The sequence below is a fragment of the Salmo trutta genome, chromosome 29 (genome assembly GCF_901001165.1).
Source record: "Salmo trutta chromosome 29, fSalTru1.1, whole genome shotgun sequence".
In the NCBI taxonomy this organism is placed as follows: Eukaryota; Metazoa; Chordata; class Actinopteri; order Salmoniformes; family Salmonidae; genus Salmo; species Salmo trutta.
The window spans coordinates 13,200,124-13,272,212 of record NC_042985.1 but is presented as its reverse complement, the minus strand read 5'-3'; the positions used below and the strand labels follow the sequence as shown (position 1 = coordinate 13,272,212).

The following is a 72,089-nucleotide window of genomic DNA, read 5'->3' as shown; positions in this document are numbered from 1 at the left end:
AGGTAACAAATGACTAAACAGAAAATAACCACCCACAAAACCCAAAGGAAAACAGGCTGCCTAAGTATGGCTCCCAATCATCAACAACGATATACAGCTGTCCCTGATTGAGAGCCATACCCGGCCGAAACAAAGAAATACCAAACATAGAAAAAAGGACATAGAATGCCCACTCCAACTCACGCCCTGACCAACCAAAATAGAGACATAAAAGGATCTCTAAGGTCAGGGCGTGACAGTACCCCCCCCCAAAGGTGCGGACTCCGGCCGCAAAACCTAAACCTATAGGGGAGGGTCCGGGTGGGCATCTACCTGTGGTGGCGGCTCAGGAGCAGGATGCAGAACCCGCTCCACCGCTGGCTCACCCCACTTTAATGGCTCCCCTAGAGCGTGGTCTCTTGCCGCCGACCACAGACTGGGGACCCTCGCAGCGGGCCCCGGACTGGAGGGAGACTCTGGCTGCGCCCACGACTCTGGCTGCGCCCGGCTGGCGGGCGACTCTGGCTGCACCCGGCTGGCGGGCGACTCTGGGCTGAGGAGCGTCTCGGCGACTCAGGGCTGAGGGCCGTCTCGGCAGGCTCCGGACTGTGGGCCGTCTCGGCAGGCTCCGGACTGTGGGCCGTCTCGGCAGGCTCCGGACTGTGGGCCGTCTCGGCAGGCTCCGGACTGTGGGCCGTTTCGGCAGGCTCCGCACTGTGGGTCGTCTCGGCAGGCTCCGGACTGTGGGCCGTCTCGGCAGGCTCCGGACTGTGGGCCGTCTCGGCAGGCTCTGGACTGTGGGCCGTCTTGGCAGGCTCCGGACTGTGGGCCGTCTCTGTGTCGCCGGAAGCTCTGGACGGGGAACTGTCGCCGTAAGCTCTGAAAGGGGACTTTCCGTATGCCTGGCTCTGGGCGCAGGCACAGGACTCACCAGGCTGGGGAGACATGCAGGAGGCCTGGCTCTGGGCGCAGGCACAGGACGCACCAGGCTGGGGAGACTTGCAGGAGGCCTGGTTCTGGGAGCAGGCACAGGACTCACCAGACTGGGGAGACATGCAGGAGGCCTGGCTCTGGGCACAGGCACAGGATTCACCAGGCTGGGGAGACATGCAGGAGGCCTGGCTCTGGGAGCAGGCACAGGACTCACCAGGCTGGGGAGACTTGCAGGAGGCCTGGCTCTGGGCGCAGCACAGGATCCACCAGGCTGGGGAGACTTGCAGGAGGCCTGGCTCTGGGAGCAGGCACAGGACTCACCAGGCTGGGGAGACTTGCAGGAGGCCTGGCTCTGGGCGCAGGCTCTCAATCAGCAACAACGATATACAGCTGTCCCTGATTGAGAGCCATACCGTCCGAAACAAAGTAATACCAAACATAGAAAAAAGGACATAGAATGCCCACCCCAACTCACGCCCCTGACCAACCAAAATAGAGACATAAAATGATCTCTAAGGTCAGGGCGTGACACTATAACACTTCTCCATGCATCTATAACCTCTAGAACACTTCTCCATGCATCTATAACCTCTATAACAATTCTCCATGCATCTATAACCTCTAGAACACTTCTCCGTGCATCTATAACCTCTAGAACACTTCTCCATGTATCTATAACCTCTAGAACACTTCTCCGTGCATCTATAACCCCTAGAACACTTCTCTGTGCATCTATAACCTCTAGAACACTTCTCCATGCATCTATAACCTCTAGAACACTTCTCCGTGCATCTACAACCTCTAGAACACTTCTCCATGCATCTATAACCTCTAGAACACTTCTCCATGCATCTATAAGCTCTAGAACACTTATCCGTGCATCTATAACCTCTAGAACACTTCTCCATGCATCTATAACCTCTAGAACACTTCTCCATGCATCTATAACCTCTATAACAAATCTCCATGCATCTATAACCTCTAGATCACTTCTCCGTGCATCTATAACCTCTAGAACACTTCTCCATGTATCTATAACCTCTAGAACACTTCTCCGTGCATCTATAACCCCTAGAACACTTCTCTGTGCATCTATAACCTCTAGAACACTTCTCCATGCATCTATAACCTCTAGAACACTTCTCCGTGCATCTACAACCTCTAGAACACTTCTCCATGCATCTATAACCTCTAGAACACTTCTCCATGCATCTATAAGCTCTAGAACACTTATCCGTGCATCTATAACCTCTAGAACACTTCTCCATGCATCTATAACCTCTAGAACACTTGTCCATGCATCTATAAATGCTATAACACTTATCCATGCATCTATAACCTATAGAACACTGTTCCATGCATCTATAACCTCTAGAACACTTCTCCATGCATCTATAACCTCTATTACAATTCTCCATGGATCTATAACCTCTAGAACACTTTTCCGTGCATCTACAACCTCTAGAACACTTCTCCATGCAGCTATTACCTCTAGAACACTTCTCCATGCATCTATAACCTCTAGAACACTTCTCAATGCATCTATAACCTCTTTAACACTTCTCCATGCATCTATAACCTCAGAACACGTCTCCATGCATCTAGAAGCTCTTGAACACTTTTCCATGCATCTAGAAGCTCTAGAACCCAATCACCACATCATTAAGGCTATGTTTACGCACACACACACACACACACACACACACACACACACACACACTCTGCCCTTCGCTTCATTAGTCCATCGATCCCGTTAAAGGTTCTTACTAAGTCTATCATCATAACTTTTGTTATGACGGTTCTAAACCAAAAACCCCACCACTCAGGTCAGAGGAGGCCTTGATCACAAATTTCTATGAAACTTAGGCAGCCCAAATCTGATATTTTGCCCAATTATTGGCAAAAGATCTGATCTGATTGGTCAAAATACCAATTAGTGGCAAAATATCAGAATTTGTCTACCTGTGTAGAGAGCCCTGCTCTGACCTGAGTGGTGGGTTGTTTGGTTTAGAACCGTCATAACAAGAGTTATGATGATAGACTTAACAAGAACCTTTAACGGGATCAATGGCCTAACGAAGCAAAGGGCAGAGTGTGTGTGTGTGTGCGTGTGTGTGTGTGTGTGTGTGTGTGTGTGTGTGTGTGTGTGTGTGTGTGTGTGTGTGTGTGTGTGTGTGTGTGTGTGTTAATGTGAGTGTGCGTGTGTGTGTGTGGGAGGAAACACTCATTATCATTTGCTATAATAATGAACCTCTCCTCCTTCATAGTGATAATAATGAACCAACAGCCACACCGCCAGAAGGCCTTGCCGGTTAGAGTAGAGACCTTGAGAGGAGTAAACAACATTATCTAACAGTGTCAAGGTCACAGAACAGGGGATATTATGAGATGTGTTTGGAGTTGTTTATCCTAGTCTAAGACAGAGGCCTCATTTGAAAACATTTTAACATTCAAAGCATCAACCTCCATGAACACTAAACAGTAGAAACGTCCCCTGTGAGGGCTAATGTTGGGCAGCAGACGACAACATTATGTTAGGAGCTGGAGGGATCAATACATCATGAGCTCAGAATGTCATCTACTTTCTTTCCTCAATCAACAGCTGTGTGTGTGTGTGTGTGTGTGTGTGTGTGTGTGTGTGTGTGTGTGTGTGTGTGTGTGTGTGTGTGTGTGTGTGTGTGTGTGTGTGTGTGTGTGTCAGCTAGTCGCTGGTCTATGAATATGATTATGTATCACATTCTGGGCAGAACAACTATAATAACCACAATCATCAGCTGTCACAGATTACATTCTACCTTTACAGGCTGTTCCACTGTTGTCACATTGTGACAGTCATCTGGTTCATCACATTACAGCAGACTGGGTCATTTCCTGGTAATTTATGGAATATACTATATAAACCCAGATATAACTAAACAGGCTAGTTATGGAATATACTATATAAACCCAGATATAACTAAACAGGTTAGTTATGGAATATACTATATAAACCCAGATATAACTAAACAGGCTAGTTATGGAATATACTATATAAACCCAGATATAACTAAACAGGCTAGTTATGGAATATACTATATAAACCCAGATATAACTAAACAGGCTAGTTATGGAATATACTATATAAACCCAGATATAACTAAACAGGCTAGTTATGGAATATACTATATAAACCCAGATATAACTAAACAGGTTAGTTATGGAATATACTATATAAACCCAGATATAACTAAACAGGCTAGTTATGGAATATACTATATAAACCCAGATATAACTAAACAGGCTAGTTATGGAATATACTATATAAACCCAGATATAACTAAACAGGCTAGTTATGGAATATACTATATAAACCCAGATATAACTAAACAGGTTAGTTATGGAATATACTATATAAACCCAGATATAACTAAACAGGTTAGTTATGGAATATACTATATAAACCCAGATATAACTAAACAGGCTAGTTATGGAATATACTATATAAACCCAGATATAACTAAACAGGTTAGTTATGGAATATACTATATAAACCCAGATATAACTAAACAGGCTAGTTATGGAATATACTATATAAACCCAGATATAACTAAACAGGTCATTTATGGAATATACTATATAAACCCAGATATAACTAAACAGGTTAGTTATGGAATATACTATATAAACCCAGATATAACTAAACAGGTCATTTATGGAATATACTATATAAACCCAGATATAACTAAACAGGTTAGTTATGGAATATACTATATAAACCCAGATATAACTAAACAGGTTAGTTATGGAATATACTATATAAACCCAGATATAACTAAACAGTTATATTTAAAGTCAGGCAGGTGTTTGGCGCATGTGCCAGGTGATCTCAACGGCAGTACTAGTGTTTTGAAAAGTCGCTTTTATTATAACAATGTTTTTCTCAAATTTTGACCCGAATAAGGACCAACCGCACAGACAACCAGTCGAGTAATTTCAAATGTCATTTTATTCAACATTCTGGCTTGTAAGGAAACCTCCCTGGTTTTTGCAGTGCTTTAATTCAGACTGTGTTAGCAGAAAGCTGGTATCACAGTCTGATTCATTAGGCAAGCAGGAGGCAAACTATATTGTGCAAAAGTGCTTTTATTAACAAAATCATGGTAGTGATGATGATAGCAATACTTAGGCAGAATAGGCTGAAATGTCAAAAGCTTAACCGAAATAAACAGGTTCTGATGTCAAACTAAAACCTTTCAAATCAATCCAAACTGGATCTGGCCTAGGATCAGGGTACAGGCACTGTAGCATCACAGACAACCTACCCACACAGACACTCACAAATGCTTACAGAAAAAAAGCAAAGCCAAGTTGAAATACCTTAAAGCCTGTTGAACTTTCCCTTTGCTCTCTAAACTCTAACCCACGTAGTGACAACAACACATCCTGCCTGTTTCCAACCACCACCACCAGTAGGGAAAATCCACAACATACTGTAGGTAGCATTTCATTGAACCTCAGCTCACAGGGTGTGTAGTAGTTGTGTAGACAAATAAGTAAATTATGACTTTGGTACAAAATGACTGGTTGAGCATGAGGGTGGAGGGATAGGGGGTCTCATGAGCACTAAACACTAGAGTGTGTCCCAAATGTGCATGGGCCCTGGTCAAACGAGCATAGGTCCTGGTCAAAAGAACATGGGCCCTGGTCAAAAGAGCATGGGCCCTGGTCAAAAGAACATGGGCCCTGGTCAAAAGAGCATGGGCCCTGGTCAAAAGAACATGGGCCCTGGTCAAAAGAGCATGGGCCCTGGTCAAAAGAACATGGGCCCTGGTCAAAAGCAGTGCACTATAAACGGTGCCATTTGGGACACAACCTGAGTGACAAATGGTGACCAGGCTGGCAGAGTGCCAGATATGGCCTCTAAATCAGCCAGAGATCAGGAGACTGTCATCCAGCCTCCCATAGAGAACCCACACAGAACCATCTGATAGACCACTCATGGTGATATAAAATATACAATAAGGTAAAAATACTATTTATTTTAGGGGTAATGATGTGGTTCTGTAGCTCAGTTTGTTGGTGCTGTTATCGTTGTGGATAGAAGCATCTGCTTGGTAAATGGCCATATTTCCCATATCATATCTCAACTGCCAAGCCTATACCTTCCATCTGCTATTCTGTCAGCTTAGTTCCTCAGATTTTTGGGATATCATTTGAGTGTTCTGGAACATTTAACGTGCCTCTACCTGTGTTGTCGGGTAAGATACAGCTGGTTCAGACAGTGACTCAGGAGTCAGACAGAGACCACAGCTCAGACAGGTACACAGCCTCACCCTGCTGGCTGGGAATTAACCTCACTGTAACCTTGTCTTTAACGTAACCTGGTCAACATGTAATCTTTTGAATGGATTCATTCAGCTAATATCATTTCTGTATCCCCAGCCTTGTACAGACAGCTACTAACTCATTCTCAACCTCTACCTCAGGCCTCAGTATCAAGGCCTAGCCCCAGCCATAACGCCCAGCAGCCCTATACCCCAACCCCAGCCCCAGCATCAAGCCACAGCTCAGCCCCAGCCCTGCCTCCAGCCCCTACCTCAGAGCCCCATCTCCATACCCCAGCTTCTACCTCAAGCCCCACAGGAATGAGCCCTGGGCCATCTGTGGAGGCATTTCTGTCTATAAATCTGTTTGCAATGGTGGCCCTCTGGACCCTGGCCCAGCCCCGTCGGGGGTGTGGCCCTATGGCCCCTGGCCCAGCCCCGTCAGGGGTGTGCAGGGGCTGGGCCTGAGACTTAGGAGGTGTGGCCCTCTGGCCCCTAAGATCATCCCACTCACCCCTGAGGACACAGGTCCCACACCCCCTAAGTCTCAGGCCCCTGCACAACCCCGACGGTCACCCCACCACCCTCTCCCTCCTCTCGGTCACACAAGGGCTTGGAAGCATCACTTTCTCCTTCTGTCATCTGTCCATCCTCCCCCACCCTCCATCCATCTTTTCCCACCCGACCTACTCCTGTCCATCTATCACCATCAATACATCAATCTCTCCATTCCGCCAACATTGGACACATTGATCCATCCCTACATCCATCCTCACAACGAGGACAGATGCCTCTCCTTCCATGCTGACACAGCAATCTGACCAGCATCTGGGGAGCAGACAGTTTACTAGACAGACAGGAGACTGACTGGTAGAGACTGACAGGAGAGTGGCTGGTAGAGACTGACAGGAGAGTGGCTGGTAGAGACTGACAGGAGACTGACTGGTAGAGACTGACAGGAGAGTGGCTGGTAGAGACAGACAGGAGAGTGGCTGGTAGAGACAGACAGGAGAGTGGCTGGTAGAGACTGACAGGAGAGTGGCTGGTAGAGACTGACAGGAGAGTGGCTGGTAGAGACTGACAGGAGACTGACTGGTAGAGACTGACAGGAGAGTGGCTGGTAGAGACTGACAGGAGACTGACTGGTAGAGACTGACAGGAGAGTGGCTGGTAGAGACAGACAGGAGAGTGGCTGGTAGAGACTGACAGGAGAGTGGCTGGTAGAGACTGACAGGAGAGTGGCTGGTAGAGACTGACAGGAGACTGACTGGTAGAGACAGACAGGAAACTGACTGGTAGAGACAGACAGGCGACTGACTGGTAGAGACAGACAGGAAACTGACTGGTAGAGACAGACAGGCGACTGACTGGTAGAGACAGACATGCGACTGACTGGTAGAGACAGACAGGAAACTGACTGGTAGAGAGAGACAGGAAACTGACTGGTAGAGACAGACAGGCGACTGACTGGTAGAGACAGACAGGAAACTGACTGGTAGAGACAGACAGGCGACTGACTGGTAGAGACAGACAGGAAACTGACTGGTAGAGACAGACAATAGACTGACTGGGAGATACAGACAGGGTACTGGTAGAGATACAGACAGGGTACTGGTAGAGACAGACAGGGTACTGGTAGAGAGTAAGACAGAGTACTGGTAGAGTCAGACAGGGTACTGGTAGAGACAGACAGGGTACTGGTAGAGTCAGACAGGCTACTGGTAGAGACAGACAGGGGACTGGTAGAGACCGACAGGTTACTGGAAGAGATTCAGACAGGTTACGGGTAGAGATACAGTCAGGTTACTGGTAGAGATACAGACAGGGTACTGGTAGAGATAGAGACAGGGTACTGGTAGAGATACAGACAAGGTACGGGTAGAGATACAGACAGGGGACTGGTAGAGATACAGACAGGGGACTGGTAGAGATACAGACAGGGTACTGGTAGAGATACAGACAGGGGACTGGTAGAGATACAGACAGGGTACGGGTAGAGATACAGACAGGGGACTGGTAGAGATACAGACAGGGGACTGGTAGAGATACAGACAGGGTACTGGTAGAGATACAGACAGGGGACTGGTAGAGATACAGACAGGGTACTGGTAGAGACAGACAGGGTACTGGTAGAGAGTAAGACAGAGTACTGGTAGAGTCAGACAGGGTACTGGTAGAGACAGACAGGGTACTGGTAGAGTCAGACAACCTACTGGTAGAGACAGACAGGGGACTGGTAGAGACCGACAGATTACTGGAAGAGATTCAGACAGGTTACGGGTAGAGATACAGTCAGGTTACTGGTAGAGATACAGACAGGGTACTGGTAGAGATAGAGACAGGGTACTGGTAGAGATACAGACAGGGTACGGGTAGAGATACAGACAGGGGACTGGTAGAGATACAGACAGGGGACTGGTAGAGATACAGACAGGGTACTGGTAGAGATACAGACAGGGGACTGGTAGAGATACAGACAGGGTACTGGTAGAGATACAGACAGGGTACTGGTAGAGATACAGACAGGGGACTGGTAGAGATACAGACAGGGGACTGGTAGAGAGACAGACAGGGGACTGGTAGAGATACAGACAGGGTACTGGTAGAGATACAGACAGGGTACTGGTAGAGATACAGACAGGGGACTGGTAGAGATACAGACAGGGGACTGGTAGAGAGACAGACAGGGGACTGGTAGAGATACAGACAGGGTACTGGTAGAGATACAGACAGGGGACTGGTAGAGATACAGACAGGGGACTGGTAGAGAGACAGACAGGGTACTGGTAGAGATACAGACAGGGTACTGGTAGAGATACAGACAGGGGACTGGTAGAGATACAGACAGGGGACTGGTAGAGAGACAGACAGGGGACTGGTAGAGATACAGACAGGGTACTGGTAGAGATAGAGACAGGGTACTGGTAGAGATACAGACAGGGTACGGGTAGAGATACAGACAGGGGACTGGTAGAGATACAGACAGGGTACTGGTAGAGATACAGACAGGGTACTGGTAGAGATACAGACAGGGGACTGGTAGAGATACAGACAGGGTACTGGTAGAGATACAGACAGGGTACTGGTAGAGATACAGACAGGGGACTGGTAGAGATACAGACAGGGGACTGGTAGAGAGACAGACAATGGTGGAAAAAGTACCCAATTGTCATATTTGAGTAAAAGTAAAGATACCATAATAGAAAATGACTTAAGTAAAAGTCCCCCAGTAAAATACTACTTGAGTAAAAGTCTAAAAGTATTTGGTTTTAAATACACTTAAGTATCAAAAGTAAATACAATTGGTCAAATATACTTAAGTATTAATAGTAAAAGTATGAATAATTAAAATGGCCTTTTATTAAGCAAACCAGATGGCACATTTTTCTTGTTTTTTTTATTTACATATAGCCAGGAGCACACTCCAACACTCAAACATCATTTACAAACAAAGCATTTGTGTTTAATGAGTCCCCCAGATCAGAGGCTGTAGGGATGACCAGGGATGTTCTCTTGATAAGTGTGTGAATTTAACCATTTTCTGTCCTGCTAAGCATTCAAAATGTAATGAGTACTTTTGGGTGTCAGGGAAAATGTATGGAGTAAAAAGTATATACTTTTCTTTAGGAATGTAGTGAAGTAAAAGTAAAAGTTGTCAAATATATAAATAGTAAAGTACAGATATTAAAAAAAACTACTTAAGTAGCACTTTAAAGTATTTTTACTTAAGTACTTTAGACCACTGGAGACAGACAGGGTGCTTCTACATCTGCAAACAATGCAGGTGTAGAAGCACGGTGGCGAGGAAAAACTCCCTAGAAAGGCCATAACCTAGGAAGAAACCTAGAGAGGAACCAGGCTATGAGGGGTGGCCAGTCCTCTTCTGGCTGTGCCAGGTGGAGATTATAACAGAACATGGCCAAGATGTTCAAATGTTCATAAATGACCAGCCAAGATGTTCAAATGTTCATAAATGACCAGCATGGTCAAATAATAATTTCACAGTAGTTGTCGAGGGTGCAACAGGTCAGCACCTCAGGAGTAAATGTCATTTGGCTTTTCATAGCCGATCATTGAGAGTATCTCTACCGCTCCTGCTGTCTCTAGAGAGTTGAAAACAGCAGGTCTGGGACAGGTAGCACGTCCGGTGAACAGGTCAGGGTACCATAGCCGCAGGCAGAACAGTTGCAACAGGAGCAGCAGCATGGCCAGGTGGACTGGGGACAGCAAAGAGTCATCATGCCAGGTAGTCCTGAGGCATGGTCCTAGGGCTCAGGTCCTCCGAGAGAGAGAAAGAAAGAAAGAAAGAAAGAAAAAAAGAAAGAAAGCGAGAATTAGAGAGAGCATACTTAAATTCACACAGGACACCGGATAAGACAGGAGGAATACGCCAGATATAACAGACTGACCCTAGCCCCCCGACACGTAAACTACTGCAGCATAAATACTGGAGGCTGAGACAGGAGGGGTCAGGAGACACTGTGGCCCCATCCGATGATACCCCCGGGCCAAACAGGCAGGATATAACCCCACCCACTTTGCCAAAGCACAGCCCCCACACCACTAGAGGGATATCTTCAATCACCAACTTACCATCCTGAGACAAGGCCGAGTATAGCCCGCAAAGATCTCCGCCATGGCACAACCCAAGGGGGGGCGCCAACCCAGACAGGAAGACCACGTCAGTGACTCAACCCACTCAAGTGACGCACCACTCCTAGGGATGGCATGGAAGAGCACCAGTAAGCTAGTGACTCAGCCCCTGTAATAGGGTGTGAGGCAGAGAATCCCAGGGGAGAGAGGGGAACCGGCCAGGCAGAGACAGCAAGGGCGGTTCGTTGCTCCAGTGCCTTTCCGTTCACCTTCACACTCCTGGGCCAAACTACACTCAAACATAGGACCTACTGAAGAGATGGGTCTTCAATAAAGACTTAAAGGTTGAGACCGAGTCTGCGTCTCTCACATGGGTAGGCAGACCATTCCATAAAAATGGAGCTCTATAGGAGAAAGCCCTGCCTCCAGCTGTTTGCTTAGAAATTCTAGGGACAATTAGGAGGCCTGCGTCTTGTGACCGTAGCGTACGTGTAGGTATGTACGGCAGGACCAAATCGGAAAGATAGGTAGGAGCAAGCCCATGTAATGCTTTGTAGGTTAGCAGTAAAACCTTGAAATCAGCCCTTGCCTTAACAGGAAGCCAGTGTAGGGAGGCTAGCACTGGAGTAATATGATCACATTTTTTGGTTCTCGTCAGGATTCTAGCAGCCGTATTTAGCACTAACTGAAGTTTATTTAGTGCTTTATCCAGGTAGCTGGAAAGTAGAGCATTGCAGTAGTCTAACCTAGAAGTAACAAAAGCATGGATACATTTTTCTGCATCATTTTTGGACAGAAAATTTCTGATTTTTGCAATGTTATGTAGATGGAAAAAAGCTGTCCTTGAAACAGTCTTGATATGTAACAGTGGAGAGAGTGAATCAGTGGAGAGAGTGAAACAGTGGAGAGAGTGAATCAGTGGAGAGAGTGAATCAGTAGAGAGAATGAATCAGTAGAGAGAATGAATCAGTAGAGAGAGTGAATCAGTAGAGAGAGTGAATCAGTGGCCAGAGAGCCAGCATGGGATCAGACACATCAACAGTGTAAACTAGCTCTTCCTGTCGAACCATTCACATGGAAATACCACCTTCACAGTTACTAATGGGGGGGCCAGAGTGTGTGAGTGGTAGGGAGGTCGTTCAGCAGAGTGTGTGTGTGGGAAAGTAGGGGGGCAGAGTGTGTGTGAGGTGGGAGGGGGCCAGAGTGTGTGTGTCAGGGGGAGGTAGGGGCAGAGTGTGTGTGAGGGGGGAGGTGGGGGGAGAGTGTGTGTGAGGGGGAGGTGGGGGGGCAAAGTGTGTGTGAGAGAGGGGTGGGGGGCCAGAGTGTGTGTGTGTGAGGGGGAGGTGGGGGGGCAAAGTGTGTGTGAGAGGGAGGTGGGGGGGCAGAGTGTGTGTGTGAGGGGGGCGGTGGTGGGGGGCAGAGTGTGTGTGTGAGGGGGGAGGTGGGGGGGCAGAGTGTGTGTGTGAGGTGGGGGGGGGCAGAGTGTGTGTGTGAGGGGGAGGTGGGGCAGAGTGTGTGTGAGGGGGAGGTGGGGCAGAGTGTGTATGAGGGGGAGGTGTGTGTTGGGGGGCAGAGTGTGTGTGTTGGGGGGAGGTGGGGCAGAGTGTGTATGAGGGGGAGGTGGGGCAGAGTGTGTACGAGGGGGAGGTGTGTGTTGGGGGGGCAGAGTATGTGTGAGGGGGGTTTACATACATTTATTTATTTTATTTTATTTAACCTTTATTTAACTAGGCAAGTCAGTTAAGAACAAGTTCTTATTTACAATGACAGCCTAGGAACAGTGGGTTAACTGCCTTGTTCACGGTTAAAACAACAGATTTTTACCTTGTCAGCTCGGGGATACGATCTATCAACCTTCCGGTTTCTGGCCCAACCCTCTAACCACTAGGCTACCTGCTGGTTACTGGCCCAACGCTCTAACCACTAGGCTACCTGCTGGTTACTGGCCCAACGCTCTAACCACTAGGCTACCTGCTGGTTACTGGCCCAACGCTCTAACCACTAGGCTACCTGCTGGTTACTGGCCCAACGCTCTAACCACTAGGCTACCTGCTGGTTACTGGCCCAACGCTCTAACCACTAGGCTACCTGCTGGTTACTGGCCCAACCCTCTAAACACTAGGCTACCTGCTGGTTACTGGCCCAACGCTCTAACCACTAGGCTACCTGCTGGTTACTGGCCCAACGCTCTAACCACTAGGCTACCTGCTGGTTACTGGCACAACGCTCTAACCACTAGGCTACCTGCTGGTTACTGGTCCAACGCTCTAACCACTAGGCTACCTGCTGGTTACTGGCCCAACGCTCTAACCACTAGGCTACCTGCTGGTTACTGGCCCAACGCTCTAACCACTAGGCTACCTGCTGGTTACTGGCCCAACGCTCTAACCACTAGGCTACCTGCTGGTTACTGTCCCAACGCTCTAACCACTAGGCTACCTGCTGGTTACTGTCCCAACGCTCTAACCACTAGGCCACCTGCTGGTTACTGTCCCAACGCTCTAACCACTAGGCTACCTGCTGGTTACTGTCCCAACCCTCTAACCACTAGGCTTCCTGCTGGTTACTGTCCCAACGCTCTAACCACTAGGCTACCTGCTGGTTACTGGCCCAACCCTCTAACCACTAGGCTACCTGCCGGTTACTGGCCCAACGCTCTAACCACTAGGCTACCTGCTGCTTATTGGCCCAACACTCTAACCACTAGGCTACCTGCCGGTTACTGTCCCAACCCTCTAACCACTAGGCTTCCTGCTGGTTACTGGCCCAACACTCTAACCACTAGGCTACCTGCTGATTACTGGCCCAACGCTCTAACCACTAGGTTACCTGCTGGTTACTGGCCCAACGCTCTAACCACTAGGCTACCTGCTGGTTACTGGCCCAACGCTCTAACCACTAGGCTACCTGCTGGTTACTGGCCCAATCCTCTAACCACTAAGCTACCTGCTGGTTACTGGCCCAATGCTCTAACCACTAGGCTACCTGCTGGTTACTGGCCCAACCCTCTAACCACTAGGCTACCTGCTGGTTACTGGCCCAACGCTCTAACCACTAGGCTACCTGCTGGTTACTGTCCCAACGCTCTAACCACTAGGCTACCTGCTGGTTACTGTCCCAACGCTCTAACCACTAGGCTACCTGCTGGTTACTGGCCCAACGCTCTAACCACTAGGCTACCTGCTGGTTACTGGCCCAACGCTCTAACCACTAGGCTACCTGCTGGTTACTGGCCCAACCCTCTAAACACTAGGCTACCTGCTGGTTACTGGCCCAACGCTCTAACCACTAGGCTACCTGCTGGTTACTGGCCCAACGCTCTAACCACTAGGCTACCTGCTGGTTACTGGCCCAACGCTCTAACCACTAGGCTACCTGCTGGTTACTGGCCCAACGCTCTAACCACTAGGCTACCTGCTGGTTACTGGCCCAACGCTCTAACCACTAGGCTACCTGCTGGTTACTGTCCCAACGCTCTAACCACTAGGCTACCTGCTGGTTACTGGCCCAACGCTCTAACCACTAGGCTACCTGCTGGTTACTGGCCCAACGCTCTAACCACTAGGCTACCTGCTGGTTACTGTACCAACGCTCTAACCACTAGGCTACCTGCTGGTTACTGGCCCAACGCTCTAACCACTAGGCTACCTGCTGGTTACTGGCCCAACCCTCTAACCACTAGGCTTCCTGCTGGTTACTGGCCCAACGCTCTAACCACTAGGCTACCTGCTGGTTACTGTCCCAACGCTCTAACCACTAGGCTACCTGCTGGTTACTGTCCCAACGCTCTAACCACTAGGCCACCTGCTGGTTACTGTCCCAACGCTCTAACCACTAGGCTACCTGCTGGTTACTGTCCCAACCCTCTAACCAATAGGCTTCCTGCTGGTTACTGTCCCATTGCTCTAACCACTAGGCTACCTGCTGGTTACTGGCCCAACCCTCTAACCACTAGGCTACCTGCCGGTTACTGGCCCAACGCTCTAACCACTAGGCTACCTGCTGCTTATTGGCCCAACACTCTAACCACTAGGCTACCTGCTGGTTACTGTCCCAACGCTCTAACCACTAGGCTACCTGCCGGTTACTGTCCCAACCCTCTAACCACTAGGCTTCCTGCTGGTTACTGGCCCAACACTCTAACCACTAGGCTACCTGCCGGTTACTGGCCCAACCCTCTAACCACTAGGCTACCTGCTGGTTACTGGCCCAACGCTCTAACCACTCGGCTACCTGCTGGTTACTGGCCCAACCCTCTAACCACTAGGCTACCTGCTGGTTACTGGCCCAACGCTCTAACCACTAGGCTACCTGCTGGTTACTGGCCCAACGCTCTAACCACTAGGCTACCTGCTGGTTACTGGCCCAACCCTCTAACCACTAGGCTACCTGCTGGTTACTGGCCCAACGCTCTAACCACTAGGCTACCTGCTGGTTACTGGCCCAACGCTCTAACCACTAGGCTACCTGCTGGTTACTGGCCCAACCCTCTAACCACTAGGCTACCTGCTGGTTACTGGCCCAACGCTCTAACCACTAGGCTACCTGCTGATTACTGGCCCAACGCTCTAACCACTAGGCTACCTGCTGGTTACTGGCCCAACCCTCTAACCACTAGGCTACCTGCTGGTTACTGGCCCAATGCTCTAACCACTAGGCTACCTGCTGGTTACTGGCCCAACCCTCTAACCACTAGGCTACCTGCTGGTTACTGGCCCAACGCTCTAACCACTAGGCTACCTGCTGGTTACTGGCCCAACGCTCTAACCACTAGGCTACCTGCTGGTTACTGGCCCAACCCTCTAACCACTAGGCTACCTGCCGGTTACTGGCCCAACGCTCTAACCACTAGGCTACCTGCCGGTTACTGGCCCAACCCTCTAACCACTAGGCTACCTGCCGGTTACTGGCCCAACCCTCTAACCACTAGGCTACCTGCCGGTTACTGGCCCAACCCTCTAACCACTAGGCTACCTGCCGGTTACTGGCCCAACCCTCTAACCACTAGGCTACCTGCCGGTTACTGGCCCAACCCTCTAACCACTAGGCTACCTGCCGGTTACTGGCCCAACCCTCTAACCACTAGGCTACCTACTGGTTACTGGCCTAACCCTCTAACCACTAGGCTACCTGCTGGTTACTGGCCCAACGCTCTAACCACTAGGCTACCTGCTGGTTACTGGCCCAACGCTCTAACCACTAGGCTACCTGCTGGTTACTGGCCCAACCCTCTAACCACTAGGCTACCTGCTGGTTACTGGCTCAACGCTCTAACCACTAGGCTACCTACTGGTTACTGGCCCAACCCTCTAACCACTAGGCTACCTGCTGGTTACTGGCCCAACGCTCTAACCACTAGGCTACCTGCTGGTTACTGGCCCAACGCTCTAACCACTAGGCTACCTGCTGGTTACTGGCCCAACCCTCTAACCACTAGGCTACCTGCTGGTTACTGGCTCAACGCTCTAACCACTAGGCTACCTGCCGGTTACTGGCCCAACCCTCTAACCACTAGGCTACCTGCCGGTTACTGGCCCAACCCTCTAACCACTAGGCTACCTGCCGGTTACTGGCCCAACCCTCTAACCACTAGGCTACCTGCCGGTTACTGGCCCAACCCTCTAACCACTAGGCTACCTGCTGGTTACTGGCCCAACCCTCTAACCACTAGGTTACCTGCTGGTTACTGGCCCAACGCTCTAACCACTAGGCTACCTGCTGGTTACTGGCCCAACCCTCTAACCACTAGGCTACCTGCTGGTTACTGGCCCAACCCTCTAACCACTAGGCTACCTGCTGGTTACTGGCCCAACCCTCTAACCACTAGGCTACCTGCTGGTTACTGGCCCAACCCTCTAACCACTAGGCTACCTGCTGGTTACTGGCCCAACGCTCTAACCACTAGGCTACCTGCTGGTTACTGGCCCAACGCTCTAACCACTAGGTTACCTGCTGGTTACTGGCCCAACCCTCTAACCACTAGGCTACCTGCTGGTTACTGGCCCAACGCTCTAACCACTAGGCTACCTGCTGGTTACTGGCCCAACGCTCTAACCACTAGGCTACCTGCTGGTTACTGGCCCAACCCTCTAACCACTAGGCTACCTGCTGGTTACTGGCCCAACCCTCTAACCACTAGGCTACCTGCTGGTTACTGGCCCAACCCTCTAACCACTAGGCTACCTGCTGGTTACTGGCCCAACCCTCTAACCACTAGGCTACCTGCTGGTTACTGGCCCAACGCTCTAACCACTAGGCTACCTGCTGGTTACTGGCCCAACGCTCTAACCACTAGGCTACCTGCTGGTTACTGGCCCAACGCTCTAACCACTAGGCTACCTGCTGGTTACTGGCCCAACCCTCTAACCACTAGGCTACCTGCTGGTTACTGGCCCAATGCTCTAACCACTAGGCTACCTGCTGGTTACTGGCCCAACCCTCTAACCACTAGGCTACCTGCTGGTTACTGTCCCAACGCTCTAACCACTAGGCTACCTGCTGGTTACTGGCCCAACGCTCTAACCACTAGGCTACATGCTGGTTACTGGCCCAACGCTCTAACCACTAGGCTACCTGCTGGTTACTGGCCCAACGCTCTAACCACTAGGCTACCTGCTGGTTACTGGCCCAACGCTCTAACCACTAGGCTACCTGCTGGTTACTGGCCCAACCCTCTAACCACTAGGCTACCTGCTGGTTACTGGCCCAACGCTCTAACCACTAGGCTACCTGCTGGTTACTGGCCCAACCCTCTAACCACTAGGCTACCTGCTGGTTACTGGCCCAACGCTCTAACCACTAGGCTACCTGCTGGTTACTGGCCCAACCCTCTAACCATTAGGCTACCTGCTGGTTACTGGCCCAACCCTCTAACCACTAGGCTACCTGCAGCCCCACCAGCTACTAATGTGTTGCAAATGGACGGCCACTGTTTGGGTAAGTGGCCCTAGAATGACTTGACAAGGTCAATAAGGACGTTCACTCCCCTCCCAGCCCCCTATATCTCTTTGTCTGTCTTGCTCCCTCTCCCCCTCTCCCTCTCTCTCACACACACACCACATACTGTACACACACATAGAGAGAGAGAGAGAGAGAGAGAGAGAGAGAGAGAGACCCACACACTCAAACAGACACACATTCTGATTCTCCAAATGTGCATCGAGAATCATCCGCTGCTTGAACACAGTCTTTCAGATTTGATGAGACTGAAGCACGTTATAGGAGTGACTGAAGCACGTTATAGGAGTGACTGAAGCATGTTATAGGAGTGACTGAAGCACGTTATAGGAGTGACTGAAGCATGTTATAGGAGTGACTGAAGCACGTTATAGGAGTGACTGAAGCATGTTATAGGAGTGACTGAAGCATGTTATAGGAGTGACTGAAGCATGTTATAGGAGTGACTGAAGCATGTTATAAGAGTGTGTGAGCCATATTATAGGAGTGACTAAAGCATGTTATAGGAATGTGTATGGTATGTTATAGGAGTGACTGAAACATGTTATTGGAGTGACATAAGCATGCTATAGGAGTGACTGAAGCATCTAATAGGAGTGTGTGAGGCATGTTATATGAGTGAATGAAACATGTTATAGGAGTGTCTGAAGCATCGTATAGTAGTGTGTGAGCCATGTTATATGAGTGAATGAAACATGTTATAGGAGTGACTGAAGCATCTAATAGGAGTGTGTGAGCCATGTTATATGAGTGAATGAAACATGTTATAGGAGTGACTGAAGCATCGTATAGTAGTGTGTGAGCCATGTTATATGAGTGAATGAAACATGTTATAGGAGTGACTGAAGCATCTAATAGGAGTGTGTGAGGCATGTTATATGAGTGAATGAAACATGTTATAGGAGTGACTGAAGCATCGTATAGTAGTGTGTGAGGCATGTTATATGAGTGAATGAAACATGTTATAGGAGTGACTGAAGCATCGTATAGTAGTGTGTGAGCCATGTTATATGAGTGAATGAAACATGTTATAGGAGTGACTGAAGCATCGTATAGTAGTGTGTGAGCCATGTCGTAGACATTGAGTCAGTGAGTCCTAGGGTCTGAGTAATGTAAGGGCTTGTGGGGGATTTCCTTCAGTTCTGATAGACTGTAACTGTATTTGTGTCTATTTCCAGCGCATCTCTCTGTCTGTATCTCTCCCCTCCCCTCCTCTCCCCATCCACAACCCTCATCTCCTCTCCACTCCTCGCCCCTCGTCTCTGCCTAGCTAGCCCTCTGCAGACCTTCGTTATCCCTCTGATGTGATTCTCACTGACAAACTGGGTTAATGGAACAAATTGTAAGAATTTATTACCATAGGCCATACCAATTGTTCAGTTCAGTGCAGCGCTGGGCTCTGCATTTGTGTGTGTGTGTGTGTGTGTGTGCATTGTTGTTAGATCAGGGCATTACTTACTGGTGTGTTAAAGAAAAACGTTGAAATCCATCAGCATCGTTGCGTGATGCACAGATTTACTGTGGGATCCATTTGTGGAATGGCAGAAAGGGTACACATGGGTAAAGTGCATGAAAAACGATGTCTAAGTTTCATACATAAAAATGCATTTGGTCTATTGCATTCAACAACTGCAAGTTGGTGTAGAAAAGTTATAGCATTAGGCTAGCTGTAGTCCAGTATAGCAGACTGGAGTTAAATGGTTTAAAGATAGTTCCTTTCTCAGCAAGTCCCCCTTTCCCCCTCCAAAAACAATTCTGCTGAAAAGATTTACCAACGGACTTCACTTACTGGCTGTGGGGAATGGGAGAAAGGAGAGGGGGGGCAAGGCAGGGTCATGTGGGAAGGTGGGGGCCTCTCTCTTTCTTTTCGCTTTCTCTCTCGTAGGAAAGAAAGCGGTCGGGAGGGAGAGTCGCCAAAACCCACAGCCCTGGAGAGAGAGACGCGGAGAGGGAGAGAGATGTGGGAGGGACTGAAGCGAGAGCGCGGCCTATTGGAAGACAGGCAGAGCGCTGTGTGATGGATTGACTCAGTATGGATCGAGTTACACCATTTGCCGTTCATTAGATTGTTTTTCTGGCTACCCACTGCAAGCTAACAGCGACCAGTTGGACTATTCGTGATTTTGTGATTGTATAGAAACTAAAAAGGATAAAACATATATACCCGATGAGGTGAGTTTATTCTTTAAATCAGCAACGAGCGGCGAAAGTGCCCTTGCAAACTGAAGGGGAAAGGTTGTATTTGTTGCAAACTGAGTCGGCTTGTAGGGGTGCCCTGCACAAGTGGTGAATACTACAAAAATAGTTGTCGACCGGGCTATTAATACATGGGCTTTCTTCGTATGGGCTGCAGCCTATATAATCATAGTTTATTAAACATTATCGTTCTGCTTGTATCTCTTTTGCCTGATTTGTTCTATGTGCGCGCTCAGTGCTGAACGGAAAGCGCTCTTCTCTTATTTACGTTTTCCCTCTGGTTTTAAAGTTAATAGTAAAGGGGGTGGGGAATGAAGGTACGAGGGGACTGTAGCGCTATTTGATCACGGTTGAGCTTTGAAGATCAGTGAGCATTGAACCGGGCCCAAGGACGCAGAGAGAGAGAGAGAGAGAGAGAGAGAGAGAGGAGTCCGCGACTCTGAATTAATGTCCGCGGTCCGCGACTGGAAAAGAGAAGTGTGGAGACCATATGGCCCTGGGAATAAGGAATTATATACGTTTATAACTCCACCAAATGGAATTATTATAATGGATGAACGTTATAGAGAATATAGCCTTCATTGGGGTTGGAAGGAGATCTGCAATACGCTTTCATGAATCATTTTGGGACCACAAGGTAGGATATTAGTGTTCATAATAAACCGTTTGAAAAGTGCGTAAAATGGGTTTGTTAAAATATATTTTCTTCTAATTGGGCATTGGACTTTCTGTTAATTATCTAGACTACATTTGTTTGGCTGTAGTTTTCGTCCTATAGAGATTGGTACAGAATTCACAATAGATTTCAGATAACAGCACTTTATTGTTGGAGTGAATAAAGTAATAGCGTAATTAGTTTGTTGTCCTCTCATGGATAGATGAGCAGATAAACATCATTATATTTACACAGAATAAAATAGTTCACTATTGTTCTAATACTGTGGCGCAGATAAGATGGATGAGCCCTGATTGTTGATCAGGAAGCGTTTCTCACATTGTGTTGGGGGGGTAGTTACGGTGTATAGGCATGTAAGAAATGGGAATAAGATGTGAACTTTCCCATTCTCACACAGTGGACTTTGGTACTGATCAACAGAACATGACCAGCGAAATTGCACCTTCATTGTGATTGTGAAACGAGATATTTTATTAGTTATTGGCGTTAGGTTGGATAGGTAGGCGACTACCTATACGTGTTATCCAATGGTTCATTTCATTTGTTGTTAGATTGTATTTTAGTAAGATACACGTCTAAACATGTTGGTAAATAGGGATGGTTGATTCGCCTAAATAAATCAGTGTTTCCTGTGAACCAGGGGCGGTTCTGGGGGGGGGGGGGGGGCAGTGCCCCTGTGACAACAATTTTGGACCCCTTTGTGGCCCCCTAAATGTGGAGTATGAAATAATTTTTGCATAACTAATTTTTGCTATCATTCTTTTTTTACATCCATTATTAGACAGTGGCAACGATGATGATTATGAACATGGTCTTTTGCCTGCTAATGCCTGCGATGCAGTGAAGAAAACGATATGACAACAATAACATCTAATGTAACTGGCCCCTCTAACAGTACAACTGGCCCCAGCTTGGCCCCCCCAGTTGAAATGGTCTAGAACCGCCACTGCTGTGAACTAATCAGCCTTCGTTCCGTCCGCCGTGGCAGGGAGCTTTTAGCGAATGCGCCCGCCGCCGAGCCCATCCCTGGATCCATGCATTAGCGGAGCAATCAATTCTCTCCTCTCCCCATTACTGGTGTGTCACTCCTCTGCTCTCCCTCACGTCTTTGTTGTCTTTCGCATTTCATGTGGAGTGTAAAGGTTAGCACAGATCAATGTTGAATGCGTTCCCTCCCAGCCGGGACAATAGGTGTTGTGGAGCCGGGATGTGGCTTGGGTCCACCGGCACTAGAAAGCCTGCCCTGTCCGCTAGGGTAAATAGCCAGATTGTCCCGCAGCTCTGGATCCCTGAACATCTGTGTTCTAATCCAGTGATAGGATGAATGGGTTAAGGTTAGGGGGAGTTGGGGTGCGGTAGTGTAGGGGTTAACGTGGGAGAATGAACGAATCGGCGCAATAGAGTCAGCTAATTGAATGACAGCCGTGGAAGGACTGTGTCGGGAAGAGAAGTTATTCAAGTCAATATTCACACGCTGTATGTAGTGTTTAGGAGGGCCATGCCTCGTTTAGTTAGACAAATTCTTTTGGTAAAATGAGCAAATAGTTCATGCCATTCTGATTATTATGTGACACACATAATATCACAAGAACTAGACTTTTTTGTGACTGAAATGATATGGAAAGTTGAATATAATTGTAAACCCTTGTTTTAAGGGTAACAGTAATCCAGTAAAATGATCCCCATTCACCCTGGTCAGTAGTAGCAGGTCTGCAGGGTATCCAGGGTCAAACCCAGCAATACATCAATATATTCAGGAATATGTAGGTGCTGAATTAGCATATAGCAGCAACTTGACTTACATTAAGTGATTTACAGTAAACACATATATTCAGTATATGGCCCATGCTGGAATCTAACCCACTCTGGTGTTGGTTGCGCCAGTACCAAACCCACTCTGGTGTTGCCAGTACCAAACCCACAACTCTGGTGTTGCGAGTACCAAACACCCTCTGGTGTTGTCAGTACAAAACCCACTCTGGTGTTGCTAGACTCATACCCACTCTGGTGTTGCCAGACTCATACCCACTCTGGTGTTGCCAGTACAAACCCCCCCTCTGGTGTTGCCAGTACAAACCCCCCCTCTGGTGTTGCCAGTACAAAACCCCCTCTGGTGTTGCCAGTACAAAACCCCCTCTGGTGTTGCCAGTACAAAACCCACAACTCTGGTGTTGCGAGTATCAAACCAAACCCACAACACTGGTGTTGCCAGGCTCATATCCACTCTGGTGATGCCAATACCAAACCCACTCTGGTGATGCCAGTACCAAACCCACTCTGGTGTTGCCAGTACCAAACCCACTCTGGTGTTGCCAGACGCATACCCACTCTGGTGTTGCCAGACGCATACCCACTCTGGTGTTGCCAGACTCATACCCACTCTGGTGTTGCCAGACGCATACCCACTCTGGTGTTGCCAGACTCATACCCACTCTGGTGTTGCCAGACGCATACCCACTCTGGTGTTGCCAGACTCATACCCACTCTGGTGTTGCCAGACTCATACCCACTCTGGTGTTGCCAGTACCAAACCCACTCTGGTGTTGCCAGTACCAAAACCACTCTGGTGTTGCCAGTACCAAACCCACTCTGGTGTTGCGCCAGTACCAAACACCCTCTGGTGTTTCCCTACAAAGTAATATTGTGCTGAATATGAAATGAACCAACTTTAACTCCTTTAATCATGTTTGTTAACTCCAGTAGTACTAACCCTAACCCCCAGAGAGTTGGGCCAGTGAAGGGCCACTACTACTAACCCTAACCCCCAGAGAGTTGGGCCAGTGAAGGGCCACTACTACTAACCCTAACCCCCAGAGAGTTGGGCCAGTGAAGGGCCACTACTACTAACCCTAACCCCCAGAGAGTTGGACAGTGAAGGGCCACTACTACTAACCCTAACCCCCAGAGAGTTGGACAGTGAAGGGCCACTACTACTAACCCCCAGAGAGTTGGACAGTGAGGGGCCACTACTACTAACCCTAACCACCAGAGAGTTGGGCCAGTGAAGGGCCACTACTACTAACACTAACCCCCAGAGAGTTGGACAGTGAAGGGCCACTACTACTAACCCCCAGAGAGTTGGGCCAGTGAAGGGCCACTACTACTAACCCTAACCCCCAGAGAGTTGGGCCAGTGAAGAGCCACTACTACTAACCCTAACCCCCAGAAAGTTGGACAGTGAGGGGCCACTACTACTAACCCTAACCCCCAGAGAGTTGAACAGTGAAAAGCCACTACTACTAACCTTGACCACCAGAGAGTTGGACAGTGAAGGGCCACTACTACTAACCCTAACCACCAGAGAGTTGGGCGGTGAGGGGCCACTACTACTAACCCTAACCACCAGAGAGTTGGGCCAGTGAAGGGCCACTACTACTAACCCCCAGAGAGTTGGGCCAGTGAAGGGCCACTACTACTAACCCTAACCCCCAGAGAGTTGGGCCAGTGAAGGGCCACTACTACTAACCCTAACCCCCATAGAGTTGGACAGTGAGGGGCCACTACTACTAACCCTAACCCCCAGAGAGTTGAACAATGAAGGGCCACTACTACTAACCCTAACCACCAGAGAGTTGGACAGTGAAGGGCCACTACTACTAACCCTAACCAACAGAGAGTTGGACAGTGAAGGGCCACTACTACTAACCCTAACCACCAGAGAGTTGGACAGTGAAGGGCCACTACTACTAACCCTAACCACCAGAGAGTTGGACAGTGAGGGGCCACTACTACTAACCCTAACCCCCAGAGAGTTGGACAGTGAGGGGCCACTACTACTAACCCCCAGAGAGAGGGACAGTGAAGCGCCACTACTACTAACCCTAACCACCAGAGAGTTGGGCCAGTGAAGGGCCACTACTACTAACCCTAACCCCCAGAGAGTTGGGTCAGTGAGGGGCCACTACTACTAACCCTAACCCCCAGAGAGTTGGGTCAGTGAGGGGCCACTACTACTAACCCTAACCCCCAGAGAGTTGGACAGTGAAGGGCAACTACTACTAACCCTAACCCCCAGAGAGTTGGGTCAGTTAAGGGCCACTACTACTAACCCTAACCCCCAGAGAGTTGGACAGTGAAGGGCCACTACTGCTAACCCTAACCCCCAGAGAGTTGGGCAGTGAAGGGCCACTACTGCTAACCCTAACCCCCAGAGAGTTGGGTCAGTGAAGGGCCACTACTACTAACCCTAACCCCCAGAGAGTTGCACAGTGAAGGGCCACTACTACTAACCCTAACCCCCAGAGAGTTGGGCCAGTGAAGGGCCACTACTACTAACCCCCAGAGAGCTGGGTCAGTGAAGGGCCACTACTACTAACCCCCAGAGAGTTGGGCCAGTGAAGGGCCACTACTACTAACCCCAGAGAGTTGGACAGTGAAGGGCCACTACTACTAACCCTAACCCCCAGAGAGTTGGGCCAGTGAAAGGCCACTACTACTAACCCCCAGAGAGTTGGACAGTGAAGGGCCACTACTACTAACCCTAACCCCCAGAGAGTTGGGCCAGTGAAGGGCCACTACTACTAACCCTAATCCCCAGAGAGTTGGGCCAGTGAAGGGCCACTACTACTAACCCCCAGAGAGTTGGACAGTGAAGGGCCACTACTACTAACCCTAACCACCAGAGAGTTGGGTCAGTGAAGGGCCACTACTATTAACCCTAACCCCCAGAGAGTTGGGTCAGTGAAGGGCCACTACTACTAACCCCCAGAGAGTTGGGCCAGTGAAGGGCCACTACTACTAACCCCCAGAGAGTTGGACAGTGTTAGTGGCGGTAGCTCCATTGTACAGCCCAGCCCAATGCCTCTATTGTTCCCGTCACCCCCGCAGCTCTGGCCTTTGTACGTCACTACAGCTGAACTACCATGGAGCCTTTCTCCTCTTACAATCCCCCTCTTACCAAGGTATATGGAAAGAGAGGGTAAAGGAGGGAAGGAGAGAGACAACTGTCTTTCTCCTCTTATATCCCTCTACACACGAAGGGAAAGAAAGGAGGGAAGTAGAGAGGAGGGAGGGATGGTGTGAGGTGGCACAGCCTTCTTTCTCTGCCAACTCTCTGTAGCAACAAGTCAGGCTCTTCAGATGTAATCCTCAGTAAATACTGAGATGACTGGCTCATGTTGTTATTGAAGTGAAGGAGATGGAGCAGTAATGGTTTCTCTAGTCTGCTCTGATGGAGGTCTGCTAATCGTCTGGCTGCTCGGTCACAAACTGATTACTTTCCCAAAGCCCTGATGAGGACAACAAAGTTATTTAGTACATCCAATTTGGCATGGCTGAACACACACATACACACACATGCACGAGCGTAGTCAGGCAGACACTTGCACACACACAGGGAATGCTACAAGTAACATGTTATTGTATTCAGTGAAATCCAGTAGAAGTAATACTACAGTTTGTACTGAGGTTATCTGATTTCCTCTACGTTGTGTGTGTGTGGCTGTGTGTTTTTGGTTTTACTCTCCTTGTGGAGACCAGAAGCCCTCACAAGGATATTAAAACAATACAACTTTGGACAAGTGGGGACAATTCGATGGCCCCACAAGGAAAAAATATATTTTAGGTTTAGGGGTTAGGTTTAGGATTAGAATTAGGGTTTGGGATTAGGGTTAAGTGTTTAAAGGTTAGGGAAAATAGGATTTTTAATGGGAATCAATTGCTTGGTCCCCACAAGTATAGTAAAACGTGTGTGTGTGTGTGTGTGTGTGTGACATAGGGCTGGGTGACAAACAGAGTTGCCCCTGGAGCGGCATCTATTGTTCAGTGGTGTTCTATTCACCCTGGTCATACTGATGGAGGGGTATTTACAACAACACACAGCTTGGGGTCATGGGGGTTACATTACTGCAGTCTTATTGTGTACCACACTTGATTGGGCCAATTCCTCCACAGCCCCAGTTGTACTGACCTGCAGGTGAGGAGAATGCTCTGGTGTTGTTTCTACAGGCAAAATGGGACAGCGGGAGGGGAGGAAGAGAGAGAATAGAAAGAGAGAGGGAGGGAAGAGAGAGAGAATGGAAAGAGAGAGAGAATGGAAAGAGAGAGAATGGAAAGAGAGAGAGAATGGAAAGAGAGAGAGAATGGAAAGAGAGGGAGGGGAGAGAGAGAGAGAGAGAATAGAAAGAGAGAGGGAGGGGAGAGAGAGAATAGAGAGAGGGAGGGAGGGAGGGAGGGAGGGAGGGAGGGAGAGAATAGAAAGAGAGAGCGAGGGAAGAGAGAGAATGGAAAGAGAGAGGGAGGGAAGAGAGAGAATGGAAAGAGAGAGAGAGAATGGAAAGAGAGAGGGAGGGAAGAGAGAGAGAATAGAAAGAGAGAGGGAGGGGAGAGAGAGAATAGAGAGAGGGGGGGAGGGAGAGAGAATAGAAAGATGGATGACATGGACAGAGAAAACGAGAGCGAGAGAAATAACTATACATACAGTATGCCCAACAATCACAGAAGCTGGACTAAATATACAGTACCAGTCAAAAGTTTGGACACACCTACTCATTCAACATGTTTTGTTTATTTTTTACTATTTTCTACATTGTAGAATAATAAATATATTTTTAGCAAAGTAGCCACCCTTTGCCTTGATGATAGCTTTGCACACTCTTGACATTCTTTCAACCAGCTTCACCTGGAATGCTTTTCCAACAGTCTTGAAGGAGTTCACACATATCCTGAGCACTTGTTAATTTCACTCTGCGGTCCAACTCATCCCAAACTCTCTCAATTGGGTTGAGGTTGGGTGATTTTGGAGGGCAGGTCATCTGATGCAGCACTCCATCACTCTCCTTCTTGGTAAAATAGCCCTTACACCGCCTGGAAGTGTGTTGGGTCATTATCCTGTTGAAAAACAAATAATAGTCCCACTAAGAGCAAACCAGATGGGATGGCATATCACTGCAGAATTCTGTGGTAGCTATGCTGGTTAAGTTTGCCTTGAATTCTAAATAAATCACAGACAGTGTCACCACCAAAGCACCCCCACACCATCACACCTCCTCCATGCTTCACGGTGGGAACTATACATGCAGAGATCATCCGTTCACCTACTCTGCGTCTCATAAAACCACTGTGGTTGGAACCAAAAATCTCAAATTTGGATTAATCAGACCAAAGAACAGATTTCCACCGGTCTAACGTCCATTGCTCGTGTTTCTTGGCCCAAGCAAGTCTCTTCTTATTATTGGTGTCCTTTAGTAGTGGTTTCTTTGCAGCAATTCGACCACGAAGGCCTGATTCACGCAGTTGATGTTGAGATGTGTCTGTTACTTGAACTCTGTAAAGCATTTATTTGGGCTGCAATCTGAGGCTGGTAACTCTAATGAACGTATCCTCTGCAGCAGAGTAACTCTGGGTCCTCCTTTCCTGTGGCGGTCTTCATGAGAGCCAGTTTCATCATAGCGCTTGATGGTTTTTGCAACTGCACTGAAATTTTCCGGATTGACTGACCTTCATGTCTTAACCTGTTGGGGATAGGGGGCAGAATTTGCACGGCCGGATAAAAAACGTACCCGATTTAATCTGGTTACTACTCCTGCCCAGTAACTAGAATATGCATATAATTGTTTGATTTGAATAGAAAACACCCTAAAGTTTCTAAAACTGTTTGAATGGTGTCTGTGAGTATAACAGAACTCATTTGGCAGGCCAAAACCTGAGAAGATTCCAAACAGGAAGTGCTCTCTCTGACCATTTCATGGCCTTCTTGATCATCTCTAACCAAAACAGGGGATCTCTGGCATGACGTGACATTTTCTAACGCTCCCATAGGCTCTCAGAAGGCGCCAGAACGATGAATGGTGGCTTTGCAGGCCATGGCTGAAAAACATTAGCGCATTTTGTAAGTGGTCGATCTGAGGACAATGAGACTGGAGGCGCGTGCACGAGCCGACACCATGTTTACTTTCTCTCTCTTTGAACGAAAACAACGACTCCCGGTCGGAATATTATCGCTTTTTTACGAGAAAAATAGCATAACATTTTATTTTAAACAGCGGTTGACATGCTTCGAAGTACGGTAATGGAATATTTTGACATTTTATGTCACGAAACGCGTCGGGCGCATCACCCTTCTTTACCCATCGGATAGTGTCTTGAACGCACGAACAAAACGCCGCTATTTGGATATAACTATGGATTATTTGGAACCAAACCAACATTTGTTATTGAAGTAGAAGTCCTGGGAGTGCATTCTGACGAAGACAGCAAAGGTAATCAAACTTTTCTAATAGTAAATCGGAGTTTGGTGAGTACCCCACTTGGTGGGTGTCAAAATAGCTAGCCTGTGATGGCCGGGCTATCTACTCAGAATATTGCAAAATGTGCTTTCACCGAAAAGCTATTTTAAAATCGGACATAGCGAGTGCATAAAGGAGTTCTGTATCTATAATTCTTAAAATAATTGTTATGTTTTTTGTGAACGTTTATCGTGAGTAATTTAGTAAATTCACCGGAAGTGTTCGGTGGGAATGCTAGTCACATGCTAGTCACATGCTAATGTAAAAAGCTGGTTTTTGATATAAATATGAACTTGATTGAACAAAACATGCATGTATTGTATAACATAATGTCCTAGGATTGTCATCTGATGAAGATCATCAAAGGTTAGTGCTGCATTTAGCTGTGGTTTGGGTTTATGTGACATTATATGCTAGCTTGAAAAATGGGTGTCTGATTATTTCTGGCTGGGTACTCTGCTGACATAATCTAATGTTTTGCTTTCGTTGTAAAGCCTTTTTGAAATCAGACAGTGTGGTTAGATTAACGAGAGTCTTGTCTTTAAAATGGTGTAAAATAGTCATATGTTTGAGAAATTGAAGTAATAGCATTTCTAAGGTATTTGAATATCGCGCCACGGGATTACACTGGCTGTTGAGTAGCCCATAGAGGTTAAAGTAATGATGGACTGTCGTTTCTCTTTGCTTATTTAAGTTGTTCTTGCCATAATACGGACTTGGTCTTTTACCAAATAGGGGTGGTATACAGAAGATAGCCCTATCTTGTCACAACACAACTGATCGGCTCAAACACATTAACAAGAAAATAAATTCCACAAATTCACTTTGAACAAGGCACACCTGTTAATTGAAATGCATTCCAGGTGACTACCTCATGAATCTGGTTGGCAGAATGCCAAGAGTGTGCAAAGTTGTCATCAAGGCAAAGGGTGGCTACTTTGAAGAATCTCAAATATAAAATATATTTTGATTTGTGTAACACTTTTTTGGTTACTACATGATTCCATATGTGATATTTCATAGTTCTGATGTCTTCACTGTAATTATACAATGTAGAAAATAGAAAAAAATAAAGAAAACTCTTGAATGAGTAGGTGTTGTTAAACTTTTGACAGATACTGATATATATATGCAGAGAGAGGAAGTCCTGTCCACACTGATTGCTGCTCCCAGTCTCTAAGTTCTTTGTTAACCTTGTGCTACTTACAACTTTACCACAATATAGGTGTTGGTCAGGTTCTGTGATTGAAACACTGCAACTAGAACAAGCTTCGTAAGGCAACTTGGTGCAGATCCTGCCAATAATAAACAACCAGCCAACAACCCCCGCCACACACACACTATACTTACACACACACACACACACACACACACACATACACACACACACACGCTCCTCTTGGTGTTTAAACAGCGTGAGTCTGAGCCAACAACCTCAGCAGTGGGAGAGTGATTGTAGGATACTGAAAAGCCTGTAATAACAGACAGAGAGAGGAGAGCGAGAAGGAGGGGGAAGGCTGAACAGGACAGAGTTGCGTGACTAGCTCTATTCCTTTTCAGGGCCTGTCGAGCGCCCCCCCCCCCCCCCCAAACACACACACACACACACACAAACACACTGCAGGGTAGGAATAGGATAGTGAATAGGGAACATGCTAGGTTGGCCTCAGATTGAGGGTAATTTTAGCAGGCTGACCCCTCCATGTCTCCCCTTCCTCTCCCTCTCCCTCTCTGTTCTGTTTTACATTAGAGCTGCTCAGGAAAAACTGCTACTCTACTGCTAGGCATCATGGGAAGTTACAGCCCAAGTGTTCCACAATAACAGAGAGCAAGAGAGAGAGAGAGAGAGTCTTGAAAGAGAGAGAAAAAGAGAAAGGATAGGGAATGAAGGGAGAAAAAGAGAGTTAGAAAGAAAGGAAAAATAATCCTTAACAAGGGAGATTAATGATTTACCTGTGAATAAATAATTAACCTGTGAAAGGAGCCTTGTTGTATCTTGAGGCAGCCCTGAGGCAGTATAGTAATGCTCTATAATGTTCATATCATTTTCCCAGGGTTTATACTTTATTGATTGTATCTATATTCATTGTTTTCTTCTTAGATATTTAATTATCAGTTGTTGTCTCGAGAACCATTTGGAAAGAAGACGTTTTCTCTAGGACAACTTTTTGGAATTGATTTGAAGGTCTGGATTGTAGGGAGAGTAACAGCAGCAGCGGGGATATTTCCAGATTTGGGCAATTAAGCTAGCATGCTAGCTGTTCTGGTAGACTGCTAGTTAGCAATGACTGGTGAAACTACAGTGCATTCAGAAAGTATTCACAGCCCTAGACTTTTTCCACATTTTGTTGTGTTACAGCCTGAATTTAAAATGTGTTAATTTGAGATTTGTTGTCACTGATCTACACACAATACATACCCCATAATGTCTAAGTGGAGTTACGTTTTTAGAAATTTTTACAAATTAATAAAAACGGTAAAGCTGAAATGTCTTGAGTCAATAAGTATTCAACTATTTTGTTAAGGCAAGCCTAAATAAGTTCAAGAGTAAAAATGTGCTCAACAAGTCACATAATAAGTTGCATGGACTCACTCTGTGTGCAATAATAGTGTCTGTACCCCACACATACAATCAGGGGCACAACTTTGGTTTTAGAAGTGGGGGGACATAACTTGTGTTTTTTTTAAATGTGTTTTTTTTTATCCAGTCGGATAAACACTCCAAAAAGCCTACCTGACCTCTCAGAGGCATCCACATGGTCCTAGAGCACACCACGGCCTCGTTTTGTGATGATAAAACGGGGGGGGGGGGCAAAATGCAATTTCAGAATGTGGAGGGGACATGTTCCCCCCGTCCCCAGTGAAAGATGCGCACCTGCATACAATTATAGGTAAGGATCCTCAGTCGAGCAGTGATTTTCAAGCACAGATTCAACCACAAAGACCAGGGAAGGAAACTGCTCAGGGATTTCACCATGAGGCCAATGGTGACTTTAAAACAGTTACAGTGTGTAAAATGTCTGTGATATGAGATAACGGAGGATGGATCAACAACATTGTAGTTACTCATAATAGTAACATAAATGATAGAGTGAAAAGAAGAAAGCCTGTACAGAATAGGCATTAAGGCACTAAAGTAATACTGCAAAAAAAAATTGCAAAGAAATTAACTTTTTGTCTTGAATACAAAGTGTTATGTTTGTAGCAAATCTAACACATCACTGAGTACCACTCGTCATATTTTTAAGCATGGTGGTGGCTGCATCATGTTATGTGTATGCTTGTCATCAGCAAGGACTAGGGAGTTTTTTAGGATAAAAATTAATTGAATAGAGCTAAGCACCGGCAAAATCATAGAGGAAAACTTGATTCAGTCTGTTTTCCAACAGACACTGGGAGACAAATTCACTTTTTAGCAGGACAATTACCTAAAACACAAGACCAAATATACACTGGAGTTGCTTACCAAGGTGCCATTGAATGTTGCTAAGTGACCTAGTTACAATTTTGACTTAAATCGGCTTGAAAATCTATGGCAAAACTTAAAAATATCTGTCTAGCAATGATCAACAACCAACGTGATAATTTTTTAAAAGAATAATGGCCAAATATTGTACAATTCAGGTGAGCAAAGCTCTTAGAGATTTACCCAGGAAGACTCACACCTGTAATCACTGCCAAATGTGATTCTAACGTATTGACGTATTGGGTTGAATAGTGGTTTATTTTCCATATATAGATTTTTGTTGTTGTTGAATTTTCTTCCATTTTGTCATTACAGAGTATTTTGTGTAGATAATTGAAAAAGAAAAGACAATTAAATCCATTTTAATCCCACTTTGTAACACATCAACATTTTGAAAAAGTCAAAGGGTGTGGATAGTTTCTGAAGGCACTGTACCTTCAACTTCCTTCAAACTGCATGCAGACATACATATTGTACCCATGAGCTCATCTGACTCTGGGTAAGTAGAAAAAGGTCTTAATTGCCAATATCTCACATTACCCCTTTAAGTAGCTAAAGCAGCATGTCCCCATGTAGTTGTCTCTACTTTTCTCTCTTTCTCCACTATATCAATTCCTCTTCTCCACTGATTAGGGTGAGGGATGAAATTGCTGACAGTTGCAGATCAATGAATCGTTCGGTATAGATCTGTGAATCGTTCTATATAGATTATATGAATTGTTCGGTATGGATCAGTGAATCATGTGTGTATGGGATATCCTGTAGCCAGCCTCATCGATGTGTGTTAGATCATCAGAGAGATCTTTCTGCTCTGATTGGTGAAACATCAGAACTCTAATTTCTCCACTAAAACCCCTAATTGAAGAGAAGAGCAGATCTGCTCTGCCAGCTGGCACTGGGCTGGTTCATCCCAGCAGTAGTGCCTGTGTACCTCCATAGTGGCTGGTGATGCATCACTGCCAGTCACACTGCTTGGTTTGACTCTCTCTGTCTCTCTGTCTCTCTCTGTCTCTGTCATCACCACAGTGATATAACCCTCCTCAGGCCACTTTAACAGCCAGATAGATACCATAGATCTAAGGCTGTGTGTATTCAGCCAGCTAACAGTATTAGACAGGGAGAGTAGATTTAGCCTGCAGTGTGTTGATTGTTCCATCCGATCCCCCCGCAGACATCCTTATTCTCATTGGTCATCTGTGCTGACATCTAATATTCCTTAGATCTAAAGATATAATATAATGTTCCATAGGTAAACTGCAGTGGTGTGTTAACCTATAGAGGCTGGTGTAGTTAGTATAATAGTTCATATAGGTGAACATGTATATAAGCCTAGTGAGGTATACATCCTGACTGGATCAATCAGATACTAATGGGCTGGCCAGACAGACACACCGGCTGCTGCCAGCTAGCTTTGCTCTGAAGCAGGTGGACCTTGGGCTAATTGAAAACGTGTCAATACTGGTTTGTGTGTGTGTAGCCGTGTGTGCGTGCATGTGCGCAAAGAGATGACATGCTCATCAGTGGTACTCTGGGATACTCCGCTTGTGTGCACACTTTTGTGTGTGTGTGTGTGTGTCTCAGTGTGCTGCTGGCTAATCCATCTCCCTGTGTTGTGTGTGTGTGTGTGTGTGTGTGTGTGTGTGTGTGTGTGTGTGTGTGTGTGTGTGTGTGTGTGTGTGTGTGTGTGTGTGTGTGTGTGTGTGTGTGTGTGTGTGTGTGTCTCAGTGTGCTGCTGGCTAATCCATCTCCCTGTGTGTGTGTGTGTGTGTGTGTGTGTGTGTGTGTGTGTGTGTGTGTGTGTGTGTGTTGTCTAGTGGTAAATTGTGTATATCCGTTCAGACTGTCCACATGAATAATTTGTTTGTCTTATAAATATTTGACTGGACGTTCATTAATATGCACACACGCCGTCTCTAAAGGGCTGCTGCCTCTCTCACTCACTCACACACACACACACACACACACACACACACACACACAGTAGCTGATCAAGCCGTCCGTGGTACTGCTCATGTCATAAATGATCTCAACTTGAAACCACTAAACATTCAATCATGTGATCTACAATAGACCCTGGTACAATAGACCCTGGTACAACAGACCCTGGTACAATAGACCCTGGTACAATAGACCCTGGTACAATAGACCCTGGTACAACAGACCCTGGTACAACAGACCCTGGTACAATAGACCCTGGTACAATAGTCCCTGGTACAACAGACCCTGGTACAATAGACCCTGGTACAATAGACCCTGGTACAACAGACCCTGGTACAACAGACCCTGGTACAACAGACCCTGGTACAATAGACCCTGGTACAATAGACCCTGGTACAATAGACCCTGGTACAACAGACCCTGGTACAACAGACCCTGGTACAATAGACCCTGGTACAATAGACCCTGGTACAACAGACCCTGGTACAACAGACCCTGGTACAATAGACCCTGGTACAATAGACCCTGGTACAACAGACCCTGGTACAATAGACCCTGGTACAATAGACCCTGGTACAATAGACCCTGGTACAACAGACCCTGGTACAATAGACCCTGGTACAATAGACCCTGGTAAAATAGACCCTGGTACAATAGACCCTGGTACAACAGACCCTGGTACAATAGACCCTGGTACAACAGACCCTGGTACAATAGACCCTGGTACAACAGACCCTGGTACAATAGACCCTGGTACAATAGACCCTGGTACAATAGACCCTGGTACAACAGACCCTGGTACAATAGACCCTGGTACAATAGACCCTGGTACAATAGACCCTGGTACAATAGACCCTGGTACAATAGACCCTGGTAAAAACATGTAAAAGGGGTTCAGATAGAGAGAATGAGAGAGAAATGGAGTGTGTGTGTGTGAGAGAGATATAGAGAGCGATTACAGAAAATGACAGAGAAAAATATTATTTTCTTTGGTGATTTAGAATATATAGGTATTTAGTGTCAATACTGAAATCTGTTAGTTCTGGACTTTCCTGACCATGTGTGTATTTCTGTATTTCATGACTGATCGTCTCTGTGTTTCCAGGTAACATCTTGTTGGGTGAGAACCAGGCAGGAAGGAGTGGTCTCAGACCAAAAGCAGCAACAGTCATGGTTTGGAGAGCAGGCCTTCTGCTCAGCATACTGCTAGCTACAGCCACACACACCCTGTCTGCCAGCTTCCCAGAGGACAGTATACCCCTGGACATTGTTGATGCACACTGTGAGTACACACACGCTGCACGTACACACGCTGCACGTACACACACACTCAGGTTAGTCTAACTCACAAGACAGTAGCATCATGTCTCAGTACAATTTCATTTCCAATCTACTTTTATGCTGCACCCTATTGTCTTGAATTATGTGTCCCATTGTCCTGCATGTATCAGTGAATAGTGTATTGATGGTGTACTGTAAGGTCTTCATGGTAATGTGTATCAGAGAATAGTGTATTGATGGTGTACTGTAAGGTCTTCGTGGTAATGTAATGTAATGTGCTGACTGATCAGACATAGTATGCCCTATATAAAATCAATCCTGTCCATCGTCAGCTCAGGCATTAACTAGATTCCCTTCCTCTGTGATGTACACAGGGAATACAAAGACTGCTGACCTGGCCTACCATCACACATCACACATCACACATCACACATCACACATCACACATCACACATCCACACACACACACACACACACACACACACACACACACACACACACACACACACACCACACACACACACACACACACACACACACACACACACACACACACACACACACCTAATCTTGTGGGGACGCACAAATCAGTCCCATTCAAAATCCTATTTTCCCTAACACTAACCCCAAAACTAACCCTTACCTGAAAACCTAACCTAAACCCTAGCTCCTAACACTAAACCTTAACCTTAAATCCCCTAGAAATAGCATTTGATCTTATGGGGCCCAACTAAATGTCCCCAGTTGGTCACATTTCTGTTTGTTTACTATTCCTGAGGGGACTTCTGGTCCCCACAAGTATAGTTAAACATGTCCACACACACACACACACACACACACCACTGTGCTGTATCAGCAGCCTGAATTACACTACTGAGAGATTTCTATAAAGCTGTAACACACAACATGTTTACGTTTAATCAATAACCTGATTGATAGTGTGTGGCCCTCAGAGTCAGTGTGTGTGTAGCACTCTGAAAGCTTACATGTGTGTGATCTCTAACGTGTGTATGTGTGTTTCAGTCTCGCGGCAGTACCCAGTGTTCCGAGGTCGTCCGTCGGGGAACGAGTCACAGCACAGACTGGACTTCCAACTGATGACCAAGATACAGGATACACTGTTCATCGCTGGCAGAGACCAGGTGTATCTAGTGAGTCTTCGAGAATCCTACAGGAATGAGATCATTCCCTACAGGGTAAGTCTGTCTGTCTTTGAGTCTGTTTGTCTGTCTAACCACAAGTTACTCACTGAGTTACACACAAGGCTTCTGTAGAAAAAACTACCTCATCAATCACATAATTATCAGGCTATAAATTAGAGGGGAAATGGTTCTTTATATAAATAATGGGGCCAATGTGTGACATTGGGATCAACATTTCAAAGTGGTTTGAAAATAAAAAGATGAAATAGATTGGATGCATACATGGTGATGTTTCTGTAGCCTATGTGGTTGACGCAGGGATACATAATAAAGCCATGAATAACGGTAGCATTAATCTCACCATCCCTGGTTTAACAATGAGAAAGTGACCAAAAAACAGGTTCCTTTTTTAATGGAAGACTTTGTATGGGAAGCTGCACATGGTTTTACCGCAACAGAGTACTGCAACACCCTTCAATTGAATTCCATTGAAGAGCAGGAAACTGTGGCCACATCTCTCACAAAAACGGATCAAAAATGAAATCACAGATAATTATAAGGGAGCAGGAGAACTTATAAATGGGCTACAAAATTAAAAATACTTTTCAAGCACCAAATTGAGGAAATGTCTGATTTTCAAGGTAGGCCTATTCCAGTTCTTGAATTTCTGAGCTCCAAATTTAATTTCAAGTAGGCTACTTCAAGCCCTTTGTATTGTTTAAAATTGAAGGTATAACATGGAGAATTGTTTGTTGTCTTTGTCACGTTATTTCATTACCAGATCATAATGTCAATAAGCCACTAGGCTGTGTAATTTGTTGTCATTATATCCAGAATAATTCATAGGAATATCATTGGTGTTGCGCACAGCTGCGCACAGTAGACTCCATGTCCAATCGGAGGCACAAAACATATGAAAACATGAACTCATTACATAAAAGTTTTCTCTGTTAAATCTAACGAGACCATGCTGTAAATCAATCAGAAAACAAGAGATGATCAGCATCAATTCACAAGGGATATTAGATCCAACGTGGATCCAGGAACAACTCTTCACCGGTGTAACGAATGAGACCCCAAAATATTCATTTTTCCAACACTCGGGCTGTTGTTACATTGCATGCTCACAACAGCTGTTCATTCAGCACTTGACTGTCATTCAGAAAATTGCTTCCTGGATCAGATGATGATGTGTGAAAATATCACGGTGTACCTAATCAGCTGGACACCAAATGCGCACCCAACAAGTATTATGCATAATTATTGAAGAACCATGTTAATGACAGTATCAATTTAGGTTTTAAGTATCAAGGTAAGGTGACTCTTTCGGTTAGAAGCATTTACTTTTGCAATCATATACATTATTTTGGATTTGTGTGCCCATAAAAACAGTTTTCACCCCGTAACATAAGGAGACAAGAAATGGTTACACTTCATTTCTGATATCTCGATTTAAAAAAAACTGCCCAACAGCTAGATCCAGGATTCTTACAGGGTTAAAGTTCAATGTCTAACTGAACTGATTACTGCTTAATACAGTTGAAGTGGGAAGTTTACATACACTTAGGTTGGAGTCATTGAAACTCGTTTTTCAACCACTCCACAAATTTCTTGTTAACAAACTATAGTGTTGGCAAGTCGGTTAGGACATCGACTTTGTGCATGACACAAGTCATTTTTCCAACAATTGTTTACAGACAGATTATTATTAAACATCTTGGAAAATTCCAGAAAATTATGATGTCATGGCTTTAGAAGCTTCTGATAGGCTAATTTACATCATTTGAGTCAATTGGAGGTGTACCTGTGGATGTATTTCAAGGCCTACCTTCAAACTCAGTGCCTCTTCACTTGACATCATGGGAAAATCAAAACAAATCAGCCAAGACCTCAGAAAAAAATTGTAGACCTCCACAAAAGTCTGGTTCATCCTTGGGAGCAATTTCCAAATGCCTGAAGAGACCACGTTCATCTGTACAAACAATAGTACGCAAGTATAAACACCATGGGACCACGCAGCCGTCATACCGCTCAGGAAGGAGACGCGTTCTGTCTCCTACAGATGAACGTACTTTGGTGCGAAAAGGGCAAATCAATCAGCAATTGACCTTGTGAAGATGCTGGAAGAAACAGGTACAAAAGTATCTATATCCACAGTAAAATAGTCCTATATTGACGTAACCTGAAAGGCCGCTCAGCAAGGAAGAAGCCACTGCTCCTAAACCGCCATAAAAAAGCCAGACTACGGTTTGCAACTGCACATGGGGAAAAAGTTTGTCCTTTTTGGAGAAATGTCCTCTGGTCTGATGAAACAAATAGAACTGTTTGGCCATAATGACCATCATTATGTTTGGAGGAAAAAGGGGGAGGCCTGCAAGCCGAAGAACACCATCCCAACCGTGAAGCACGGGAGAGGCAGCATCATGTTGTGGGGGTGCTTTGCTGCAGGAGGGACTGGTGCACTTCACAAAATAGATGGCATCATGAGGAAGGACAATTATGTGGATATATTGAAGCAACATTTCAAGACATCAGTCAGAAAGTTAAAGCTTGGTCGCAAATGGGTCTTCCAAATGGACAATGACCCCAAGCATACTTCCAAAGTTGTGGCAAAATCGCTTAAGGACAACAAAGTCAAGGTATTGGAGTGGCCATCACAATGCCCTGACCTCAATCCTATAGAAAATGTGTGGGCAGAACTGAAAAAGTGTGTGCGAGCAAGTAGGCCTACAAACCTGACTCAGTTACACCAGCTCTTTCAGGAAGAATGGGCCAAAATTCGCCCAACTTATTGTGGGAAGCTTGTGGATGGCAACCCAAAACATTATACCCAAGTCAAACAATTTAAAGGCAATGCTACCAAATACTAATTGAGTGTATGTAAACTTCTGACCCACTGGGAATGTGATGAAAGAAATAAAAGCTGAAATAAATCATTCTCTCTACAATTTTCTGACATTTCACATTCTTAAAATAGTGGTGATAACTGACCTAAGACAGGGAATTTTTGCTAGGATTAAATGTCAGGAATTGTGAAAAACGGAGTTTAAATGTATTTGGCTAAGGTGTATGTAAACTTCTGACTTCAACTGTATATGATATAACGACAACTTCCACTGCCATAAATGCAAGGTCAGAAAAGTGATGTTTTATGTAACACGATTTTGGACAAATCCGTCAAGACGCCAATCATGATAAAAGGTTAAACATAGGTTTTAAATAAACTCGTGAATTTGATTGAATATAGCTATGATCCCCCTTACATCTTCATGTAATGACATGACATTTTTTGCAGATTAATATCAATGACTTATCAACAGCTTTAACAAGTTGTCCAGTGTGGGAAATCACAAATGCTAAAGTGTGTATGTTTGTGCTTGCCTGAATGTGTGTGTGTGTGTGTGTGTGTGTGTGTGTGTGTGTGTGTGTGTGGTGTGTGTGTGTGTGTTTACAGAAGTTAACATGGAGGTCAGGCGAGGCAGACAGAAAGAACTGTGCCATGAAGGGGAAACACAGAGTAAGACTTTACTAGACTTACTAAAATACTATGTTTCTATAATTACTATACACTGCCTTTCTACTGACTACTATAGACTCTCTACTCTCGGCTTTACATCTCACCTCATAATGTCTTATATCATTATAGCTACTGGCTATAGCTACCATTATAGCTACTGGCTATAGCTGCCATTATAGCTACTGGCTATAGCTACCATTATAGCTACTGGCTATAGCTGCCATTATAGCTACTGGCTATAGCTACCATTATAGCTACTGGCTATAGCTACCATTATAGCTACTGGCTATAGCTGCCATTATAGCTACTGGCTATAGCTACCATTATAGCTACTGGCTATAGCTACCATTATAGCTACTGGCTATAGCTGCCATTATAGCTACTGGCTATAGCTACCATTATAGCTACTGGCTATAGCTACCATTATAGCCACTGGCTATAGCTACCATTATAGCTACTGGCTATAGCTGCCATTATAGCTACTGGCTATAGCTACCATTATAGCTACTGGCTATAGCTACCATTATAGCTACTGGCTATATCTGCCATTATAGCTACTGGCTATATCTGCCATTATAGCTACTGGCTATAGCTACCATTATAGCTACTGGCTATAGCTACCATTATAGCCACTGGCTATAGCTACCATTATAGCTACTGGCTATAGCTGCCCTTATAGCTACTGGCTATAGCTACCATTATAGCCACTGGCTATAGCTACCATTATAGCTACTGGCTATATCTGCCATTATAGCTACTGGCTATGGTGACCATTATAGCTACTAGCTAAACGGTTTATTATATGATCTCCTCTCTCTCTCTCTCTCTCTCTCTCTCTCTCTCTCTCTCTCTCTCTCTCTCTCTCTCTCTCTCTCTCTCGCTCTCTCTCTCCCCTCCTCCAGGATGAGTGTCATAACTACATCAAGGTTCTGGTTCCCAGAAATGATGACCTGGTGTTCATCTGTGGAACAAATGGCTTCAACCCCATGTGCCGGTACTACAGGGTAAGAAATGTTCTCTCTCCCTCCTGCTCTGCCTCCATAAGCACCTAATGTTTACTATGCCATCTGTGTGTCTTTGTTAACGGTGTGCATGTGTGTGTAGCTGGATAACCTGGAGTTTGACGGGGAGGAAATCAGCGGACTGGCACGATGCCCGTTTGACGCCAAGCAGACCAACGTCGCTCTGTTCGCTGGTATGACCACACACACACACTCTGGCCATAGCAACTAGGGTTCATAAGTCAGTCTGTAAACAAACAGTTTGAACCAGGGTGTTAGATCCACATGTCCAGTATGATAGAATGGAATGTGTTTGTCTGACCTGTGTGTGTGTTGTTTCAGATGGGAAGCTGTACTCGGCGACGGTTGCTGACTTTCTGGCGAGCGACGCAGTGATCTACCGTAGTATGGGTGACGGCTCGGCCCTCAGGACCATCAAATACGACTCCAAATGGCTGAAAGGTAAACACAGCAGTGTGTGGTGACAGCAGACTCTGTCCATGTCCTGCGAAGACGTCTTGTAGCTCTGCTCTGTCACACTATCTAGGTCAACGCTGTTACACGCAGCTATTACAGGAACACTGAAATATTATGGATGGATAGAGAGAGAGAGAGAGAGAGAGAGAGAGAGAGAGAGAGAGAGAGAGAGAGAGAGAGAGAGAGAGAGAGAGAGAGAGAGAGAGAGAGAGAGAGAGAGAGAGAGAGAGAGAGAGAGAGAGAGAGAGAGAGAGAGAGAGAGAGAGAGAGAGAGAGAGAGAGAGAGAGAGAGAGGGAGGGAGAGGGGAGGAGAACGGAGAGAGACAGAGGTAGTTATGTATAGACAGAGGGAGAAATAGAGGGAGAGAAAAAAAGAGACGTGACAACACAAAACCTCTGTCCCCTCTCTCTTCCAGAGCCCCATTTCCTGCATGCAGTGGATTATGGGAACTATGTCTACTTCTTCTACAGAGAGATCGCAGCGGAACACAACAACTTGGGCAAGGTAGCATGCACACACACGCACACACACAGTTTACTTGTCAACATTGTGTATTATAAATATTTATGTATTAGAAATAGTAAACACTATATTATCAGACAACAGATAGTGTTGTAGTAAAGTGCTGAGTACAGCAGAATGTGTAAGGTGTAGTTTGGTAGGTCAAACCACTTTACATGTAAACCCTTTACCCATGGAGAGGATTCACACACACACACACACACACACACACACACACACACACACACACACACACACACACACACACACACACACACCCACCCTTGGTGGTAATGGATGTTTTCTGCAGAATGCTTTAGCCACCGCAGGCCTCATATTTACCCATGATGCATCATTCAGAGAATGGGCGGCCAGGCTGAAACCGCGGGCTGATAAATATTTTAGCACTACTAATGTTGGGGTGTGTGTGTGTGTGTGTGTGTGTGTGTGTGTGTGTGTGTGTGTGTCGATGTTGATGGGCCTGGGATGACACCTGGGCAGATGGAGCTTTGCACTGGTCAATTATTAAAGCTGTTTCTGCTGACTGCTTCACACGCTTCATTTAAACCACAAGAGCTCTAGCCCTAGTCCCCCACAGTCCAACACCCAGAGCTCTAGCCCTAGTCCCCCACAGTCCAACACCCAGAGCTCTAGCCCTAGTCCCCCACAGTCCAACACCCAGAGCTCTAGACCTAGTCCCCCACAGTCCAACACCCAGAGCTCTAGCCCTAGTCCCCCACAGTCCAACACCCAGAGCTCTAGCCCTAGTCCCCCACAGTCTAACACCCAGAGCTCTAGCCCTAGTCCCCCACAGTCTAACACCCAGAGCTCTAGCCCAGTCCCTATCATATAGCCCCATCCTATAGCCCAGTCCCAGTCCTATAGCCCAGCCCCTATCATATAGCCCCATCCTATAGCCCAGTCCTATAGCCCAGTCCCTATCATATAGCCCCGCCCTACAGCCCAGTCCCAGTCCTATAGCCCAGTCCCTATCATATAGCCCGTCCTACAGCCCAGTCTCTATCATATAGCCCAGTCCCTATCATATAGCACCATCCTATAGCCCAGTCTCTATCATATAGCCCAGTCCCTATCATATAGCACCGTCCTATAGCCCAGTCCTATAGCCCAGTCTCTATCATATAGCCCAGTCCCTATCATATAGCCCAGTCTCTATCATATAGCCCAGTCCCTATCATATAGCACCGTCCTATAGCCCAGTCCTATAGCCCAGTCCCTATCATATAGCCCAGTCCCTATCATATAGCACCGTCCTATAGCCCAGTCTGTCATATAGCCCAATCCCTATCATATAGCACCGTCCTATAGCCCAGTCTCAGTCATATAGCCCAATCCCTATCATATAGCACCGTCCTATAGCCCAGTCTCAGTCATATAGCCCAATCCCTATCATATAGCCCAGTCCCTATCATATAGCACCGTCCTATAGCACAGTCCTATAGCCCAGCCCCTATCATATAGCCCAGTCCCTATCATATAGCACCGTCCTATAGCCCAGTCCTATAGCCCAGCCCCTATCATATAGCCCAGTCGCTATCATATAGCACCGTCCTATAGCCCAGTCTGTCATATAGCCCAATCCCTATCATATAGCACCATCCTACAGCCCAGTCTCAGTCATATAGCCCAATCCCTATCATATAGCCCAGTCCCTATCATATAGCCCAATCCCCATCATATAGCCCAGTCCTATAGCCCAGCTCTGTCCTAGTTCAAGGTTAATCAGACTGAGTAAAGAGGTGTGTGTGAATCAGGTTTAGGGTTAAGAGGTGTGAGGCGTTTGTTGAATCGGAGCTTCAAACAAATGTCCTCTCTGACACAGGGTCCTGGATAAGCATGTGTGTGCGCCCACGCCCGCGTGTGCTCGTGTATGCGTCAGTGTGCGTCACACTGTGAGGCCACAGGATGAGGCAGATGTCTTATTCAGAGGGTGGAAGTGTTTTAGTGATGCTGATTGCAGAGTCTCTCTCTCTCTCCCCCCTGCTCCCCCTTTCCTTTCCAGGCCGTCTACTCCAGAGTGGCTCGTATCTGTAAGAACGACGTAGGCGGGTCCCAGCGTGTGTTGGAGAAACACTGGACGTCCTTCGTCAAGGCCAGACTCAACTGTTCTGTTCCTGGAGAATCGTTCTTCTACTTCGATGTTCTACAGTCCATCACTGACATCATCAACATCAACGGAGTTCCTTCTGTGGTGGGAGTCTTCACTACACAGATGAACAGGTAAGGGTGGACACACTGAGGCTGCATCCCAAATGGCACCCTATTCCCTGTATAGTGCACTACTTTTGACTAGGGACCATAGGGCTCTGGTCAAAGTGGTTCACTATACGGGAATAGGGTGCCATTTGGGGTACACTCTTTGTAATATTGGTGTAACAGATGTGTTGTTAATGTGAATCTCTTATTGTGTGTGTTTTCTCCATATCTAGTTAACAGTAGTTGTGTAACAGTGTGTGGTTGTGTTCCTCTCTCTTCAGTATCCTAGGGTCTACAGTGTGTATATTAGTAGCTATAGTTAATAGTAGTTGTGTAACAGTGTGTGGTTGTGTTCCTCTCTCTTCAGTATCCCAGGGTCTACAGTGTGTATATTAGTAGCTATAGTTAATAGTAGTTGTGTAACAGTGTGTGGTTGTGTTCCTCTCTCTTCAGTATGCCAGGGTCTACAGTGTGTATATTAGTAGCTATAGTTAATAGTAGTTGTGTAACTGTGTGTGTTTGTGTTCCTCTCTCTTCAGTATCCCAGGGTCTACAGTGTGTATATTAGTAGCTATAGTTAATAGTAGTTGTGTAACAGTGTGTGGTTGTGTTCCTCTCTCTTCAGTATGCCAGGGTCTACAGTGTGTATATTAGTAGCTATAGTTAATAGTAGTTGTGTAACAGTGTGTGGTTGTGTTCCTCTCTCTTCAGTATGCCAGGGTCTACAGTGTGTATATTAGTAGCTATAGTTAATAGTAGTTGTGTAACAGTGTGTGGTTGTGTTCCTCTCTCTTCAGTATCCCAGGGTCTACAGTGTGTATATTAGTAGCTATAGTTAATAGTAGTTGTGTAACAGTGTGTGGTTGTGTTCCTCTCTCTTCAGTATGCCAGGGTCTACAGTGTGTATATTAGTAGCTATAGTTAATAGTAGTTGTGTAACAGTGTGTGGTTGTGTTCCTCTCTCTTCAGTATGCCAGGGTCTACAGTGTGTATATTAGTAGCTATAGTTAATAGTAGTTGTGTAACAGTGTGTGGTTGTGTTCCTCTCTCTTCAGTATGCCAGGGTCTACAGTGTGTATATTAGTAGCTATAGTTAATAGTAGTTGTGTAACAGTGTGTGGTTGTGTTCCTCTCTCTTCAGTATGCCAGGGTCTACAGTGTGTATACTAGTAGCTATAGTTAATAGTAGTTGTGTAACAGTGTGTGGTTGTGTTCCTCTCTCTTCAGTATGCCAGGGTCTACAGTGTGTATATTAGTAGCTATAGTTAATAGTAGTTGTGTAACAGTGTGTGGTTGTGTTCCTCTCTCTTCAGTATCCCAGGGTCTGCAGTGTGTGCGTTCTCCATGGATGACATAGAGAAGGTGTTCAGAGGACGATTTAAAGAACAGAAAACACCTGACTCTGTCTGGACCGCCTTCCCAGAGGAGAGACTGCCCAAACCCAGGTATGTACCTGTATCTTTTCCCTAACCCAAACCCAGGTATGTACCTGTACCTTTTCCCTAACCCAAACCCAGGTATGTACCTGTACCTTTTCCCTAACCCAAACCCAGGTATGTACCTGTACCTTTTCCCTAACCAAACCCAGGTATGTACCTGTACCTTTTCCCTAACCCAAACCCAGGTATGTACCTGTACCTTTTCCCTAACCCAAACCCAGGTATGCACCTGTACCTTTTCCCTAACCCAAACCCAGGTATGTACCTTTACCCTAACCCAAACCCAGGTATGTACCTGTACCTTTTCCCTAACCCAAACCCAGGTATGCACCTGTACCTTTTCCCTAACCCAAACCCAGGTATGCACCTGTACCTTTTCCCTAACCCAGGTATTCACCTATACTTTTACCCTAACCCAGGTATGAACCTGTACTTTTACCCTAACCCAGGTATGAACCTGTACTTTTACCCTAACTCAGGTATGTACCTGTACCCAAACCCTAACCCAGGTATGCACCTGTACCCTAACCATAACCCTAACCCAGGTATGTACCTGTACCTTTACCCTAACCCAGGTATGTACCTGTACCTTTACCCAAAACCTAACCCAGGTATGCACCTGTACCCTAACCATAACCCTAACCCAGGTATGTACCTGTACCTTTACCCTAACCCAGGTATGTACCTGTACCTTTACCCTAACCAAGGTATGTATCTGTACCTTTACCCTAACCCAAACCCAGGTATGTACCTGTACCTTTACCCTAACCCAGGTATGTACCTGTACCTTTACCCTAACCCAGGTATGTACCTGTACCTTTACCCTAACCCAGGTATGTACCTGTACCTTTACCCTAACCAAGGTATGTATCTGTACCCTAACCATAACCCTAACCCGGGTATGTACCTGTACCTTTACCCTAACCCAGGTATGTACCTGTACCTTTACCCTAACCCAGGTATGTACCTGTACCTTTACCCTAACCCAAACCCAGGTATGTGCCTGTACCTTTACCCAAACCCAGGTATGTACACTTAACCTAACCCAAACCCAGTTATATACCTTTACCCTAACCATAAACCAAAACCAGGTATGTCAGTCTCTAACCCTAACCCAAGCCCAGGTACTATACATATAGTATGTCAGTCTCTAACCCTAACCCAAGCCCAGGTGCTATACATATAGTATGTCAGTCTCTAACCCTGACCCAAGCCCAGGTTCTATACCTGCAGTATGTCCGTCTCTAACCCTGACCCAAGCCCAGGTTCTATACCTGCAGTATGTCAGTCTCTAACCCTGACCCAAGCCCAGGTTCTATACCTACAGTATGTCAGTCTCTAACCCTAACACAAGCCCAGGTACTATACCTACAGTATGTCAGTCTCTAACCCAAGCCCAGGTACTATACCTACAGTTTGTCAGTCTCTAACCCTGACCCAAGCCCAGGTACTATACATATAGTATGTTAGTCTCTAACCCTGACCCAAGCCCAGGTTCTATACCTACAGTATGTCAGTCTCTAACCCTGACCCAAGCCCAGGTTCTATACCTACAGTATGTCAGTCTCTAACCCTGACCCAAGCCCAGGTTCTATACCTACAGTATGTCAGTCTCTAACCCTAACCCAAGCCCAGGTACTATACCTACAGTATGTCGGTCTCTAACCCTGACCCAAGCCCAGGTACTATACCTACAGTATGTTAGTCTCGAACCCTGACCCAAGCCCAGGTACTATACCTACAGTATGTCAGTCTCTAACCCTGACCCAAGCCCAGGTACTATACATATAGTATGTCAGTCTCTAACCCTGACCCAAGCCCAGGTACTATACCTACAGTATGTCAGTCTCTAACCCAAGCCCAGGTACTATACCTACAGTATGTTTGTCTCTAGCCCTAACCCAAGCCAGGGTACTATACATATAGTATGTCAGTCTCTAACCCTGACCCAAGCCCAGGTACTATACCTACAGTATGTCAGTCTCTAACCCAAGCCCAGGTACTATACCTACAGTATGTCAGTCTCTAACCCTGACCCAAGCCCGGGTACTATACCTACAGTATGTCAGTCTCTAACCCTGACCCAAGCCCAGGTACTATACCTACAGTATGCCAGTCTCTAACCCTAACCCAAGCCCAGGTACTATACCTACAGTATGTCAGTCTCTAACCCTGACCCAAGCCCAGGTACTATACCTACAGTATGTCAGTCTCTAACCCTGACCCAAGCCCAGGTACTATACCTACAGTATGCCAGTCTCTAACCCTAACCCAAGCCCAGGTACTATACCTACAGTATGTCAGTCTCTAACCCTGACCCAAGCCCAGGTACTATACCTACAGTATGTCAGTCTCTAACCCTGACCCAAGCCCAGGTACTATACCTACAGTATGTCAGTCTCTAACCCTAATCCAAGCCCAGGTACTATACCTACAGTATACCAGTCTCTAACCCAAGCCCAGGTACTATACCTACAGTATGTCAGTCTCTAACCCTAACCCAAGCCCGGGTACTATACATATAGTATGTCAGTCTCTAACCCAAGCCCAGTATGTCTCAGTAGGTGTATGTCAGTCTGCACAACAACAGGTACATGACCCTCCCTTCAGTTTATGATGCAGGGCAGGACTGTCACTATAACCTTGAGCTTAGGTCTCATTGAGATAAACCCTCTTTAACAAGAGAGCCATGATCTATGACCACACGCACGTACACACACACACACACACACACACACACACACACACACACACACACACACACACACACACACACACACACGCACACATGCACACACACACACACACACACATGCACACACACACACACACACAGAGCTGGTGGTTATTAGCAGTAAATAATTAATCTGGATAATTAGACACGTTGCATATTTAACCTGCATTCACACACACCATTTACACACACACGTAGCTCAGCTCGCTGGCCCCACACAAAGTCCACAGAGCTGCTCATTATGGTGGTAAATAATTAACATTCTAGTCCTCTGTTATGACTTCATGTTTACGGTGATACAGCAGCAGGTCTCTTTGTTGTCCTGACAGGCATCTGCTCCTCTCTCATGCCCTAACCCCTCTCCTCAGTTCAATTCAATAGAGTCAACATTATTAGTCCCTACAGGGTGATGGTAGCTGGGCTCATGTGTGACCTGTGTTGACCTTTGACCCCTCTCTGACCCCTATGTCTCCAGGCCAGGCTGCTGTGCGGGTCATGGCCAGGCTGAGTCCTATAAGACCTCTATAGAGTTCCCTGATGAGACCCTCCTCTTCATCAAGTCTCACCCCCTCATGGACGCCTCCGTGCCTAACATAGGAGACGAGCCCTGGTTCACCAAGACACGCGTCAGGTAAGAACACACACACACACACATCGTAAGAGTTGCTTGAGGGATCTGCATTCCCGGGTAACACTCAACAAAAAACAAAAACAAAAGGCAGTGTAGATCTGTGTAGATCGCACAGAGGGCCTTTAAATACTGGCTTGATAATTCCTACTGAAGTCTGACTGTCCTTCTGTCTTGTCCCTGTCTCTCTAGGTACAGGCTGACAGCCCTGGCGGTGGACAACGCGGCTGGTCCACATGGTAACTACACGGTGCTGTTCATTGGTTCAGAGGCGGGCGTGGTGCTGAAGGTTCTAGCCAAGACTTCCCCTATGTCCCTAAACGACAGCATCCTATTGGAGGAGATTGACCTGTTCAACAGAGCCAAGTACGGAACACTCACTACACGTCTCTCGCTGTCTCTCTCTCTTAGTCTCTCTCTTACTCTCTTTGCATCTCTCTCTTAGTTTTGTCACTTACTGTCTTTCTCTTTTTTTGGTCTCATCAATCACTGTGTTTTTCACTTTCCCTCTGTGTGTCTCTCACCGTCTGTCTCTCCTCTCTCTTCCGCTCTCTTACTCTGTCTCTCGCTTCCTCTCCTCTTTCTTCTTCTGTCTTTCTCTTGCTCTCCTCTTTCTTCCTCAGTCTCTCCTCTTTCTTCCTCTGTTTCTCTCTCCTCTCTCTTCCTCTGTCTCTCACACTCTCCTCTCTCTTCCTAGGTCTCTCTCCTTTTGTCTTCCTCTCAGTCTCTCTCTCTCCTCTGTCTTTCTCTCACTCTCCTCTTTCTTCCTCTCAGTCTCTCCTCTCTCCTCTTTCTTCCTCTGTTTCTCTCTCCTCTACCTTCCTGTCTCTTCTCTCTCTTCCTCTGTCTCTCTCACTCTCATCTCTCTTCCTCTGTCTCTCCTCTCTCCCCTCTCTCTTCCTCTGTCTTCCTCTGTCTCTGTTTCTCTCCTCTGTCTTCCTCTGTCTCTCTTTCTCCGGTCTTCCTCTCTCTCTCGCTCGCTCTCTCTCCTCTGTCTTTCTCTCAGTCTCTCGTTCTCTCCTGTCAGTAAGGGTATCAGGGCTAAACAGTGCCACTGTGATTACATCTGGAGAGTGAAACCGTAGACAGGCCTTTCTGATAAACAACTGATCAAGTAACCTGTAATCTGATTTCTGACTCCTCTCTGTCTCCCCCCTCCACCACCCTCCCTTTCTCTCTCTCCCCTACTCCCTCTCCTCTCCCAACCCCTCTCTTCCCTCTCTTTTCTTCTCTCTGTCTCCCAGGTGTCTGTCTAACAGTGAGGATGACAGGCATATTTTGTCGCTCCATGTTGACAGAGACACACACAGTGTGTATGTAGCTTTCTCTAGCTGTGTGGTTCGCATGCCGCTCAGCCGCTGTGAGCGACACACTAACTGCCACAAGTGAGTCACCACACTGACACACAAGAGGGTGCACTCTGACTCAGACACATACTGACACAGACACATACAGACACACACGAGCGTGCACTCTGACTCAGACACATACAGACACAGACACATACAGACACACACGAGCGTGCACTCTGACTCAGACACAGACACACACACATTCAGAAACATGCACACACTCCACTCCAAGGTTACTTTATGCTGTACCTGGTCACAGGTGTGTGTGTTTATTGATGTGTTTTTTCTCTATATGTCATAAACATTGAGAACCTGCAGCACACTGGTTAATATACAGCCAGACAGAGGTTAACTGGTGCCGCCTATTTAACCCTGTATGGTGAACTGTGTATTTACAGATATATGTTAACCCTGTGTTGTGTTTCTACCATAGGTCTTGTACAGCGTCCAGGGACCCCTACTGTGGCTGGATGCCTCATGGAGCCTGTGAGAGGATCCTGCCTGGAGTTCTGTGAGTACCAAGTATTACAATACTAAATAGTATGCATACTCAGGTCCCTAAAGTGTGACCAATTTGATCTCATATGCAACAAAATATTTCGCTGTTCGGGCTGGAGTTTTTCAATTGGAAGCACCAGTGCGACTCAAAAAAAATCCAATATTTGTTTATCTTTATTTTTAATAATGTTTGTAATGATAAGGCTTCGTTGTACCGTTGTTTCCCGAGCGCAGATTAGTTAGCACAATGCTTGCACCATTAATCCAGTGAAAACTGCTTGTTTTTAGTCCAAACAGTTCTAAAGATCTGACCCATATTACTGGACCAACGTTTTTTCTTCTGGTCACGGATTGGCGGGCCGCATTTTACATTCATAAACCATGCCGCGGGCCTTTCTAAAACTATTCGCGGGCCGCATTTGTTCTACACCTTGTTCAGTCATGTTTGTTAGCTCATTAGCTAGCTAGCAAACAACCTGGTAACTTTACCAGTATATCCAAACATTTGGAGGCACAGAAAGAAAGGAAACGGGATAGCTTCTTCAGGAGATCAATGATCAATGAATGAATGGAACAATGAATGGCACAAGCATTTAACTACACCCGCAATAACATCTGCTAAATATGCGTATGTGACCAATAAAATTGTATTTGATTTGAATGAGAGATGTCCTGCATGGCATCTTCACAAATGCTTAAAGAGACAGTGTACACTTTTCAATGTAATGCATATCAATAGGAAAATAGTGCTTTTACATATGTAGAAACCGTATATTCCACAAAATGACTTTTTCATTTCAATGACAGGTATCTGTATCAACATTTTAGGTTTTTATAATAAACACATGTATTTACAGGGTTCCATATTAGATTTTAGGGCACATGGGCTTTAGAAGCAGCTAGACTTCATATAGGCTATATCTCAATCCATTTAAAAAATCTGATTTTCTGGTGCTCCTAACTTTTTTAAAGGCAGAAGGAACAGTGTTACCAATGAAAAATGTACATTTAGAGCCCTGTGAGTATTAAATATTACAATACTACCACAGTACTAATCTACGGTACATACTACATAGTTCAGGAAAAACTTGAATAAAGGAAGGAAATGTTGATGGTTGGAGAGGTTTGGTTCTCTGCTCTAATTTGTCATTTCTTTCTCCTCCCCTCTCCCTCTCTCTTTCAGGTCTGGTTATGAGCAGGATGTAGAGTTTGGGAACACGGTTCAGCTGGGAGACTGCCATGGTGAGCCCCTCCCATTCATACCAACCCATCTCTTTCTCGCTCTCTCTCACTATCACACACCATCAGTCTGCACAACCAACCAGTAACACACTACCAGTAACACCAGTAACCACACCATACCAACACACCAATCAGTAACCCTCTCTACATGGTTCTATGTTCAGTATTAACATACACATCTACTGTAGATGCACATACTGTACACACCCAGGCCACCTGTAACTAATGCTACCTACTTGGAGGGAAGAAACATAGACGTGCTCTACCAGTAGCAGTACTAAGACAGTGTTGCTATAGGAGACACACCAGGCTGAACCATAGAACTAGAACAGGGGATAGAGACCATGCATAGCTGTCTCTCCTCAGGTCTAGAGACAGACAAGACTTGGAGCAATAGGCCTACTCAGACAACCTGTCCTTTAGCTTTTTATCATTTGATTAAAAAGAACTACACTCTTAGTTATCAGGGCCTTTTTTTGTTTTGAGACTTTACTTTTGGGTTCCTTTATGCTGATTTCTTGTTCCTTTAATTGTTTTAGTGTTTTTGGCCACTACTTCAGCGACAGATTACAAATCATTTGGTGACCCGACCTCTGGTTAGTTGGATCTTTTATTCCGCTGGTTTCTTTCTTTCCTTGAGCTCCGAACCCCTGTCTCCTTCCATCCTTCCTTCAACGCTGCTCGCTCTTCATCTTTTTTAACAAACCTCCTCTTCTTCAATACCTTTATCTTCTTCATCATCACAACAAACAACATCATCACCGGGTTACGTCAGAAATCTCCATCTCACCGCTACACTGACTCACTTCCTCACTTCTTCTTCCCCACGCACTTCCTCTTTACTTCCTGTTTACTTCCTGCATGTTCACTCGGCGCCCCTCCCTCCTCTGACGTCATCACTGCTATGAAATCATCGCTGCTGTGTACCAAAGACCTTCCTAAGACAACTCTCACCCTTTTCCCCTTTCAAACTGTATCCTGTCTCAAAAAAATGAATCTTACAACTGTATTTCTATTACTGGTAATGATAAAAAAAATAGCTCTTGAATCAGAAAATGTTTTATTTTTTCAAACAGCACTATCATAAAACATTAAACCTATTATGTTATGTAAACTAACCCATATGTGCGTACACATACCAACCCATGCCTACTAACCAGGATGTAAGCTAACAGCCTGCTGGCCTCATGTCTACGCACCGTGTTAACAGTTTGTTTGTCACCACAGACATGGAGATGTCATCTACGTCATTCACAGACCAGCCCAGTGGGCCCATACACCCCCCAGTACCCCCAGTACTCACCCCCACCCTGAGCCCCCATCCTGGGCTTGGTCCCAGGGAAAGGCCTGGGTTGGGGCCTGGGGCTGGTTCTCCAGACCTGTATGGCTCAGGGTTTGTGCAGCAGGATGACCCGGCCACCTCCTATTCACTAGAGTCACTCCCAGGGGGCCTAGAGGGTAAGGCCTAGCAGGGAGAGAGAGAACTGCTGCCACCACACTTTATGGAGCCCTGACTATCCCATAGCTGCTACAGCAGACACGCACAGTACCAGTCAAAAGTCTGGACACACCTACTCATTCAAGGGTTTTTCTTTATTTCTACTATTTTCTACATTGTAGAATAATAGCGAAGACATCAAAACTATGAAATAACACATATGGAGTCATGTAGTAACCAAAAAAGTGTTAAACAAATCAAAATATATAGTATATGGTGGGATGGCGAATCAGGTGGGATGGCGAATCAGGTGGGATGGTGTATTCTAAATAAATCAGACAGTGTCACCAGCAAAGCACCATCACACAGACCCACGGTGGGAACTATACATGCGGAGATCATCCGTTCACCTACTCTGCGTTTCACAAAGACACGGCGGTTGGATACAAAAATCTCACATTTAGACTCATCAGACCAAAGGACAGATTTCCACCGGTCTAATGTCCATTGCTCGTGGTTTCTTTGCACCAATTCGACCATGAAGGCCTGATTCACGCAGTCTCCTCTGAACAGTTGATGTTGAGATGTGTCTGTTACTTGAACTCTGTGAAGCATTTATTTGGGCTGCAATCTGAGGCTGGTAACTCTCGAATGAACTTATCCTCTGCAGCAGAGGTAACTCTGGGTCCTCCTGTCCTGTGCTGGTCCTCATGAGAGCCAGTTTCATCATAGTGCTTGATGGTTTTTGCGACTGCACTTGAAGAAACTTGTTGAAATTTTCTGTATTGACTGACCATCATGTCTTAAAGTAATGATGGACTGTCATTTCTCTTCGCTTATTTGAGCTGTTCTTGCCATAATATGGACTTGGTATTTTACCAAATTGGGCTGTCTTCTGTATACCACTTCTCCCTTGTCACAACACAACTGATTGGCTGAAATTAATTAAGGAAAGAAATTCCACAAATTAACTTTTAACAAGGCACACCTCTTAATTGAAATGTATTGCAGGTGACTACCTCATAAAGCTGGTTGAGAGAATGCCAAGGGTGTGCAAAGCTGTCATTAAGGCAAAGGGTGGCTACTTTGGAGAATCTCAAATATAACATGTATTTTGATTTGTTTAACACTTTTTTTGGTTACTACATGATTTCATATGTGTTATTTCATAGTTTTGATGTCTTCACTATTATTATACAAGAAAAACCCTTGAATGAGTAGGTGTGTCAATTTTTGACTGGTACACAGACACAGACACACTTGATACACACACACACACGCACACACACACACACACACACACACACACACACACACACACACACACACACACACACACACACACACACAGGTATTTGAGATTACCATCAGGATTGCCATCAATTGATATAGCAGATTACATTTTCAGATTTTGTTATGATTTATATTTCATCCAACTTCATGTATTTTGATTTATTCATTGATTTATTGTCATGATTATAATGATTTTCTACATGGTGAAATGTATTTTCTCCCTTTTTATACAATTCTTTCAAATCTTATCTTCAAACCTTCTGCACTTCTATATTCTTTCTTCAGACTCTTTTATTTGGCCCTCGTTTCTCTCTCTGCCAGTAGACCCTATTACCCTGGCTGTTACAGTTGAAGGGTTAACCCTGTTCCCAGGTGTAAAGGGTTAACACCGGGAGTTAGGATTTTTTAACCCTAGGAGCGTTAGAGCATGTCCCAGGCCTGTCCATTAACCCCTCCTGCTCCAGGACCTCTCTCTGTCTCTGTCCTGCTCTGTGGATGTCTAACTCGTCCATGTCTGTGGTTACTAACCAAGCTGCAGTCTAGAAACAGAACAGCCTCACCATGTAGAGGACAAACTACAATCCTCTTCCCTTTGACAACGCTGGGGAGTCAATGGTTCATTGTCTTTCTGATATTGGGAGAACAAGTCTTTCTCTGTCCTAGTTAGGAATGCACTAACCCTCCTTTTTATCTGGACAAATGTTTGACAGTTGGTAGGGAAAAAGCAACACTTCAATTCTTCCTCTTCAAACTAACATAACACTACTTCTTCTAGATTGGCTTACATCACCGGAGTGGTTGTGGGATCCTAACCATTTTCACCATGTATTTACAATTAAGAATGACGAGAGTGGAAGCCAATCTGAAAGGTTTTGTTGACGATAAAATCCCTGTTGGATAGCGGACAGAATACCTTTAAGGGGAAAAGCAGAGAAACCATGCATGACTGAGTGTCCACAAACACACCTGCTATAGAGGTGTAGTGTAAAGCTGTGATTGGCTGTGATTGTGTGTGTCAGGGTGTTCGTTAACCAATGGGGTGTGTGACTTCAGGTGTGTGGGAGGTCCAGGCGGGAGAAGCCAATCAGATGGTCCACATGAATATCCTGATCAGCTGTGTGTTGGCTGCCTTCCTCCTGGGGGCGTTAGTGGCAGGCCTGGTGGTGTTCTGCTACAGAGACTCCTTCCTCCGCCACAAGCCCCGGCACGCCCACAAAGATGCAGAGTCAGCCCCCTCCTGCAGCGACTCCACCGGATCCTTCGCTAAGCTCAACGGGCTCTTCGACAGTCCTGTCAAGGTAACCTGGAGACTTGAATACAGAGTGCAATTTATGAGTCAACACATTATTCAGTAACCGAGTGTTACTGACTGACATTATCGTTGTATCTTATGTAGATAGATAGAACCAGAGTGCGAATTACACTGACATTCAGGGTGCGGCGTGCACAATGTCTTTGGGTGGGGCCTAATAATAATAATAAAGACGTAATTTAACGGTAAAAATTGATTACCTTTTAATGTGGCATGAACACAACCAGTCATGATGCTTTCATCTGATTGTCAAACAAATCATTTCAAAATGTAGGTGTTTGTGCGTGTTTGTCCACTCCAAAATAATCCAAACAGTGCAATGCATGTACTCTGATGACTGGAAATAGACATCTGCATGTACACTGATGAATGGAAATAGACATCTGCATGTACTCTGATGACTGGAAATAGACATCTGCATGTACACTGATGACTGGAAATAGACATCTGCATGTACTCTGATGACTGGAAATAGACATCTGCATGTACACTGATGACTGGAAATAGACATCTGCATGTACTCTGATGACTGGAAATAGACATCTGCATGTACTCTGATGACTGGAAATAGACATCTGCATGTACTCTGATGACTGGAAATAGACATCTGCATGTACACTGATGACTGGAAATAGACATCTGCATGTACTCTGATGACTGGAAATAGACATCTGCATGTACTCTGATGACTGGAAATAGACATCTGCATGTACACTGATGACTGGAAATAGACATCTGCATGTACACTGATGACTGGAAATAGACATCTGCATGTACACTGATGACTGGAAATAGACATTTGCATGTACAATGATGACTGGAAATAGACATCTGCATGTACTCTGATGACTGGAACTAGACATCTGCATGTACTCTGATGACTGGAACTAGACATCTGCATGTACAATGATGACTGGAAATAGACATCTGCATGTACACTGATGACTGGAAATAGACATCTGCATGTACACTGATGACTGGAAATAGACATCTGCATGTACACTGATGACTGGAAATAGACATCTGCATGTACAATGATGACTGGAAATAGACATCTGCATGTACACTGATGACTGGAAATAGACATCTGCATGTACACTGATGAATGGAAATAGACATCTGCATGTACTCTGATGACTGGAAATAGACATCTGCATGTACTCTGATGACTGGAAATAGACATCTGCATGTACACTGATGACTGGAAATAGACATCTGCATGTACACTGATGACTGGAAATAGACATCTGCATGTACTCTGATGACTGGAAATAGACATCTGCATGTACAATGATGACTGGAAATAGACATCTGCATGTACTCTGATGACTGGAAATAGACATCTGCATGTACTCTGATGACTGGAAATAGACATCTGCATGTACAATGATGACTGGAAATAGACATCTGCATGTACAATGATGACTAGAAATAGACATCTGCATGTACAATGATGACTGGAAATAGACATCCGCATGTACAATGATGACTGGAAATAGACATCTGCATGTACAATGATGACTAGAAAAAGACATCTGCGTGTACAATGATGACTAGAAATAGACATCTGTTTACAAAACACCAAAAATTGTGCCTACTGACATTTGGCGAATACCATTGATTAGGCCTACATTAATTGATGCTTCTTGCTGACAAATTTACATTTTTTGTTCCTTGAAAAGTCAGGACATCTGAAATGGGGCTGAAACTGTCCTGGGAAAAACGAGGGGTTACCCTAACACACATGGTCAATTTACTAGACTAGGCTACAATGTGTAGGCCTATAGAGTACCACAGAATGAGTCATAATACCCATAAAACCTAGCGGTCAACAAGGGAATGGCTCCAATCGTTTTTCCACCATATATCTATATATATATAGCATTTTCAAACCGAAAAGTAAATAAAGCTGACTATATTGATAAAAGTCACCTTGTCCGAGAGAGATTTACATGGTTATCAAAACGTCACGCCTGGATAAGCCTCCACGAAACACATCCCTTACATTAAGTGTTTCTAAAATTCCCTATGGGAAAAACAATTGGAACCATTTCCAAGCTTGACCGCTAGGTTTTATGGGTATTGACACCTCCACTGTGGGGTAGCCAGTGATGTAGTAGTAAATAAATGGTGTGTAAACTCTGATTGCCGGTTGCGGTGAAAAAAGTTACGCTCCCTATACTTTTAATGCATTTTTCAGAAAAAAGAGGGTCAACTGCATTTTGTTGCCTTTACCCTCCACTAGGCCAATACCACTGCCAGTAGCCTACGCTCTCAACTGAAGCAATTTTACACACATGAACATAAGCAGAACAGGTAGCCTACATTCAATATAATACACAAGTTGAATCAAAACATGGTTACACCCTAGTTCATGAGTCATCCATATTTCACGAGTTGAATGCTTAGATTCTTCACAGATCGTGTGACATAAACCACAACCTTTCTTTCCCTACATTTATGACATTAATGACAGTGTCATTTGTAATTATTAAGCATTTAACGATTGAATTAGACCATTGAACTTAAACCCTGTACTATTCCTGGATCTTGAAGTTCTCGGAAAAAGCACTAAGTGTAACCATGCCTATGTAAAATGTCATTATCCAAAATAATGTAGGCCTATGCCATTGCAAAATCGTAGTCTTCTAAAGAGTCTACTATAGGCCTACTGTCGTTAATGTTGGATGGAATGGTTGCGCATTGTTGTTTAGCTGTAGGCTAGTTGTCCAGTGATATTGGAGACAATCATCAGCTGATCCAGGCAAGAAAACTGATATTGATTGAAAATAATAAAGCTAAATAAATGGTCTACTTCTGGTCACGGACGGCACAGAGAACAACAATACCCTTTGCTGGCCTGAGAAACAAAGCAATGAGCGCTCTAAACAGCTGACTACAAAAGCAAACAATTATGAATGAATGGATAAATCTAATGCATTGGAATTAAAGGCTATTTTTATCAAGGGGACTTGGCAAAAAAATGGCGAAAATGAGCAAGTACATAGAAAAATCAATGTGTTTAAAGGAGCTCAGCTGAGGTGAAATTCAGCACTAGTGAGTGGACAGGGAGACGGTTTGTGCAGCTACATAGAAATAAATGGTTTAAACCATGACAGAAAGGTGGGAGTGTTTGATTAATTTGTAAACTTTTATTTTCATATTTACCACTGTAAAACATATTTACCACTGCTTTTAAACAAATAGGAGAATGGTTAAATTAGCATTATTTAGATCCCCCCAAAGTTGGACTTTTGTTTCATTCAGGGGAGCTGAGCCCCCCCTGGCTCCCCTGTAATTCACCCCCTGGATAGAACATTTACAGTGCCTTCGGAAAGTATTCAGACCCCTTGACCTTTTCCACATTTTGTTAGCTTACAGCCTTATTCTAAAATTCATTTAAAAAAAATCCTCATCAATCTACGCACAATACCCCATAATGACAAAGCAAAAACAGGTTTTTAGAAATGTTTGCTAATTTATAAAAAATAAAAAAACGAATATTACATTTACATAAGTATTCAGACCCTTTCCCCAGTACTTTGTTGAAGCACCTTTGGCAGCGATTACAGCCTTGAGTCTTCTTGGGTATGCCGCTACAAGCTTGGCACACCTGTATTTGGGGAGTTTCTCCCATTCTTCTCTGCAGATCCTCTCAAGTTCTGTCAGGTTGGATGGGGAGCGTTGCTGCACAGCTATTTTCAGGTTTCTCCAGAGATGTTCAATCAGGTTTAAGTCTGGGCTCTGGCTGGGCCACTCAAGGACATTCAGAGACTTGTCCCGAAGCCACTCCTGCGTTGTCTTGGCTGTGTGCTTAGAGTTGTTGATCTGTTGGAAAGTGAACCTTCGCCCCATTCTGAGGTCCTGAGTGCTCTGGAGCAGGTTTTCATCAAGGATCTCTCTGTACTTTGCTCCGTTCATCTTTCCCTTAATCCTGACTAGTCTCCCAATCCCTGCCTCTGAAAAACATCCCCACAGCATGATGCTGCCACCACCATGCTTCACCGTAGGGATGGTGCCCGGTTTCTTCCAGACGTGATGCTTGGCATTCAGGCCAAAGAGTTCAATCTTGGTTTCATAAGACCAGAGAATCTTGTTTCTCATGGTCTGAGAGTCTTTAGGTGCCTTTTGGCAAACTCCAAGTGGGCTGTCATGTGCCTTTTACTGAGGAGTTGCTTCCATCTGGCAACTTTACCATAAAGGCCTGATTGGTGGAGAGCTACAGAGATGGTTGTCCTTCTGGAAGGTTCTCCCATCTCCACAGAGGAACTCTAGAGCTCTGTCAGAGTGACCATCGGGTTCTTGGCCCTTCTCCCCCGATTGCTCAGTTTGGCCAGCAGGCCAGTTTAGGAAGAGTCTTGGTGGTTCCAAACTTCTTCCATTTAAGAATGATGGAGGCCTCTGTGTTCTCGGGGACTGTCAATGCTGCAGACATTTTTTGGTATCCTTCCCCAGATCTAAAAAACAGTTTTTTCTTTGTCATTATGGGGTATTGTGTGTAGATTGCTGAGGATTTATTTTTATTTAACCCATTTTATAATAAGGCTGTAACGTAACAAAATGTTGAAAAAGTCAAAGGGTCTGGATACTTTCCGAAGGCACTGTATGTATGTATGTATGTATGTATGTATGTATGTATGTATGTATGTATGTATGTATGTATGTATGTATGTATGTATGTATGTATGTATGTATGTACAGGATGTATGTATGTACAGTACGTATGTACAGTATGTGTTGGCAGGAGGAACCAAATGAACAATGCCCTCTCTTCTGTCCTCCTGTCCTGTCCTGTCTCCAGGAGTACCAGCCAAGTCTGGACTGTCCCAAGCTGTACACCAACTTACTGAGCAGTGGTAAGGACCTGACGCCTAACGGAGATACCAAGACCATGATCCTCCGGGACGGCTGTCAGCCCCCCGAGCTGGCCGCCCTGCCCACCCCCGAGTCTACGCCTGTGCTGCAGCAGAAAGGCCTGCAGCCAATCAGGAACCAGTGGGAGCGAGCCAATCACCACGGGAAGATCAACGGATCCAGGAAGAACTCCAACTCTACCTCCTCCTCCTCCATCGCCAAGAGTCCCCAGTTCCACCCCAGTTCCTCCCCCCCTCCTCACCCCCAGCCCCAACCCCACCCTGCGCTGGGACACTCCCACATCCCCAGTGCCGTCGTCCTTCCCAACGCCACGCACGAATACCGCAGTGGTTACCATGGAAACCCAGCCGACAACATCACGCCGCCGCGCACCCTGGACAGGAAGCCAGAGAACATGGAACACTTGCAGGCCACACCCCTTCATTCTAAAGGAAGCAGGAAGGAGCAGAAGAGGTCGCTGGATGCCAGGAACACACTGAACGACCTGCTGAAGCACCTGAACGATGCTAACACGGCTAACGCTAGCTCCAAGGCTATCCTCCAAGAGGGGGCCGGCTCAGCGCCCCGACCCAGCAGACAACACCTGATGCTGGAGCCTCTAGGGGACATCACTGAGGTTCCCCCCAAGGTCCCCAGCCGAGAGGCCTCTCTTTACTCCCCCTCCTCCTCCTCCTCCCTGCCCAGGCACAGCCCCACCAAGAGGGTTGACGTCCCCCTGCCCTCCACCCCTAGCTCCCCCACAGGCAGCCTGGGTATGGGAGGAAGCATGAGCGGCACCCTGGAGAGGAGGTACGGCTCTCATCACAGGAGCTCTTCTCACAGACACTCCCTCACCGCCACCTCTCCCAACGGGGTCAGTATGGGGGTGTCGTTGTCCCACCAACACAGTATGAACAGAGGGGGGTACATGCCCCCCACCCCTCCCTCCAGACTGGACTCCCAGAGGGGGCTCCACTCCCCCCATCAACACCCCCACCCCCCCTCCCTGTCCCGCCAGAGCAGCTACAGTGGGCACGGCTCACTCCCTCGCCAGGGGCTTAAACGGACCCCGTCCCTAAAACCTGACGTCCCCCCTAAACCCAACGCCTTCACCCCACAGACTCCTCAGATGAGGGTGGTCAACAAGTACAGCTACTAGGACACTATAGACACTATGGAGTGTACTAACTGGGACAGGGCAGGGGCACTACTGAGTGTGCTCTAGAGCCAGACTGGTTGTGAGAAGGCTTAGGGAGGGAGCAGGACCATGTGTGTTGGGGTGTGTTCCCTATGGAATGATTCATTCCTTCACTCTAAAAAGGGAAATCACACCAGTGGCCAAAGATGTGACGTGGAGTTCTGTGTCTTGTCTTGTGGCTCCATGTTTCTCTCCATCTCACAACACACTGGTCAGTCTCCTCTAACCCTGATCCCTGGCCCTGGCTCACTAACCCCAGCCCAGCCCCAGGACATAAGGCAGGGTGGGGGTAGATGGGTGTAGGGGTCCTGTAGGGGACTAGCGTGGCCCCCAGTGTGTAGCCTGGCCCTATGATCCTGACTGTGGACGGTACGAGGTCTAACTCCGAGAACTACTTGAAGAATGGGTCTGATGTCTCACTGTCACTAAGCACTGTCTGTTTGTGTCACAAATGGCACCCTATTCCCTTTGTTGTCAACTACTTCTGACCACGGCACATAGGCCTGGTTGTACCTAGTGCACTATATAGGGAATAACGGTGCCATTTGGGGGACACCCTCTGTCTTCCCATGAATGTGAACTGGACTGAACTGAACAAGGGGGAGGAATACGATAGAACTGTTTGTATCTTGTCTGTCTGACTGATGGGGGAGAGCAGCGAGGAGACACTAAACATAGTGTCCCTTTAGAGGTGTTTAACTCAACTATAAAGACTGAGGAGGAAGGAAGGCAACAGAGAGAACACCAGTGTGTGTCAGCTGGAGGGCAAAACCCAATGTACAGCAAACACATACACACACACTTTGCTTGGGGAGGTGAAAGGCCTGGCTGCCTACGTACCCTAACAGGGACCCTCTGTAACTCACTGGGATATCTACTAAACACGTTTGCTGCTATTGGTTTATGATGAGTAATGTATGTTGCTATTGGTTTATGATGAGTACTATATGTTGAGTGTATTTAGTCCTCTTATGTGTCTGTACCCTACAGCTGCCATTGTCTTCTGACGTGTGTGTGTGTGTGTGTGTGTGTGTGTGTGTGTGTGTGTGTGTGTGTGTGTGTGTGTGTGTGTGTGTGTGTGAGTGTACAGACCATGCAATTCGATGCACTGTTAGAACAGGCTCCAGTGACATCAGAGTCCTCTATCAACACATACCACTCTTCTCATGTCTCACACAGACACACAGATACAGACTGGCGATGCAGAGACCTTTCCTCCAGTCTTTCAATGTAGCAGTGTGGTATTTAGAAACATTTCATCCAACCCACTTCAACAGGCTGGTGTTGTTTTGGTTTGGTTTTCTTTATTTTATTCAGAAATGGAAGACGTAAACATTTTATGCAACACCAATGGGTTTAGTTCTGTCAGGTTGAAATGTCGTTCTGTAACATGTCTGTCTGTCTCACCTGCCAACTGCATGTCCGTCACTAGTGTTAGTCTCTGTGCTCCGGTGGGAGTTCACTGTTCTCTGTGTGGTAGTTGCCCCAAGGTACAGATGCAGGATCAGCTTACCCTCTCTCAAACCTAATCTTCACCATTTCCAGGGTAACTGATCTTAGAGCTTTGGTTCTCTGGTTGCCATTTTGGTTCCAGAGGCAGTGTTGTGTTTGCAGTTTCCCAGTGAGTGACAAGTGTACAATCACACCAACATCTACCAATGTGTCCTACCGAGTCATGCTGGTAATGACAAGATACTGTACATATTATAAATATATGAGTATACCTATTTTTAGGCCAGTTAACCACAATCTGTGCATCGTGTGCCTTATTCAACGAATGATCGATATACAGAATATTGAAGAAAAAAAGTGATTTGGTCCTGAATATGTCATTATTGTTACAATATAGCCTAAGCAACTCTGATTATTTGAGTTCAGAGTGAAATTTGTGTCCCGCATTTAAATTTGTATTTATCTACCAAACTGCAGTTATTTCGATTCTAGAACTAAGAGTCGGTTTAGTCACCAACATTCCATTACAGAATGCAGGCTGAAGCAAAGCATGCTGGGATTACAGTATCCGTATATGACCCCATGAAGAAGAAGGCTGCTGATAGACCAAGCTGAGGTTCCATGCAGTGAATGTACTATTATGGCATGGGGATGTAGACTGACTCTTGTCTTCTCTCTAAACGCTTTGTTTCAAAACACTCAGCTCAACATGGCACTATACAGCCAATATACAGTAAACAGTCAATACAGTACTCAATAAAACATCTAACCCAGTATTAAGGTAAACACTCCGGGTAATTATTATAGATCAAAGATGTGTATCTAATGTCTTAATAAACTGTTCCATTAGAGTGAGCAGTGGTCATGTGACCGGGACAACAACAGGATGTGGGTCAGATCTTACATTGAGAATGAAGTTTATGATTTGGGTACATTTACTTTATTTGGGGAATTAATTTGTCTGCCGGTTTGGAACCCGAAGCCACATTTTGTTTAAAAAGATAATTGTATTAATTAAAGTATATTGTCTATCAGTCGTCCTCTGCTAACCAGTGTTTGGGCTCAGAGACACACACACACACACACACCCCTCTGTTCCATTCGTCCAGACAGACAGGCTGTGCTCAGCTGTCTTGTGCATTGCCATATTGACCTGGGTCTTTGTGTTGCAGTGTCAGTCTAAATCCTTCCTACCCTCCTGTCTATCTATGCTCTATGTGTGTAGATGAACCAGCCTCGTTGGACATTACCTTTCTAATACTGTTCTGATTGGACAGTAAGGCCTCCTGATGTTTGTTCAGAGTGTTTGTAGATATGTTGTAAAGTTGGAACTGTGAATGTGTACAAAATGATCGTCTTTTGTTTCAGGACTTCTTGTTGAATTTTTTTTAACACGGCATGTATAGTTGAAATAAAATATTACTGCACAGAATTCTGATTCTGAGAGATAGCCTTGTTTTTTTTCTGATTCTCAGAAGACAGCGGATTAGGCCAGTGACTCTCTAATCCAGTTAGTGAGCACAAGATGCAGTGATCACGGAACTCACTATAGAAGTCAGATATCAACATACTGTTCAACTGTAGTGATTTAGCAAAGCCACTCCTCAAGCTTTTGTTTCATTAGAGTTTCATGAGTGAAATCTTAACTGGGACACTAATGCCTATATTTATACAAAGTGTTCCTTCTTCAACATATCCCACAGCAGAAGAACAGGCTATTTGCCTCCATGCACCCCTGCTATCATCACAAACCACTAGCTAACATCAAACACTATTTACACCTCTGCCAAACAATGTCCTGTTCTCCTCTGGCACTGACTGAGCTACATATCTACAGTTATACATGTAAGACAGCATTGTTTCACAAATAGAAATTCAAAATGTGGATGGAGATTTGTTAAGATTTGGTGTTGCAGGCCAGGCTGTTTCTGCTTAGGGTTGCCAATAAGTCATTGTTGCCTTGCCAATAGTGTTGTTGTCTTGCCAACAACAATGTTGAGTTGTTGCATTTCCAAAGCAAAGTAGTGCTGTTGCATGCCTAGGCTTTAGCTTAGTGGGCTTACATGCTCTTGAGGTTTGCAGATGACCTTGATGTGTGTGTGTGTGTGTGTGTGTGTGTGTGTGTGTGTGTGTGTGTGTGTGTGTGTGTGTGTGTGTGTGTGTGTGTGTGTGTGTGTGTGTGTGTGTGTGTGTGTGTGTGGTCATGTGGGAAAGTTTCCAGAGTGGTTTGTTGCTGTGGAGATGAACATCTGGTCCAAGTCCCTCCCTGCTCTGGGCTTAAGATCTGAGCCTCAGCACTGTGCCAGGCACTTGAACACACACTAACACACCGTACACATGCACACTAACCCAGTACGGTCACAGTGATGAGATATAGAAGAGCGGACCAGGCCTGGGTGGGGGTATGAGGAGGCTACTCTTACCCCGCTTGATCCGTTGAATGAAAAATAATTATGCTGAAGAATGACATTCTCTGTTTTACAGATACACACTAGCACACACACTCATGCACGCTATAACACTGGGCCTGAAGGACACCATGCATCTGGAGGTCATTCTCCTCTCAGTCACCACTACAGGCAACATCACATAGACACTACAGAACATCACATAAACACTACAGAACATCACATAAACACTACAGAACATCACATAAACACTACAGACAACATCACATAAACACTACAGACAACATCACATAAACACTACAGACAACATCACATAAACACTACAGACAACATCACATAAACACTACAGGCAACATCACATAGACACTACAGACAACATCACATAAACACTACAGACAACATCACATAAACACTACAGACAACATCACATAAACACTACAGGCAACATCACATAGACACTACAGAACATCACATAAACACTACAGGCAACATCACATAGACACTACAGAACATCACATAAACACTACAGAACATCACATAAACACTACAGAACATCACATAAACACTACAGACAACATCACATAAACACTACAGACAACATCACATAAACACTACAGACAACATCACATAAACACTACAGGCAACATCACATAAACACTACAGGCAACATCACATAGACACTACAGACAACATCACATAAACACTACAGACAACATCACATAAACACTACAGACAACATCACATAAACACTACAGGCAACAACACATAAACACTACAGACAACATCACATAGACACTACAGACAACATCACATAGACACTACAGGCAACAACACATAAACACTACAGACAACAACACATAAACACTACAGACAACAACACATAAACACTACAGACAACAACACATAAACATGACAGGCAACAACACATATACAGGGTACACACAACACATAAACACTACAGACAACATTACATTTACATTTACATTTTAGTCATTTAGCAGACGCTCTTATCCAGAGCGACTTACAGTAGTGAATGTATACATTTCATAGATATCATACTTTTTTTTTTCTGTGCTGGCCCCCCGTGGGAATCGAACCCACAACCCTGGTGTTGCAAACACCATGCTCTACCAACTGAGCCACACATAAACACTACAGGCAACAACACATAAACACTACAGGCAACATCACATAAACACGACAGGCAACAACACATATACAGGGTACACGCAACACATAAACAGGGTACACACAACACATTCAGGCCAGGGTTCAATCCGAAACAGCACTATAGTGGGCTTGGCATCTAAAGGTAATTTCCAATTGAGCTGTCATCTGCAGCGTTTACTCTGAATGTGATCTATACGTACGCAGTATCATTACCTTTAAAGGCCACATTGTCAAATAGAGCGCTCAGATTGAATCCGGGCCTAACATAAACAGGGTGCTAAAAACACATAATGAACATAAACAGGGTGCTAAAAACACATAATGAACATAAACAGGGTTAAAAAAAACATATAATGAACATAAACAGGGTTCTAAAAACACATAATGAACATAAACAGGGTTCTAAAAACATATAATGAACATAAACAGGGTTCTAAAAACATACAATGAACATAAACAGGGTGCTAACAACACATAATGAACATATACAGGGTACTGACAACATAATGAACATAAACAGGCTACTAACAACACATAATGAACATATACAGGGTACTAACAACACATAATGAACATATACAGGGTACTAACAACACATAATGAACATATACAGGCTACTAACAACACATAATGAACATATACAGGGTACTAACAACACATAACGAACATATACAGGGTTCTAAAAACATATAATGAACATAAACAGGGTGCTAAAAACATATAATGAACATAAACAGGGTGCTAAAAACATATAATGAACATAAACAGGGTACTAACAACACATAATATACATGGTACTAAAAACACATAATGAACATATACAGGGTACTAACAACACATAATGAACATATACAGGGTTCTAAAAACATATAATGAACATAAAGAGGGTTCTAAAAACATATCATGAACATAAACAGGGTGCTAAAAACATATAATGAACATAAACAGGGTTCTAAAAACATATCATGAACATAAACAGGGTGCTAAAAACATATAATGAACATATACAGGGTACTAACAACACATAATGAACATATTCAGGGTACTAACAACATAATGAACATAAACAGGGTACTAACAACACATAATGAACATATACAGGGTACTAACAACACGATGAACATAAACAGGGCGCTGACAACACACAATGAACATATACATGGTACTAAAAACATATAATGAACATAAACAGGGTTCTAAAAACATGTAATGAACATATACAGGGTACTAACAACACATAATGAACATATACAGGGTACTAACAACACATAATGAACATATACATGGTTCTAAAAACATATAATGAACATAAACAGGGTGCTAAAAACATATAATGAACATATACAGGGTACTAACAACACATAATGAACGTTTACAGGGTACTGACAACACACAGACTCTGGGGGATATATACAGTCGTGACTAAAAGTTTTGAGAATGACACAAATATTAATTTTCACAAAGTCTGCTGCCTCAGTTTGTATGATGGTAATTTGCATATACTCCAGAATGTTAAGAAGAGTGATCAGATGAATTGCAATTAATTGCAAAGTCCCTCTTTGCCATGCAAATGAACTGAATCCCAAAAAAGAATTTCCACTGCATTTCAGCCCTGCCACAAAAGGAGCAGCTGACATCATGTCAGTGATTCTCTCGTTAACACAGGTGTGAGTGTTGACGAGGACAAGGCTGGAGATCACTCTGTCATGCTGACTGAGTTCGAATAACAGACTGGAAGCTTCAAAAGGAGGGTGGTGCTTGGAATCATTGTTCTTCCTCTGTCAATCATGGTTACCTGCAAGGAAACACGTTCCGTCATCATTGCTTTGCACAAAAAGGGCTTCACAGGCAAGGATATTGCTGCCAGTAAGATTGCACCTAAATCAACCATTTATCGGATCATCAAGAACTTCAAGGAGAGCGGTTCAATTGTTGTGAAGAAGGCTTCAGGGCACCCAAGAAAGTCCAGCAAGCGCCAGGACCGTCTCCTAAAGTTGATTCAGCTGCGGGATCAGGGCACCACCAGTACAGAGCTTGCTCAGGAGTGGCAGCAGGCAGGTGTGAGTGCATCTGCCCGCACAGTGAGGCGAAGACTTTTGGAGGATGGCCTGGTGTCAAGAAGGGCAGCAAAGAAGCCACTTCTCTCCAGGAAAAACATCAGGGACAGACTGATATTCTGCAAAAGGTACAGGGATTGGACTGCTGAGGACTGGGGTAAAGTAATTTTCTCTGATGAATCCCCTTTCCAATTGTTTGGGGCATCCGGAAAAAAGCTAGTCCGGAGAAGACAAGGTGAGCGCTACCATCAGTCCTGTGTCATGCCAAAAGTAAAGCATCCTGAGACCATTCATGTGTGGGGTTGCTTCTCAGCCAAGGGAGTGGGCTCACTCACAATTTTGCCTAAGAACACAGCCATGAATAAAGAATGGTACCAACACATCCTCCGTGAGCAACTTCTCCCAACCATCCAGGAACAGTTTGGTGATGAACAATGCCTTTTCTAGCATGATGGAGCACCTTGCCATAAGGCAAAAGTGATAACTAAGTGGCTCGGGGAACAAAACATCGATATTTTGGGTCCATGGCCAGGAAACTCCCCAGACCTTAATCCCATTGAGAACTTGTGGTCAATCCTCAAGAGGCGCGTGGACAAACAAAAACCCACAAATTCTGACAAACTCCAAGCATTGATTATGCAAGAATGGGCTGCCATCAATCAGGATGTGGCCCAGAAGTTAATTGACAGCATGCCAGGGTGGATTGCAGAGGTCTTGAAAAAGAAGGGTCAACACTGCAAATATTGACTCTTTGCATCAACTTCATGTAATTGTCAATAAAAGACACAATACTTCAGTATTCCATAGTAACATCTGACAAATATATCTAAAGACACTGAAGCAGCAAACTTTGTGAAAATTAATATTTGTGTCATTCTCAAAACTTTTGGCCATGACTGTACAGTTGAAGTCGGAAGTTTACATACACTTAGGTTGGAGTCATTAAAACTCGTTTTTCAACCACTCCACACATTTCTTGTTAACAAACTATAGTTTTGGCAAGTAGGTTAGGACATTTACTTTGTGCATGACACAAGTAATTTTTCCAACACTTGTTTACAGACAGATTATTTCACTTATAATTCACTGTATCACAATTCCAGTGGGTTAGAAGTTTACATACACTAAGTTGACTGTGCCTTTAAACAGCTTGGAAACTTCCAGAAAATGATGTCATGACTTTAGAAGCTTCTGATAGGCTAATTTACATCATTTGAGTCAATTGGAGGTGTACCTGTGGATGTATTTCAAGGCCTACCTTCAAACTCAGTGCCTCTTTGCTTGACATCATGGGAAAATCAAAAGAAATCAGCCAAGACCTCAGAAAAAAATTGTAGACCTCCACAAGTCTGGTTCATCCTTGGGAGCAATTTCCAAATGCCTGAAGGTACCACGTTCATCTGTAAAAACAATTGTACGCAAGTATAAACACCATGGGACCACGTAGCCGTCATACCACTCAGGAAGGAGACGCATTCTGTCTCTTAGAGATGAACGTACTTTGGTGCAAAAAGTGCAAATCAATCCCAGAACAACAGCAAAGTTGTTCTCCACTGTAAAATAGTCCTATATCGACATAACCTGAAAGGCCGCTCAGCAAGGAAGAAGCCACTTTTCCAAAACCGCCATAAAAAAAGCCAGACTACGGTTTGCAACTGCACATGGGGACAAAGATCGTACTTTTTGGAGAAATGTCCTCTGGTCTGATTAAACAAAAATAGAACTGTTTGGCCATAATGACCATTGTTATATTTGAAGGAAAAAGGGGGAGGCTTGCAAGCCGAAGAACACCATCCCAGCCGTGAAGCACGGGGGTGGCAGCATCATGTTGTGGGGGTGCTTTGCTGCAGGAGGGACTGCTGCACTTCACAAAATAGATGGCATCATGAGGATGGAAAATTATGTGGATATATTGAAGCAAGACATCAGTCAGGAAGTTAATGCTTGGTCGCAAATGGGTCTTCCAAATGGACAATGACCCCAAGCATACTTCCAAAGTTGTGGCAAAATTGTTTAAGGACAACAAAGTCAAGGTATTGGAGTGGCCATCACAATGCCCTGACCTCAATCCTAAAGAAAATTTGTGGGCGGAACTGAAAAAGCGTGTGCGAGCAAGGAGGCCTATAAACCTGATTCAGTTACACCAGCTCTTTCAGGAGGAATGGGCCAAAATTTGTGGAAGGCTACCCAAAACATTTGACCCAAGTTAAACAATTTAAAGGCAATGCTACCAAATACTAATTGAGTGTATGTAAACTTCTGACCCAGTGGGAATGTGATGAAATAGATAAAAGCTGAACGAAATCATTCTCTCTACTATTATTCTGACATTTCACATTCTTAAAATCAAGTGGTGATCCTAACTGATCTAAGACAGGGAATTTTTGCTAGGATTAAATGTCAGGAATTGTGAAAAACTGAGTTTAAATGTATTTGGCTAAGGTGTATGTAAACTTCTGAGAAAAATTGATTAAAAAAAATGAGAATTTTGTGGCTGTACTATTTAGTGTCATTGTTTATTAGATACCATAGTGAGAAAGGATTCAGTTCGCAACTCCTACGGCTTCCACTAGATGTCAGCGATCTTTATAAAGTTGTTTGAAGCTAATTA

At 45.3% G+C, this 72,089-nt stretch overlaps 1 protein-coding gene across 5 annotated transcripts; it reads left to right on the top strand.

The window, feature by feature from the left end:
• The first annotated feature begins 19,719 nt into the window (after positions 1–19,719).
• Positions 19,720–65,281, top strand: LOC115166955 (semaphorin-6D). Of its 5 annotated transcripts, none has more exons than XM_029720926.1 (19): positions 19,720–19,937; positions 35,372–35,548; positions 36,571–36,743; positions 40,144–40,206; positions 41,109–41,210; positions 41,311–41,401; positions 41,550–41,669; positions 42,101–42,189; positions 44,210–44,427; positions 45,717–45,848; positions 49,052–49,207; positions 49,397–49,570; positions 50,449–50,589; positions 50,990–51,067; positions 52,238–52,296; positions 52,836–52,892; positions 53,524–53,754; positions 56,081–56,325; positions 61,141–65,281. In XM_029720926.1, the coding sequence occupies exons 2-19, from the start codon at positions 35,437–35,439 to the stop codon at positions 62,350–62,352; spliced, it is 3,453 nt and encodes a 1,150-aa protein (XP_029576786.1). In that variant the 5' UTR covers positions 19,720–19,937; positions 35,372–35,436; the 3' UTR covers positions 62,353–65,281. The 5 variants fall into 5 exon arrangements, with proteins under 5 accessions (XP_029576786.1, XP_029576789.1, XP_029576790.1 ...); XM_029720928.1 differs by lacking the exon at positions 19,720–19,937 and adding an exon at positions 19,973–20,598; XM_029720929.1 differs by lacking the exon at positions 52,836–52,892.
• Positions 65,282–72,089: the final 6,808 nt, after the last annotated feature.

Excerpts from the sequence above, each read along its gene's own strand:
- LOC115166955 (XM_029720926.1), top strand. The coding sequence starts at position 35,437 with ATGGTTTGGAGAGCAGGCCTTCTGCTCAGCATACTGCTAGCTACAGCC. Across the intron at positions 41,402-41,549 it reads CAACGTCGCTCTGTTCGCTG|ATGGGAAGCTGTACTCGGCG; the intron begins GTATGACCACAC and ends GTGTTGTTTCAG. Across the intron at positions 50,590-50,989 it reads CGACACACTAACTGCCACAA|GTCTTGTACAGCGTCCAGGG; the intron begins GTGAGTCACCAC and ends TTTCTACCATAG.